General features: G+C 45.3%; 1 protein-coding gene across 1 annotated transcript; it reads left to right on the top strand.

The window, feature by feature from the left end:
* Positions 1-2050: 2050 nt before the first annotated feature.
* On the top strand, positions 2051-38251 carry ANXA13 (annexin A13). Its single transcript, XM_054518808.2, has 11 exons — positions 2051-2572; positions 6155-6230; positions 16206-16300; positions 20449-20619; positions 23307-23340; positions 23447-23526; positions 25250-25318; positions 25731-25832; positions 30107-30182; positions 34324-34436; positions 37686-38251. Exons 1-11 carry the CDS (start codon positions 2486-2488, stop codon positions 37803-37805), a joined length of 1023 nt encoding a protein of 340 aa, XP_054374783.2. The 5' UTR covers positions 2051-2485; the 3' UTR covers positions 37806-38251.
* The last annotated feature ends 22697 nt before the right edge of the window (positions 38252-60948 follow it).

Raw genomic sequence — 60948 nt, 5'->3', positions numbered from 1 at the left:
GAGCTGACCTCCCTCCTGGGCAATCTGCTCTGTTGCAGCAGGAACATCCCTGAGTCATTTCTCAACGTAGGTGTTTTCTGCATTCTTTCTGCCAAGGTGACACCGCTTCCTAGAATCAGAGCATCTCAGTTTATTTTCTATGCTTCCTCCTTTGAGAAAAATGGATCATTCATGTCCTTGTTTTAGAGGAGGGAACACAGGAACGTAGACACACAGAGAAGGACATGTAGACCTACTAGAAGGAAGAAAAAACCAAAGTGGAAGTCCCCCCAGCACCAGGGCTGCCTTATTCATGCACCAGGCAGTGCCTTTCATAGAGCTGACAGCACTTGCTCCCATTTTGAACCTGAGGTCCAGGCATGATGGCTGGCACCTCACCAGAATGGTATGCCAGGGAGAGTCTCACACCCTATGAGGTGTGAATTTTCACACTCGTCAAATGAGACAGCTAACAAGGTGTGATGTTGGGACATCATGCCAGGCCACCTGGACTCCACAGCATGACTGCCTGGTGTAAAATATATGTCTGGAACTTCAGATCCAAGCTGCAGGTGACCAATGAGAAATTGATCTTTAGAGTGCCATTTACAAGGTGAAAACTCCTCAAGCAGGAAAGGGGTTGGAAATATTCTGGAAAGTTTATTGCTGATTTGCCTTCAACAAATATCAATTGTTTGCATTTACGAAGTCCATGCTGTCAGTCAGGCTTGTTTTAGATGCCTGGCATGAATAACTTTAATTCCTCCAGGAACCTTACGTGGTAGGCACTATTATTATCCCCATTTACCATAGCTAGGCTCTAACTGAGATCCGAAAAAAGTCAGTGGGGTGGCGGGTAGCTGGAAAAACACTCGAGGAATCTCAGGGAGTTTCAACATGGCTGTACTCTTTCTCTGGGCGCAAGCGAGCCTGGGTGCGAGCCTGGGCGTGAGCCCCAAGCCAGAGGTAACACCGTTAGCAGCGTAATTGTACCTTTTACAGACAACAGTGGCTCCAAGCCAAGCACGAGCGCATGTGAGTGGTTACTTAACGTGCCTCACGTGGCGTGGTTACATAACGTGCGGAGTTGTGCGTCTGCACTCCAAACCTGCTGAGACACGCTGCGTCAGAAAAGTCGCCTGGGCCTACTCCCGACTAGAACGCAGCCATCTCCCTTACAACCATGAAGAAAGTACAGCACAGAGAGGTTCTGTAACTTGCCCGAAGTCACACAGCTAATAAGCAGTTGTGCTGGGACTCAAATTCACTCTGACAATAAAGCCACATTCTTTAACTTTACTATTATATTTTCAGTGGCTACCTATTATAAATATGATGTTGCTCAGGCATTATAAGATAAATATTTGACAAGTTTGGGAGATAGCTATCCATCTGAGATCAACATATATGAATTAGAAACCTATATATCTACATATGGTACATATGTTTGTGTATGTATCTTCATATACATACATTCCAAACCTGTTAAATCTAAATATGTAGAATTGAAATCTGCTTGAATATCACTTTTATGAAATCTTATAAATATCACAAGGCAAAAAGCCAAGAAATGACCCAAAGAGACAGGGGAAGGACTAACATTTATCTAGCACCCTGTTTTCTGGCATTTGAAAAGATATTTCACGTAAGCCTCAAGCCTTGCAATGCAGAGACTGCTCCCATTTTACAAATGAGGAAATGGTGGCTTAGAGGTTAATGGCCCAAGTTCACACAGCTGCTAAGAGGCAGATCCTCATTCAAACCAGGATTCCTGTGGGCTCAAAGCCCAGACCTCTAAAATCATTTTTATTGACGTTTAATATCTTGTGCTGTTTTTATCTGTCTCCTGAGTGCCAGTGCAAGCACTGTCAAAAAATAAACACATTGAAAGAAAACAAAACAAGGAATGTTGCCCTTGCTCTACAATGTCTCCTAGTTGAAAACAAGTGGAATATCCGTGTGGTCTTCTAAAGCCTCACAAGCTTGTCAGACCCCATCCTGGAGTCCCCTGCAGCCCATTCTGTATCTGCCTTGATTCTCACTGTATGCAGAAGTTCTGCTCAGTTGCTTCAGGTTTCAAAAACTAAATCTCTGGATAGGCAAACAGGCCGGAGGCCCCATCGTCAGCTGTCTATTCCATTAACAATGAACAATGGACGTGGAATGTCAGCTCCATATACATTCCCGAGAAGAAGTTTGGTACCCAGCTCCTGGGAACAAGCCATAGGACACCCGTTCCATCAGCACTGAGCATCGCTGATGAATACAGCCATTGTGGAGGCAGCCCCCACCACAATGAGGGGACAATGCCAAACAGACTGTTTTCTTTTTCTCTTTTTCTTTTAAAATCACATCACATGATTCTTTCACTTCAACATCAAATATCCTGCTGTTACAAGGAACAAGCCTGAATTATCTTCTCAAGCAGATTAGGAAAGATAACCAACGTGGCTAACAGTGGTTCCTACAGGGAGTCAGGCCACTGGGACCTCAACCTGCCCTGCTGATGGTGGTGCCTCTGATAGAGAGTCCTACCCCACATGATTTGTTAAGGTGGCTTACACCTGTAATCCTAGCATGTTGGGAGGCCAAGGTGGGTGGATCGCTTGAGCTCAGGAGTTTGAGACCAGCCTGGGCAACATGGTGAGACCCCATCTCTACCAAAAATACAAAAATTAGCCAGGCGTGGTGGCACATGCCTGTAATCCCAGCTACTTGGGTGACTGAGGCAGGAGAATCGCTTGAATCTGGGAGGCAGAGGCTGCAGGGAACCGAAACTGCAACACCACACTCCAGCTTGGGCAACAGAGTGAGACCCTGTCTCAAAAAATTTTTTTGAAAAAGGAAAAAAGGAAAAATTAAGTCCCAATGTTATCTTCATTCATAACACATGACTCAACACTCTCCTGCTGCACCTCCCAGATATCAGAGTTATATGGGATCAAATGACACTTATTTACTAGGTTTTTTGGTCTTGGGCATGTTGAGAGCATTCTTTTGTCTCACCCCTCAGCTCCTACAACTCTATGATATTTGTATCATGGAATGGCCCTCCCTAAAACAGGAAGGGGATGAGGGGCAGGCATGTCATTTAGATCTGCCAGAATCAAAAAATCTGGTTCTAGCCTTGGCTCCCACTCAACCACTGCCTGGCCAGGTGATCTTAGACAAGTCCCCACATGGTCTCTGCAAGCCCTCACAGCTTCTTTGTGCAAATGAGAAAAAGGTGACCCTTGAGGGGAAGGAGTCCTGCCAACACCAGGCTTGGCAAGCATGCCCCCAGCTCAGTTCAGCCCCAGCCCCTCAGCCAGGGCCTCAGGCAGGGCATAACCCGCACAGCCATTTGCAGAGCCCTGCGTCTCTGTTTCAGTGCGTTAGTGGTAAAGTGGGACAGATCATGTGTCCCACAAAATTCTCTGCACTGATGAGGCTAACAGGACATAGAGAACAGCTTATGAATTAGCCGAGTGATAGGAGATTTCTGTTGCCCTGATTCAATTCTGCCTCACTTCCTGGGCACTCCATAATACCTCGGATGAAAAGCAAAGAAGCCATTACTATTTTGAAGTTGCTACTTCCACACTCAGAGGACCAGCTCCTTCAGAATTTGATCAAAAGTAGGGTGGCCTTTATAAGTGTGCAGCCTCTGCAACTGCATAGAGCCCCATGCTCAGAAGGGCCCTGTGCTTGGCTTAATACTCTGATGTTACCATATTGAAATTCTTGGTAATTTTTGAGGAAGGAGCCCTGCACTTTCATTTTGTACTAAGCCCAGCAAATTATGTAGCTGGTCCTGCCAACAAGCCTAAAAAAGCACCAAATAGCTTTCTCACATCTCACAAAAGATTTGGATAAGGAAAACAGGAGGTATCATTCTGCAACTCCAGAGTCATCCGACCCCTCTGTCGGATCATGGAAGCTCTAGTTATAGAATTCGAGGCAGTATTGTGTGCTGCACAGAGCACAGGTTTTAGGAGGCAAATTGAGCTGGGTTCAGTCCTGCATCCTGCCAGACCTCAAACAAATTATCTAACCTGCCTGAACCCAGGTTTCCTCACCTGGAAGGCAGACTAGTAATGCCCACTCTTCCCTATGCATAATGAAGAAAGGTCTGTAAACTGCCTGGCACACAGCAGGTGTACAACAATGTCAGTCCCCTTTCTGGCTTGTTTCAGGAACAGATGCTGCAAGATGGGGCATGCCCTTATGTTCCAAAAGGCAGGGAGGTGATAGGTGGCCCTGATGAGCCTTTCGGCTCTAGGAGTCTATGATTCTCCATTAACCAAAGCCTCAAGCCAGCTCGCCTTCAGCCCACAGATATTAGCCAGGACACTTTGGACCGCAAGGACGGAAACCGAACTCATATTAACTTAGACCAAGGAAGTTTGCTAGTTAATGAAACTGGGAAGCCCAAGGACACAGGCGCTGCTGTGTCTGAGGATTTGTACAATGTGATTCTTTCTCTCTGTCCCTTTATGTAGTGGACAAAATGGCCACTAAGAGCCCTAGACTCACGCACTTTCACTGTAGCAGACCCGGCAGGAAGCAGACGTGTATCTCTCTCAGTGTCTATATATCAACCAAGGGAAAGACTCTAATTGACTCTAATCCTGCTTGGATTACATCTTCACTCCTGAACCAATCCTGATTGCCAGAGTCATCGGACATGTGCCCACATTGGTGACCAAGGGCAGGACAAAGGGGCTCAAGCCTCATGACTGACAGCCCCAGTGAGGCCACACAATGGGGGGAGGGGAAATAAGGAAAATAAGGATGCCATGCAGAGAAAGGCAACATACCCACTGAGCTGCATGTGGTTTACTGTTCACTTCCACTGGGTGCCAAAGGATATGAAAGCGGGAAGAGTTGAACCGCGGTGGTACTGCCAGTAGCACTTAAACCAGCCTTCACTGAAGGATGGAAAATATATGGACATGCCGGGCGCGGTGGCTCACGCCTGTAATCCCAGCACTTTGGGAGGCCAAGGCAGGCAGATTGCCTGAGCTCAGGAGTTCAAGACCACCCTGGGAAACATGACAAAACCCCGTCTCTACTAAAAATACAAAAAATTAGCCAGGCTTGGTGGCATGCTCCTATAATCCCAGCTATGGGGAGGCTGAGGCATGAAAATCATTTGAACCCAGGAGGTGGAGGTTGTAGTGAGCTGAGATCGCACCACTTCACTCCAGCCTGGTTGACAGAGAGAGACTGTGTCTCAAAAAAGAAAAGAAAATATATGGACACATATCACTTAGGAAAAGCTCCATGAGAAAAGGCAAAGACAGGAAACTCAGGGTGTGTTCCTAGCTACCAGCTGCATAACTACAATTAACCTCACAGGTTAATTGCAGTTTTTAATAGTTATGTGTTTATATTTATTGTTACCTTCCATTTATGCAAGCAATACTGGGTTTCCATTTTTGTGCTCACAAAAATTTCCTTTTTAAGATAACTTTAAGTAAAAACAAATGTCAATTGAAAAGAAAATAATAAGCAAATAATAATTATAAGCAAACAATAATTTGCTTATTATTTAGACATAGGTAACTGTGGAAGCAATAGTGCATGTATTGTGCCAATGACTGGAGTATGGGAAACAGCTCAGTACACTATATAAACAGGACTTTACCTTCCCAAGGAGCACTAAAACCAAAACTGTGCTTTTACTGGTTCCTACAGTATCTCCAACAAACCAAATATATATCTCTTATTGTATGGATGGCAAAGATCCGAGTCACCAAATGAACCTGAAATAAGGTCCTAGAACCCTCAGCTTCTGACCTATTCCTTAGACATAGCTGTGTCTCATGGCAAAGGGGGAGAACCAGCACTCCAGTACACTGGCTCACAGTATTATTCTTTGTTTCAGAGGCAGACACACAAAGGTGGGGTTGATATGAAAATTGCTCATTGCAGAGCTGGCCAGGATGATTGTCCTTGAGAACAGAGGGGCCCATTCTGCTGGTCATCCAAGGCCAGCTGGCCCCAAGGAGTACCAGCCACCTCTCTGGGGCCAGAGTCTCCCCAGCTGATTTCCGCATGTACCAGTGTGTGAAGTGACAGCTGCTCCCTGGTTAGGATGCCTGTTTGCTCCTCCAGTTTGCTACCGATTTTAGCCAGAGATCATTTAGGAATGCCTATATTGTCATCTCACCTTTTCAATTATTTTCTCCAGGCTAAAGCGAGCAGTCCTCAGGGTTTTGATGTGGATCGAGATGCCAAAAAGCTGAACAAAGCCTGCAAAGGAATGGGTATGAGAGATATTTTGTTGCTAATTTACTTCTGAAGTTGATTAAACTTGGTCTCATGTCCAACTTTCCCATGATGTTAGGAAGCTGACATCTCACTATCTTGTGTATTCCAAGCTAATGCAAGTCAATCACTTCCACTGACCTATTTATTAAAGTTCACAAAATTATAGTAGGATCCTATTACTTTTCAGGATTCTATATAACAGCTAGGAGTTGGATATTGTGACATTTAATTTGACCTTGAGGTGAGAGAAACTTCATGAGAAGTGCAGTTCATGCAATCCTGGTGTATTAGTCTGTTCTCACGCTGCTAATAAAGACATACCCGAGACAGGGTAATTTATAAAGAAAAAGAGTTTAATGGACTCACAGTTCCACATGGCTGAGGAGGCCTCACAAGCATGGCAGAAGACAAAGGAAGAGCAGAGGGACTTCTTACATGGCAGCAGGAAAGACAGAATAAGAACCTAGTGAAAGGAGTTTCCCCTTATAAAATCATCTGATCTCGTGAGACTCATTCACTACCGTGAGAACAGTATGGGGGATACTGCCCCCGTGAGTCAATTATCTCCCACCGGGTCCCTCCCACAACATGTGGGAATTATGGGAGCTACGATTCAAGATGAGATTTGGGTGAGGACACAGCCAAACCATATCACCAGGTATGATCTAAACCCCTCTGATCCCTTCCCTAGGAGATGGTGGGGAATTGAGTCTGATGAGAGCTGGATTAGGGACCTGGAAGAAGCATGCAGAAGTAGATTGGCCGGGCGCGGTGGCTCACGCCTGTAATCCCAATACTTTGGGAGGCCGAGGTAGGCGGATCACAAGGTCAAGAGATGGAGACCATCCTGGCCAACATGGTGAAACCCCATCTCCACTAAAAATACAAAAATTAGCTGAGGGTGGCGGCATGTGCCAGTAATCCCAGCTACTCAGGAGGCTGAAGCAGGAGAATCGCTTGAACCAGGGAGTCGGAGGTTGCAGTGAGCTGAGATTGCGCCACTACATTCCAACCTGGGTGACAGAGACAGACTCCATCTCAAAAAAAAAAAAAAAGAAAGAAAAAAGAACTAGATCAAGTGAGTAACCAGCCAAGATCAACCATCAAGGGTTGAAAATGGAGAAGCTGTTTACATCCTAAGGGTCAGTGCATGGCCAAGAGTGGGGGACTCTGCAAGAAGTCAAAACAAAGGTAGACCAGGGACTAGGGTGGGATGAGAGAGAGAGCATCTAGGTCTAGGACCATGAAGAGAGGCCCTGGGATCCAAGGAAGCCACTCATGACACAAGGTCTAGTCCCAGAAGCCTGGAAGAGGGTGAGATCCAAAGCACAGATGGAAGGATTTCCCTTGAACAGGACAGGGAGGGAAGGCACTGAGACTGACAGCTGGAGTAGATGCCTTTATAAGTGTTGTTGGGGCAGAAATTGAAGGCACCCATGCCTGGTAACCTGACATTGCTCAGTGAGTGGTAGGTGAGGTTGTCTGCTAAAGAGAAGGGTTTGACAATGGAGTATGGGGCTTGAGTGGTGGCTTGGAATAGCCCTTAAGTAGCAGAGAAGGGGCAGATGACCAACAGAAGACTGCTGATACACACTGAGGGCCCCACCGAGTAGGGAGATCATGGTTTCTCATGGCTCCAGCCCACATGGTTGTGTGATTTTCCCCTGTATCCTTGGAGGCAGGATGGGAGAAACTGATTGACTCTGGGCTTGCTGATCAGGAGTTCCAGAACAAGCAAGTGAAATCATTGAAGGAGACAGAGGGGTCAAGGGGCAAAGTGGATTAATTTCCCAGATTTTCTTTTTTACATTTATTGAGAAACTGTTAAACTTTCAGGCATTGGGCTAAGCACTTTATATACAAAATCTCATCAAGTTCTTACAAAAATCCATTTTCCAGCTGAGGAAACTGAGGACCTGACATTTTAAGTAAGACAGCCAAAGTCACCAAGCCAGTAAGTGGGGAACACTGGGATTGAACCTATTCTTGTCACTTACTCCAAATGCCACCAATTTAGAGACATCCTAGCTAGGGCACCTCAGCCACATGGCTGCAGTCCTGGAGGGGGTGGGGACAGACTGAGAAGACATTGCTCAGTGTCATTAACAACACTGGTAGGAGACTGAGATGGTAGGCGCCATCTCAGTCCACAGAATGTTTTATTAAATTAATTTTTTGCTTATCGAGATATAATTTGCATACCATAAAATTCACCCTTTTGCAGCATGCAGTTCAGAGTTTTAGTATATTCACAGGATTTTGCGACCATCCCTACTTATTCCAGAACATTTCATCACCCCAGAAAGAAACCTCACACCCATTAGCAGCCCCTTCTTCCCTTCACCTCCAGGCAATCACTAATCAGCTTTCTGTCTCCACAGATTTGCTTATTCTGGACATTTCACATAAATAGAATCATACGATATGTGGCTTCTTTTACTTGGCATAATGTTTTACAAAAACAAGTGATAGGTTTTTTACATAGAAGTAGATTAGTAGAGATTTACTTTCCTAGAATGGGTGTCATGGTAGAACAAATATGGCCACGAATTTTTTGTATGGCTCCAGAGGAATAAAACTTGGATCCATGGGAGAAGTTCCAAGGAGACATATTTTACTTTAATATAAGAAACTTGGCTGGGTGCAGTGGCTCACACCTGTAATCTCAGCACTTTGGGAGGCCAAAGCAGGTGGATCACCTGAGGTCAGGAGTGGCCTGAGGTCAGGAGACCAGCCTGGCCAACATGGTGAAACCCTGTCTCTATTAAAAATATAAAAATTGGCCGGGTGTGGTGGTGCACACCTGTAGTCCCAGCTACTCGGGAGGCTGAGGCAGGAGAATCGCTTGAACCTGGGAGGCAGAGATTGCGGTGAGCTGAGATGGCACCACTGCACTCCAGCCTGAGTGACAAAGAGAGACACCATCTCAAATATATACACACATACATATATGAAACTTATCTAGCCATAGAATAGTTGCCTTGCCCAAGAAATGTTGAGAAGTCTGCAGGAGTTGGGATTGGGAAGATCTGGTAGGAAAGTAGTACAAGGGATGGCTACATATTAAAACCCATTTATGCCTAGTGTTCCATTACTGGGACACTAAGCATGTGGGAGTTATTTATATCCTACTGCTCAAGGTCATTGCCAAGGTCTGATTGCAAAAATTCAAAAAACTGCAACCTCAGGCATAAATGGGTTAAGAATTATTGAATAAATCACAGCTAGAGAATGGGGGGAGGAAGAGAGAGAAGGAGGGAGGAAAAGAAAGAAGATAGGGAGAGAGAAGAAAAAGAGAGAAGAGAGAGGGAGGGAGACAGTGAAGGAGAGAAAGAAGAGAAGGAGGAAGAGAGAGAAAGAAGAAGAGAGAGGAAGAGAGGGAGGGAGGGAGAGTGAATGTGCAACCTGTGTTCTCATCTACAAAATGAGGCTAACAATGTCTTCTCACATGGAGAGGGATAAAGGAGGCAACGCAGAGCCCAGCACCTCATTGGCCCTCATTGTATGTGGATCGCCTCCTTTGGAACAATATGCTGGGATCCAAAATCTGCACAAAGTCAGTGAGATTGGTATGAGCGTCGAGTAGGCATGCCCTTATTCTCCATCACTGAGGGTGAACTGGATTGAATGGGGGCTCCCCAAAAATATATCCCCCCAGAACCTGTGAACATGACTATTTAGAAAAAGGGTCTTTGCAGATATAATTAAGTTAAAGATCCTGAGATGAGATTATCCTGGATTACCTGGGTGAGACCTAAATCTAATGACAAGTGTCCTTAGGAGAGACAGAGGAGGAGACACACAGAGAACGCCATGGGCAGATGGAGACAGAGACTAGAGAGATACGGCCACAAACCCAAGAATGCTAAGGGTTCCCGGCAGAAGCCAGGAGGGGCAAGGAACAGACACTGCCCCAGGGCTGCTGGAGGGACTGTGGGCCTGCCGACACCGGGATTTCAGACTTCCACCCTCCAGAGCTGTGCGGGAATAGGCTGCTGTTGTTTTAAGCCATCAAGTTTGTGGTCATTGAATCAGCAGCCTCCCCTCCGGAAACTGAGACAGTGAACAAGTGGGAAGCAGTGACTTGCTCAGGCAGGCAGGACTGTGCCCATTCATTACTTCATCTGTCTTCCCTGCACTCCCATTTCCAAAGGAGAAATGAGGGACTGCGCAGCCCAGCAGTGCTAGCAGAAGAGAGTGACCCTTAAGCACCAGAGCGGGGGCTGCAGCCTCCTGGGACCAGCCAGGCAGGCTGGGCTGGCACTGGAGCCCAAGGGAAGGCTGAGCCTCCACCACAGCCCTGATCACTGTTCTGCCACACGGGCCTGGGGGCTTCCCACCCTGTCTGGAGCCCCCTTCCTGCTGAAATGTGACTCGGTATCTTCCCAGAAAATTTCTGGGAAAAGCAAAACCAAGGAGGCCCGGAGGCACTTCCTGAGGCTGATTATTGCCCTGTCTTTGACCTCTGCTGTGAAATTACCGTGTCCACTGTGTGGCTCCTTCTTTTCTCATTTTTAAAAAAGCCTTTCCCAGAACCACTGGGGACTGGCCCTGGTGCCTCAAACCATTGTAAGTATTTACAGGAAATCATTCAGCGGCACTGCTTCTATGATACACATATTGTGAAATGTAAAGTGAGGTCACTGTTCAGTTACTGGGTAGTAGAAACACCCCCCGGATCAACCTGAGACCTGGACTCAAAGAACTTGGGGGAAATCCAGTGTTGTTTTCATGGCCTCCCCTGACATCCAGGTTGTTGCTGGGCCATCTCAGGACTGTTTTGCAATCTGGTTTCTCGCCTTTTTTTTCTTTTTTAGCTTTAAAATTTCATAGACTTTTATTAGGTTTTTTTATTATTATTATACTTTAAGTTCTGGGATACATGTGCAGAACATTCAGGTTTGTTACATAGGTATACATGTGCCATGGTGGTTTGCTGCACCCATCAACCCGTCATCTACATTAGGTATTTCTCCTAATGCTATCCCTCCCCTTGTTCCCGACCCCCTGACAGGCCCTGATGTATGATGTTCCCCTCCCTGTGTCCATGTGTTCACATTGTTCAACTCCCACTTATGAGTGAGAACATGCAGTATTTGGTTTTCTGTTCCAGCTGTGTTAGTTTGCTGAGAATAATGATTTCCAGCTTCATCCATGTCCCTGCAAAGAACATGAACTCATTCTTTTTTATGGCTGCATAGTATTCCATGGTGTATATGTGCCACATTTTCTTTATCCAGTCTGTCATTGATGGGCATTTGGGTTGGTCTCTCTCTTTTTTTTTTTAAAGCATTCCCAAAAAGAACGTCTAAAAAACACTATTATTTTCAATATTAATTTCATTTTCCTGATTATCCAGTTGTGGGCTCCATGTGGCATCAGAGTATGGAGGATTTCTATTGGTCCTTGCTACACAGACCCATCTGAATATCACATACAACTTACACCACTTCAGAGACAAGGTTCTGTCATGAACACATGCAAACTTCATTCATCCATTCATTCATTCATTCATCCATTCATTCATTCATTCGTATGTGCACATGTTTAAGCATCTGTTCATTCAGCAAGTCATCTGATAAACACTAACAGCCTTCTGTGGGAATACCGTGGTGCACAAAATACTCTGCTCCCGTGGAACTTGCCATATGTCCTGGCAGAAACAGGAAGAGCAGGCAGCATGAGAGACACAGAGGGCGAGATGTCTCATCTGTCCAGGAGTGTGCAGGGAGCTGAGACCTGAAGGAGAAGTAGGAGTGGAGGTGAGGATCGGCGTGTTCCAGATGAGGGGAACACCCCATGCAAAGACCCAGAGGTGAGAAAGGAAGTGTTGTTTGTTCTAGGAGCTGCAAATCATCTACAAAGTGGGTGGAAAGTAGCCTGGGAGAGGACAGGTAGGAGGATGAGACTTTGAGAGGCCAAAAGACCCCATAGGCCCCCCTGCAGAGGTGAAGCCTCATTCTGCATTTGAGAGCGCCTATACTGAAAAGTTTGAAGCAGAGGGGTGAGCAGGCCAATCTGCACTTCAGAACGGTTGTTCTGGGGGCAGTGAATGCCAATTGGAAAAAGTGAGAGCAACAGAGGAACCTGCATGTGAGCAGTATCTGTAGTTCTGCTGAGCGATGGGGTGGAGATGAGGATGGAGAGAAATGGGTGAATCTGAGAGGCACTAAGAAGGTGGAATGGAGAGGCCTTAGTCTGACTGAATGTGGGGTGAGGGAAAAGGGAGAGCCAGGCATGAGCCCCAGCTTCCTGGCTGGCCCAGTACAGTGAGTGCGACTCCTGTGAGCAGAAAGGCTCCTTCCGGGCTTGGCACCTGCCAGGATCCGGGCCTGAGAGGCCAAGGCCGTCATCTGGGATAGGAGTGGCCTGAATGGAAAGAAAGGGGTAGGTTCAAGAGATATTTACGAGAAAAAGAAACCCCTTTTGAAGTGAGATTTCTGACACTCAGAAGTTTTTTTTAAAAAAAATTATAATACTGTCATAGAATGAGTAATTGGATTCCCATGATGGAGGCGAAGCTCCGGGAGGAAATGAAGGAGGACAACGTGAATCCCAGTGTTGAAACCAAGCCAGCACCAGGCAGGCAACTCCTGCTATTTTTGCAAGTGAGCTCCTCCTAGAATTCTGTTTCTCCAATTGGAACCAAACAGCTAAATGTTCCCAGAGCTGTAGAGGTGAAAATACTCTTTGAGGTTAAGTGAACGATTCAAGGACCCAAAGGTTTGGACACAGTTGTCACATCAGACCCCAGGCCTGTCTTTCCAAGTCCCCTCTCTGTCTTTCCAAAGCTGACTCTGAGGGCTGGTGCTGGAGCAGAGGGAGGGTTAAAGAGCTCACATTTTTTTTGCCAGGGCTCCCTTTTTTTCTCTTCCCCATCTCCAGCTAGGTTCCCTCCATTCATTTCCCATCCCCATGGCCTAGATTTTTCCCATTCTCAACCCTTCCATCAAAATGCATCAAAATGCATTTGCACGATCTTGTTCCTTCAGGATCCTGATGGCTCAGCTGGGTAGCAGCCATCATCTAGGTCCACCCACCAACCAGAGCAAGACAGCAGTAAGTGGCACCGTGACAGCACACACTGCCATTTAGTGGCCATGCCCTAGAGCCCAGGTGTTGGGCTCAGAATGTCAGTACTGCAGTCTTGAATAATCACTGCAATGATCCTAGAAATATACATGTAAATAGTGTGCTGTGACAAAACAGAGGAAGCAGAAACTTAACAAGTGTGGCTGAGATTAGGTGAGTAAGCCTTGGGCTGCTGTGTGCAGAGATGGATCTAGAAGAGTAGCGTGACGCCAAACTGCAGGAAGTCTCGATGCCACCATAAGAGATTCTGATGTAATTCTAGGAATCAAGAGGAATCACTAAAGGTATTGAAAGTACGGTGTGAAATGAACACATGCGAGCTTCCCAGGGTGGACTGCAGAGATCAGAGCCTGGTATCGGGGTGAAGGCTAAAAACACTTAGGGCCTGTTAGGCAGTGACAGTAGGAATGAAGAAGAGGAACAGGTGAAAGAGTTGTCTCATAGGTGAGACAGGCAGAACTTGGTAGTATTTGAGAGTAAAAAAGACAGGTGGGCCCTCAAAGGTGACTTTGGATTTTCTCTAATCCAGGTGATGCCATGCGCTGAGACAAAGGAACAGGATGAGGAGTGGATTTAAGGATAGACAAAATGAGTTTGGTTTAAGCTACAATGGAAGTTGAAATGCCTTGGGAGATCCGTGGGAAATTGACTACAGGCAGCTGGAAATAAGATCTGAACTCAGAGGAGAGATTAGGGCTACAGGCGCTGATCCTGGAGTCATCAGTCAACGGGCGAAAGTCGCCTGGGAAAGGAATGACTCCAATAGAGAGGAGAACTGAAAATCGAGTTGAAAAGGCCAGTGGAAGAATAAAGGCCAATCAAGAACCCTGAGAGGGAAGTGATGGAGAGGAGAAAGGAAGGAATGGGAAAGGAGGTACAAAGCCATCTAGGAAGGTGTTTCATGCAAAGAATTGTCAACCGCAGGCCGGGTGCGGTGGCTTATGCCTGTCATCCTAGCATTTGAGAGGCTGAGGCAGGCGGATCACCTGAGGCCAGGAGTTTGAGACCAGCCTGACCAACATGGTGAAACCCCATCTCTACTAAAAATACAAAAATTAGCCGGGCATGGTGGTGGATGCCTGTAATCCCAGCTACTCGGGAGGCTGAGGCAGGAGAATTGTTTGAACCCAGGAGGTGGAGGTTGCAGTCATCATGCCACTGTGCTCTAGCCTGGGTTACATAGCCAGACCCCGTCTCAAAAAAAAATAATTCCCGACTGCAGAATTCAAATGCTGCAGAACAGTCAGGTACATGCAGGAACCGAGAAGAGGTGCTGCGTTGTGCCTCAGCTTCCTCCTCTGTAAATAAGAGCTTGGACTAGATAGTCTCTAACGTTTCCTCCAGCTCCAGTGATTGCTGACTGCTGTGCCTTGATCCCACCGAGCTCGATCACTGGGGTGAGCAGTTCATGGAGGCTGGTCCCTGTGCACACCCTGCATGGATGTGAGGCAGTTCCAGGTGCGTGGTCATTTACATCCCCCGGTGTCCTGGGTTTCCCACGTGCACGCTCAGGACCACCACAGACTGGACCCACACTTGGATTCTCGCATTTCAGTCTCATAATAGCCTTGTATACTATTACCCTCATCTTAGAGGTGGGAAAACTGAGACTTGGCAAGAAAAATCACTTGCCCAATGTCATGCAGTCGGTACAGGGTGGAGCTATGATCTGAATCCAACCTGAATAAATCTAATGTGGGGTTTGATGGTAAAACAGTCTTTCTTATTCCCACACTGGAAATACCTGTGTCATCTTTCCGATCCTGACTCCTGGTTCAAACAAGGATATTCTCCCCTTCTTTCTTATTCACTATGGTTTTTAGTACTGATCAAATTGCTGCCATGAGCTTGTATTACTTTGAGCATTGGGGGAAAAAAAAGCTTTTAAAAAATAGCATAATTTAAAGGTAATAGGAGTTAAAAGGGGCAACCTCCCTTCATGGTTTCAATCAAGACCTCTCCTGAGAGTAACAAATGTATGGGTGGGGTTAATATTGTAACAGTTTCAGCCTATATATTATTCTTGTTCATGCAATTGTAAGCACCCAGAGGCCAAGGAACAGGCCATCTTTTTCCTTGTTGTTTTTTAAAACATTTTTATTGAGATATAATTCACGCACCATATAATTCACCCATTTAAAGTGTTCAATTCAACAGTCTTTATTATACTCACAGATGCGTGCAACCACCACCATAGTCGATTTTAGAACATTTTCATCACTTCAAAAAGCAGCCCTGGACTCCAGCTACCATCCCCCTAGACAGCCCACCCACCCCCAGCCACTAGTATACTTCCAGCCTCTGTATATTCTCCTGTTCTGGACTTTCATATGAATGGAATTATATAACATGTGATCTGCTATGATTGACTTCTTTCACTTAGCATAATGTTCTCAAGGTTCATCTGTGTTATAACATCTATCAGTAATTTATTCCTTTTTCTGGCCAAATAACATTCCATTTTATGGATACCCCACATTTTGTTTATTCATCTTCAGGTGATAAACACTGGAGCTGCTTCCACGTTTGAGCTATTATGAGTAATGCTGCTATGAACATTCACATGCAATTGTTGGGTGGACATATGTTTTCATTTCGCTAGGAATAAAATTAAGGAACCGGCCATGCTCGTTCCTCTTTCCACCACAACGCCTAGCACTGTGTGCCATGCACTCACACGGCTCAATGGCTATTTGTCTAAATGAGTGAAAAGAATATAGTTTTCAGCACAAGGCCTCAAAGCTAAGGGTCCATTGGGTTCCATAGACACCTCCAGCCACCTTTAAGCTGTGAGTCCTGGCTTCCTCACCCTGAACTAAAATAAACTTCCATCTTGTTTCTTGTTCACTGTGGCTTTGTTTGTTTCTCCTGCATTTTAGGGACCAATGAAGCAGCCATCATTGAAATCTTATCGGGCAGGACGTCAGATGAGAGGCAACAAATCAAGCAGAAGTACAATGCAACGTACGGCAAGGTGATTCCAGGGGTGGTCAGCAAGTGTGCACCCAGCCATGGCCTCAGCTGTCTCAGCTTCCTCATGTCCCCACGGCCACACAGAATATCTTTATAGCTTTATTGAGTCAGCCCAGGAGGAAAAGTGAAATAACCACTTAAAAGCATTAATGGAGTTCAGAAAAACTGAAATTGCTTTGTTAACTCAATAGCCTGTAAAATCAATACTCTTAAACTCATTTCTTAAATTGACTTCATTTTTCTATTAAGACCCTAGTCTTTTTTTCACTTAATTGGGACTAACTGTACATATGTAGATAGATCAGTAATTTGAAAATCAGTTTCCACAAGTGGGTCTCTATACAGGAATTTTTCATAAGTGATTGTTACAGAAAACTACCAAAAAAACCCTCCATTTTATTAAGCTATGAATACCTATTTTTCTTTACATTTTCTTTCTTTTCTTTCATTCTTTTTATTGTTCAAAATAATTTTATAGAGAGAAGTCTTCAAGTATGCATTAGGCTTTCTTATTTCTTTATTAATATATAATGAACACAACTTAACCTTTTCTTAATGTCATTAGAATTATCATTATGCAAAATGAATATAATTATTATGCTGAATTCTCATTTATATTTATCAAACTTTTACCATTTCAATCACTGTAGGTATAAATAGATACATAGAAAGATGAAGATGGGTTTTCCTATTTATTTGATATTGAGCAGGTAACAATTGCTTCAGGCCTTGGTCTTTTCATGGATAGAAAGAAGATGATAACTTAGCTCCCTTCTCAGGTTGCTGGGAGAATCAGTCAAGATAATGCCAGCATGTACCAATACAGGAAAAAACTATGATAGCTATGATTGTTTCCATTTTACAAAATCACACACCTAAAAAAAAAAAGAGAACCAGGACTCACATCCAAGTCTCACATCCAAGTCTCCTGACTTCAAGAACAGTATCCATTCCTGGAGGACCCAGTGCCATAAATAGAGCTATTTGCTTTTACACTAAATGGCCCAAATGGCTGTACTTTTGTGCTTTTCTGCTCTCTCCTTACTATTACACTGCTTCTCTCCTTACTTCTCTCCTTACTATTAGGTTTGTCAACGTAATTTTTGATGAAAATAAGTGCATCTTCAGTTCAATTGCATTTAATTGAATGCATGAAGCTGAATGTGTGGGGGGGGTTATTTTTTGTTGTTTTTTGTTTTGTTTTGTTTTGTTTTGAGACGAAGTCTCACTCTGTCGCCCAGGCTGGAGTGTAGTGGCATAATCTTGGCTCACTGCAACCTCTGCCTCCTGGGTTCAAGCGATTCTCCCACCTCAGCCTCCTGAGTAGCTGGGCTTACAGGCGCGCACCACCATGCCCGGCTAATTTTTGTGTTTTTAGTAAAATTTTTGTATTTTAATTTTGGTCAGGCTAGTCTCAAACTCCTGACCTCATGATCTGCCCACATCAGCCTTCCAAAGTGCCAGGATTACAGGCGTGAGCCACCGTGCCCAGCCTGAAGCTGAATTTTTATCCCTGTCAACATCCCTAACTCCAGTAGCCTCCCAAGACACATTCACCCTACCAATATGAAAAGTCAGTCCAGGCAAGGTGGCTCACACCTGTAATCCCAACACTTTGGGAGGCCAAGGCAGGAGGATCGCTTGAGCCCAGGAGTTTGAGACCAGTTGAGACCTTCATCTCTACCAAAAATAAAAAATTAGCTGGGCATGGTGGTGTGTGCCTATAGTCCCTGTTACTCAGGAGGCTGAGGCTGGAGGGTTGCTTAAGCCCAAGAAGTTGAGGCCTCAGTGAGCCGTGGTTGCACCACTGCACTCCAGCCTGGGTGACAGAGAGAGACCCTGTGGAAAGGAAAGAAAGAAAAGAAAGGAAAAAGAAAGGGGGGCGGGGGGGAGGAAGGGAGAGAAGGGAAGGAAGGAAGGAAAGAAAAAGAAAGAACGAAAGAATGAAAGAGAGAGAAAGAAAGAGAGGAAGAAGAGAAAGGAAGAAGGAAAGAAAGAAAGAAAAGTCGGATACAATGCTTCTTAATCTTTAGTCTTTAGTCTAAAGAAGAGTAAATGGGTTCAAAGTGAAAGCCTAGGGGCCCTGTTAAAACTTAAATGGGCATGTTCTGGCACAAAACTTTGTGATTACTTCATTTGCCAATCATTTGCTTACTTTCTGGTTCTCAGCTGTGTTTCAGAGAACTGAGACTGCCAAAGAGATAATCGAGAATCCCAACATCGCAAAGCTAGAAGATGTTAGATATGATCCAATCTCAGCCCCGTGTCAGTTGACCTCCAAAGAGAATAACCACCCCATGGTAACACAGAGTCAGCAGCAAAACCAGGAGTAGAGCTGAGCTATCCTGAGCCTGCTACTCTGTCCAGACAGAATGTAAGCACACAAGGATTTGTTTTTAGGCCTGTGGCTTGTAAGAGTGGGAAGCTGGGATTTTTCTTCTCTGCAGCTGTATATAATGCCCGCCTGGCCTGAAAATATATTTCCAATTTTTAGATGACTCCACACCATAGAGTACTGACCACAGACCTGCCTTCACAAGATGCAGTGTTGGCTGGAGCACTGTGGGGCGGAGGCATAATATTACAGCCCCCTTGTAGGACTGCAGATCCCAGGGCTTTGGACAAAAATATTCCGGGTTTTTCTCCCAGGCCAAGAGCTCAGAGCTTCATTTGAAAAATAGTTGATGTGCCTCCTCTTAGAACATTTTTTTCAGCATGGGAGATTAATGATAAGCATTTGCTGACCGTTTAAAATGTGTCAGGCACTATGCTTAATATTGACAAGGATTGTCACATTTAATTCTCCCAGAAACCCTGTGAGGTCAGTCTTGCACGGTCTCCATTTTCTAGAGCTGAAAACTGACAGTTGGTGGGATTAAGTACATTTCCAAGGTCACAAAGGTACTGTGGCTGTGTTCTTTGCCACCATGCCGCACTGCTGGGGAGCTGCCCACCCTATGCTATAGTTTGTGTCCTTGAAATGCCAGCTTGTCTGTGGGCCTCCAATCTGAGCCATCCTAGGCTGTCGCTCTACATGAAGGTCTTTGGTTTAAGTTAGAGCATTAACTACTCTAGGTAGGCTGATGCCCATCCTTGACCATTTCTCCTGTTAAACCACATTGTCAGAGGGAGACAGGGAGAAGGTAGTTAGTTCTCTTGTGAAAAGAGGGTGCTCAAAGAAAAGAGGAAGACAGGTGCTTGTCAGAATAGATGGCAGGCTGGGGGTCATGATGGCTCACGCCTATAATCCCAGTACTTTGGGAGGCTGAGCCTAGGAGCCTAGGAGTTTGAGATTAGCCTGGAGTTGGAGATTAGCCTGGACAACATGGCAAAACCCCATCTCTACAGAAAAAAATTTAAAAATTAGCCTAGCATGGTGGTGTGTACCTGTAGTCCCAGCTACTTGGGAGGCTGAGATGGGAGGATCATCTGAGCCCAGGAGGTCAAGGCTGCAGTGAGCCATGATTGCACCACTGCACTCCAGCCTGGGGGACAAAGTCACCCTGTCTCAAAAAAAGAAAAAAACAGATGCCAGTAAGAATTCCATGTACTTCCCCTTCTACATACCTGCATTCTTCCTCACGTGTGTCCCTTCCAGGATTTAGCAAGACAACTGAAGTGACGGTACAGGCTGTCGTTCTTCCCATGACAATCCTCTTTATTCCTGTTGTCCTCTGCAATTGCCAATAGTGCCTCCTTTCACACTGAAAAGCATCCCAATTTGGATGACAAATTCTCCGATCCTAGAGATAACAGCCCTGTATTTCAGTCCTTCCTAGCTGAATATTTGAGGAAAATTCTTCATCTTATCAGGTTCAACAGATCTTGAGCGTTTTTCAGCGATCTTGAAGACTGGCTGAAAAAGCTCTCTGAGCCCTCAAATGTTCCGCAGATACTGTTGTTATTGTGATTCATCGGTGAGGTCTCCAGCCCTGAGCAGGGAGCTCCTGTCTGCCTCTCTGCCAGCCCTGGGGAAATGTGGATAGGCAGCTGAGAGCAGGTTGCATGTTCTCAGCAGGTTGCAGGTTGGCAGAATTCATGTCCACAGCACCTTTCTTGTCAACTATGAGCACTTGCAATAGTGCAAGCAGACACCTGCCCCTCTCCTCCTGGGCCATTCCTAGCAGTTCTCTCACTGTCTTCTGGTAGGAGCTGGAGGAAGTACTCAAGAGTGAGCTGAGTGGAAACTTCAAGAAGACAGCGTTGGCCCTTCTGGACCGTCCCAGCGAGTACGCCGCCCGGCAGCTGCAGAAGGCTATGAAGGGTCTGGGCACAGATGAGTCCGTCCTCATTGAGGTCCTGTGCACGAGGACCAATAAGGTCAGTCCCAGCTGAGCCCGCAAGGGAGCATCACACGCCCAATAGAGATGGTTGCAGCCCCCAGAAGGGACCCTACTTCCCAGCATTCTATCCATGGACTGAGCAGGTGTCTGGGGAGACATATGTGTGCTTGATCCATGTGGGAGGACATCTCTTCCAGTCTTCCAAAGGTCAGTCTTGGTGTTGCTGCCACTTAACAGAATAGATCTTTACAGAAGAGCTGTGTCCAGTGAGCTTCTGCTTTTCTAAACTGATGCTTTTATAAGCAAGAGGCACAATTCTACTTTCCCCCACCCAGCCTGACTTTGCGGCTCGTCTGACATGAAAAATCAACAAGCAGCCCAAGCATGTCTGTGCCACTGTCTGGGCCATGGCAGTCAGCTAGCATAGGGTACAAAAGAGACTATAATGAGGAAGAGAGGCGAGTGGTGCTGGGGGATGCCAGTGAACACCCCAGTAGCTGCCAGTACTACCCTCAAGGGTTGTGTGTCCTTCAGCCATCAGACAGAGGGATGCCCCTCGGGCACATGCCACCTTTGAAGGGGCTGAAGAGAGCATTTGTTGAGGCCCCATGGAGAACTATTTGTCTCTGGCTCCAGAAGCCAGGAGAACCAAGGGACTCATCAAGAGTCAAGAGGGTCCACAAATAATTCATAGGAGAGACCCCTCCCTCTTTGGCAACCACGCATGACAGCAGAATGGGGCAGCCCAGCAAGGAAAATGCCAGAAGAGCCCAACATTCTTGAGGCCTCTCAGCAGGAAATAAAAGCAGAAGTTGGAGCAGACAGCGGGCAAAATGCAAACAGTGCCCTGACATAAAAATGGCTGGAGAAGGCCTGGGTGCTGGGCCACGTTCACGCTGCTCAGCCTCTTTTCCCAAAGTGCCGCCAGGGTCCAGGCTACAGCTGCAAACCTTTTCCCAGAGCATCCCCGGACTTCTTTTCTCCCCACAAGATAATAAAAATCCTCCATTTCAAGGAGTCTCAGGTTGGGATGGTGCTTCGGAGGAGGGTTAGCACAGGCCCCCCGGGAGTGTGAGTTGAGGCCAAGAGGCACACAACTTCCCCCACTCAGCATCCACCCTTCCCAGAAGCACCGAGGTCCCAGCAGGGAGGCAGCCAACGCCAGGGCGGTCAGCACCTGCCTTTGTGAAAAGGTTAATTTTAATCATATTTTTCAGGCCAGGTACAGTGGTTCACGCCCGTAATCTCAGCACTTTGGGAGGCCAAGGCAGGCAGATCACTTGAGGTCAGGCAGAGTTTGAGACCAGCCTGGCCAACATGATGAAAGCCTGTCTCTACTAAAAGTACAAAAATTAGCCAGGTGTGATGCCGTGTATCTGTAATCCCAGCTACTTGAGAGGCTGAGGCAGGAGGATTGCTTGAACCTGGGAGGCGGAGGTTGCAGTGGGCCGAGGTTGTGCCACTGCACTCCAGCCTGAGCGACAGAGTGAGACTTCGTCTCAAAAAATATATTCATATATATTTTTCTAATCTTATGTGACCATAGCTTTTTCTCCCTCAGCCTAGTTTCTTTAAGTTCCTGGCTTCAACCAATAAGCAAGGCCTCTCTATCAATCAAATAGATCTGATGGGATGAGAAGAAAAACCTGCAGAGAGCGGGTGCCAGGTTCAGGCAGATCCTGGTCACAGGTTGGAAGGAGAAAAGGGAGGGAGCTGCACAAACACAAGTAAACAGCCTCCCCCAGCACCTGACCTGCCCCTCCCTCCCACCCAGGAGTGCAGCAGTGAGGCTCCCCACCGCTTTCTCCCCATCACCACCTTCTCCCAATCACCACCTACTGACTTTCATTTTAACCAGCTTGGAGGTGGGGGGCGGGGGGAGCAGGAAGCCTGCTCTTACAAGCTGCTGATTCAAGTGTAAACTGAGGCAGCACCTGAGGTGCACCCCTTGGCACCAGACATTGAAATATAAAGCAGTTTCTCCAAGAACACACCCTCGAGAGAAACTAGCACCCCTGCACACAGCCAGTCTGTTACTGAATGAAGCCTTGTTTGAAGGAGAGAAAACTTGGAAATGACCTAAGCCTCCATCAATAGGAGGTTGGCTAAGTAAACCGTAGCTTATTGTAGTATGGAATATTTTGTGTCCCTTTAAAAAACTCTAGGTGACTATCCATGTACAAGCATAGCTGGATCTCCAGGATATTATTATTGAGAGAAAAACTAAGTCAAAGAATGATAGGTACAGTATTCCACCTGCTAAACACATGACACCTATACAATTCTGTTTTCAGTAGCACATATATATACAAATGCAAAAAAAAGAAATCTGTGTATCTTTCTGATACGCACTGAACTTCTAACATGGGTTACCTGAATGGGGAAGACAGAGTGAGACCAGGCGAGGAGGTGGTGAAAGAAGGTGTTAGCCTAGCTGTAAACTTCTCACATTTAAAGAAGGAGAAGGCATGCATTTGTCACTTTTGTGTTTGAGATGTTTGCAGAGGTGGGTGGGGTGCGGGGGAGGGGGTGCCCTTCACATCTCCAGGGACTCGCTCCAGGCGTGCGCCCTGGACCTATAGGGAAGACCATCTTAAAAGGAAGTCTTGAAGGCACCCTGTGTCCAGACATGGTCTCCCACCTCTTCTCTCTGTATGTCTCTGTGTCTCTTATTGATTAATCCCTCCTTGGAGTATTGATTTTTTTGTAAATTACCTTCCCTAGGAAATCATCGCCATTAAAGAGGCCTACCAAAGGCGTAAGTGACTTTTCATCCTGGCTTTGGATAAAGTATGTTTCTTTCAAAATACCTCTGGGAAACTAAATCATCTGCTTTCTTCCCTCCTTGTTTACTTCCTTCGAAGTATTTGATAGGAGCCTCGAATCAGATGTCAAAGGTGATACAAGTGGAAACCTAAAAAAAATCCTGGTGTCCCTGCTACAGGTAAGAGTAAAGAGGTGTCACCTGTTTTATCATCTTAGGAAAGAATCCTTGGCAACATGGCACCGTGATGAAAAAGGGTAACGTAGATAAACATTTCTTTCTTATATTAAAAATATTATCGAGGGATTATCAACCCATGCTCCATCAGCCCAGCTCTGGTGAAATTATATTCAATTGGAGTTACTTCCATATAAACAATCTGCCTAGTCATTTGCAGTTTACAATCCCTTTTTGTAAATTAATCAGCTCATTAAGCATCACTTCATCATTTTGCCAATGAGGAAATGTAGGCCATGAGAGGGTGGGGTAACCTGCCCAGGTTCATGCAGCCAGTAAGAGACAGCCCAGAAGCAAGAACCAGACCATCCGACCCCAAGCAGGGCTGCTTCCACAACACAACTCTATAATTACTTCCAGGATTCACTGGATCCGGGGCCTGTAAGGACTACAACAAGAAACTCAGCCAGGACATCAGGGCTTTCAGAATTGGCCCTGCTGGGACATAGCCCCCCAAGACCTCTAGACAGACACATCTGTATTCTCATGGACACACCCATCTTTACAAGCTCTGTGCATTTTCTCTGTTTTGTTTCTCCCAGTGGGATACACTGACAGCAGAGAACAGAAGAGAGAGGCTTCCACTGCAGCAGGAAGGGTGTTTTTCTCTTGCTGCATAACAAATTGCCACAAACTTAGCACCTCAAAACAACATAGATCTATCATCTCACAGTTTCCATGGGACAGGAGTCCAAGTAGTATCTTGGAGATCCAGCTGAGAAATATTTGGGTTCGCTGAGTCCTTTGGTCAGGTTCTCAACAGGCTGAAATCAAGGTGTTGGCTAGGGCTGCCATCTCATCTGAGGCTCAGAGTCTTCTTCCAAGCTCATTAATTGTTGGCAGAATTCATTTCTTTATGGCTGTGTTTGATGTCCCCATTTTCTTGCTGTTGACCAGAAGCTACTATCAGCTCCCAGAGACCACCAGCAGCTCCCTTCCACACAGTCCCCCAAGGCAGTGCACCACATGGCTATTTGGTTTCTTCCAGTCTGGCAGCAGCTCATCTCTCTGACTTCTTCCATCTCTGACCTTTTAAGAAGAGCTCACTGATTTGGGTCAGGCCGGCCAAGGATAATCTCCCTTTTGGTGAACTCAGCTGATTGGAGACCTGAATTATATCTGCAAAATTCCCCTTTGCCATTGAATATAACACAATCACAGGAGTAGCATCTCCTCACATTCATAGCTCTCACCCACACTCAAGGGAAGGGGATTATACAAGGATGTGGACCATTGGGTCATCTTAGAATTCTGCCCACCACAAAGGGCTCAAGTTAGACTTCCACGACCAGCTCTCAGGGTTCTTTAGGACTGGGACCTTGAGTGGTGAAATCTGATATTTTGAAACGAAGAGGGGACTCATTCTAGGGAAAACCAGAGATCGCACTCAGTCTGCTCAGAGGTCAGTGGGGTTTATGGGTGACTCTGGTTTCTACCAAAAAAAAAAAAAAAAAAAGGCAAAACCAAGTGTTGCCACAGAAGCTACTCTGTTTATCCGTTGTGCCCAAAAGATGGCAGCAAAGAGCAGGTGTTACCTCCTTGCCAGGCTGAACTGAGCTGAGCTGAGAAAGAATTGACCTCTTTCTCCAGGACTTTGTTTTTTGTTTGTTTGTTTTCTGTGGTCAAGCAGGAATGCAAGTTAATAACAATGTGTCAATTTTTCTAGGCTAATCGCAATGAAGGAGATGACGTGGACAAAGATCTAGCTGGTCAGGATGCCAAAGATCTGTATGATGTATGTGTGCAGACATGCCAGTCTCTGCAAATTCTTTTTTTAAATTTATTAACATTATTTTCAACAAATGTTTATTTCATGCAAAGATGAGTTACTTGGGAAATAAGAAACAAAGATATGCTTAGATCTTTATAGATCATATATATAGTTTCCATGAATCTAAATGAATGGTTCCTATTCTTATACTCTGGGGTTGACCACACCAGATCCGTTTTGGAACAAAGAATGGTGTAAACAATATAAATGAGTACGTGAAATACATTTGTGGGTTAGAAGCTGAAAGTGCTTAGTCCATTTGACTTCTATTCAATGCATAGTTTATAATTTCCTGTAAGTGAGGCCTAGTCACAGCACTGCATAATCAGTCTTTTCACAAAAGACTTTTTCAAAGTGTTTGTATTTGACCCTTGAGGCAGGGGAAGGCCGCTGGGGCACTGAAGAGCTTGCCTTCAATGAAGTCCTGGCCAAGAGGAGCTACAAGCAGTTAAGAGCCACCTTTCAAGCCTATCAAATTGTAAGTCATAAAGTATTGGGGCAAAAGAGTTCACTCTGAAAGTGTCTTAAGTTATTTTCAAAAGAAGCCAAGATCTGCAATAAGGAATTGGGGATCCTTTACAACAGTGGTTCTCAATTGGAGGCGATTTTCCTACCTAGGTAATATTTGATAATGTCTAGAATTATTTGGAGTTGTCACAGCTGGGAGTGGTGGCCCTGGCATCTAGCGAACAGAGGCCCGGGATGCTGCTAAACAGCCTGCAGTGCACAGGACAGCCCACCACCAAGAATCGTCCAGACCCAGATGCAGTACCCAGGCTTCACAACAGAGGCCAGGGAAGCAAGTGTCCCATTCAGGGGCAAAGCTCTAGAGTCCAAGAGCCCAGGTGCAAATCCTGGGTCTACCACTGGCAAGTGACCAAATCTCTCCATCCTCTTTTCTAGAACAGGAACCATGAACATCATCTTCACACCCTCAGAGTGATTTTAAGGTTAAATAAGATAAAGACTCAGAACAGTAGCTGGCATGTGGCAAGCATACTAATGTTTGCTATTATTACTCCAGTTTACAGTTGGCTAACAGTGCCCACCATTCGCAAGACAGATATGAGGTACCTCAAAGATAGGCTCCTGAAAAGATGCACATAAATTATATTTTAATCCTAGGATAAATTTAAGCCCTCAAGGTGAGTTAGTTATTTCAAGGCCCTTAGCAGTAAGTCCTTCCCGGAAAAGCAGTCTTTACTTGCAAAATGCCTGGAGTGGAATATCAGATTTTTTTTTTTTGGCATCGTATTTTATATGTGTAGAGTGCTTTTACCTATTCAAAGCACTTCTATGTTCTGTGTCTCATTCAGTTTCACAACAACACCATAACTATAATGTAGGCCGAACAACTATTGTGACCCACAACTGCTGGACAAGGAAAGTCTGTTGAGTGAGGAACCATCTGTAACTTATCAGGACCACACAGCAAGTCAGTAGCAAAGAGTGGATGAGAACTCCAAGATTCCCCGGCCTGAGCTCCTACCTCAGCTGAAGCTGGCCGCTCCTCACTCCAAATAGCATTTCCTATGTGTTGCCAGCAGATAAAAAAACAATAAAGCTTTGGAATTTTATCATGACTGTATATAAGCCTTTAGGGCCTGCTCCTTTCAAATCGTGCCCAAAGTCATGATCAAAGACAGCTGACCCTGCACTCCCCTGGTCTCTTGTTCCTGGAGCTGCGTAGCCTCTGAGCTGGAGGACTTCTCTATGACTGAGATCCTCTTCCCACACTACGGGGCCCACAGATGGAGTTTCTGGGTACATGCGTGTGTGTGTATGAACTGACTACCTGAAAGTACACTCTCTAGGCTAATATCTCAAAGTTGATCCTGAAACAGCACCATCAGCATCACTTGAGAATTTGTTTAAATTGAGAATTTTCAGTCCGCACTAGACCTACTGAATCAGATTCCCCGGGGCTGGCGCCTGACCATCTGTGCTAGAGCAGGTGTTCCAGGCGATTTTAATGTATATTACAGTTTAAGAAGTCAGCTTTAGGCTACAGCTGTATGCCCTTGTGCAAGTTATTAAGGGTTCTGTGCCTTGGTTTCCCAAACTGTAAAATAGGGATAATAGTACCTACTTCATAGGGTTAATAAGGATTAAATGAGTTAAGGGAAATAAGCAGTTAGTCCCTGGCATGCAGTAGGCATTCAATGAACATTAGCAATTGTCAGGCCTCTCCCTGGGTGAACAGACAGGGCCAAAAATCAGGGCTAAAGCTTACATGTACAATAAGGTAATCTATGGATTTGATGATTCTTTACATGAAACCAGCTCTAAAATGCTATCTATTTATCCATTTCAAAAGCCTTGCTCAAGTGTCATTCTTGATATTTATTGCTGATGTTTTTAGAGTTCAGCCTGCTCTTAGACCCTGGTTCTATGATTTTTCTGATGGCTTCTGACCAAAAGCACAGAGATGCTAGTCTGAGATCACTGGAGTTTCTTATGTGGCATGAGTCGTCCTGGCTTAGGGTTGAATTTTAATTTTCAGCACAAAAACTCAGGGTTTTGCCATTTATTTATGCTCTAAGCCTGAGTCTTAATTTCTGACACTCCCAGCAATCCCAGGCCATGCAACAGAGTTTCCCAAACTTCTGCATCATGCAGTATTATTACAGTCCCCAATGTTACCAAATATGAAAGACTTACCTAGCTATAAAACCAAAGTAAAGTCTCCAAACAGGGCTCAGCATAAACGGTAGGTATGCATACCCGTAGCCCACTTTGCTGCCACCCCACTGTGTGCCTCACCCTTTGCCCCTCCCCTGTACATGTTCCTCATTCCACGCCAGAGGCTTCAGCCCTCTAACTGCTATAGTCAGTGCCAGAGCACAGAGGGCTCTGCTGTCAGCGTGCCGTCCATTTGGGGAAACTGATTTTCAAATAAAGAAATGTCTCCCCTGCTCCTCTAATAACCTCCCTGCAGGCATTGCTACCTGTTTAACTAGAGTCTTAGAGACTTGTTTGGAATCTACCCTCATAATGTGTTTTTCTACTGAGATCAGAAAATCTGCTTCTGTACAAAGAGCCCCTAAGAATCATGTTGCAGTAACTGAAGTGAGAAATATCCAAAGTACAGTCCCAACAGCTTGGGCCAGACCATTGTTTCAGATTGTGTCCCATGGAGATGCCTCAGCAGCTACCAGGAGTAGGGTGGGGCAGGAAGCAGACAGGGCAGTACCTTCTTGTTGCAGTGTGTGAATAGTGCCTCCTGGAGTTGTGCAAGGAAAAAACCTGAGAGGGAAAAACATGGTATTGATGCCAATGGCTAGGGAAAGGAGCCCACCTCCCGCATCCCAGCATAGCTCTGCTTTCTGCTTTCATCTGTTTTGTAGGCTGAGATTCTACAGAAAATTTAAAATCCCTGTTCTAGCCTGATATTAACAATAGAAATGAAAAATGGTTTAATGTGAGGATTTTTTAAAGTAAACAAGACCTGTGTGAACAAAATGTTCTCTTGAAGCATGATCTCAGTCTACAGAACAAGAACCTTGTTTCTGGGAAAGGGATACCAGTCCCTTCCAAAATAATGACTCCCACATCAAACCCAAAAAAGACTGGGGGCAGCTAAGGAAGGGACAGTTCCCCCACTCTTCTAATCTGGTTTCTATTGCCACACACCAGGGCCTCCAGATACGCAAACAATGACTAGGAGATCAAGCAACAGGGCTTCATTAAATCTGGACACAGTTCCTCCCCCGACATATATTGTGCTTACATCACAAAGAACATTTTGTTTACCTGTGTTTTCAAAATAAACCACATAAACTCCACTGGTGCATACTCAAAGTCTGCGATTATTTATAGAATCAATTGTGTCATATCCTCAAAAGATAATTTCTAGGAAAGAAATTTCAGTATTTCTAATGCTTAATTGCGTTTCCCCAAACCCAGCAAAGCATTCTCCTTTCTCTTTATGTGCCTGACCTGAGCTTGGCCCGGGCAGTATTTGTGTTAAGGATAGTCACAATTTACTCTGAACTTCAGCTTCTGTAAATATTTAGAAAGAAACCTAATGTGTAATGCTGTGCAGAGCAATATGTGAGCCAGTGGTGAATATAGGATTATCTGGAATCACCCCAGAGTGAAGACAAGTGGCATTTTGATGTGGTCAGCACCCCCGGCTCCCAGCCCTTGCAGACTCACCCTCTCAGGAACTTTAGATCAAGTTGTTATCATGAATTTCACCATGCCTACTTATTTCACTCAAACTGTGACTAAGTCCCTGGTCCCAAGACAAGGGAGAGGATGGAGGTGCATGTCAGATGATCATAACCACAGCCTCCTGGGAAATTGAAACTGGAAAGGGTGAAGAACACATGGGAACTAAATTACACATCAGTGTTAAAAACTATCTATGATTATAGTATATATTATATATTAATTATATATTATAATATATATTATATATTAATTATATATATTATAATATGTAATATACATTAATTGTTTCTCCACTCCCAAATTTTACACATGAGGAAATTGAGGTTGAGGGAGTGGCACTGACTAAGGTCAAATCCATTAGGAGTCAAATCTAGACTGACTCCTCAGCAACAAGAGCCCTCTCTCGAATGGGTGACAAACACCCCAATCCTACAAGGCAAGAGTCAGGATAGGAGTTCACCGAAGCCACAGGACTAAATCTGGTAAACTTTAGTGCTTTTTGTAGAGGAACAACCCCAAGAGTACTAAGGTCAAAGGCAAACCTGGAATCACAGTTGATTTTGGTTTTCTCTGCAGCTCATTGGCAAAGACATAGAAGAAGCCATTGAAGAAGAAACATCAGGCGACTTGCAGAAGGCCTATTTAACTCTCGGTAAAGTAAAGTTAGGAGAGTTCCTGTCTTAGGTTGGGCTGCCTGGAACCAGACTCAGACAGAGGTTTGTGTATAGGAAGATTTGAGGGAATAGCCTTTGGGGGTCAACACATCTAAGCAGCACTAAGCAAGAGACAGAGTGACTGTGATGTAGTTGCAACAGAGGTGTTGCTGATCCCACAGGAAGCTCGGAAGCTGAGATGTCCAAAGTGGAGCAAGGGGGCCAGGCTTTTGCACCCCACATCAACCAGTCATGTAACACTGGCTGTACCAGGGGAGCAGTACAACTTTGGGCAAGCCAGCTCTCTCCTTTGGAGGGAGATTCCTGGGGAGGGACTCAGCTGTGAATGACTGCCTCGATCCTGAATAGGGCATCTGAGTGGCACACCACAGCATCCATTGCAGTCCTGCTGTATTAGTCCATTTTCATGCTGCTAATAAAGACATAGCCAAGACGGGGTAATTTATAAAGAAAAAGATGCTTAATGGACTCACAGTTCCATGTGCCTGGGGAGGCCTCACAATCATGGCGGAAGATAGAAGGCACATCTTACATGGTGGCAGACAAGGCAGAATAAGACCCAAGGAAAAGAGGAAACCCCTTATAAAATCATCAAATCTCGTGAAACTTATTCACTACCATGAGAACAGTATGAGGGGAAGCCACCCCCATGATTGAATTATCTCCCACTGGGTCCCTCCCACAACAGGTGGGAATTGTGGGAGCTATAATTCAAGATGAGATTTGAGTGTGGACACAGCCACACCGTATCACCCACTAATGCCATGGGTCCCTGAGGGCACCTGTCAACAACCTAGACTGTTATCCAGTTTCAGGCAGCCTGATAGCTCACAGGTTTCCTTTTCCATTTGGTTCCTTTCAATGTTTTCAAAGAATGAAGTTTGTTTGGAAAGAGAGGGGAGGGAGATCAGATCCTGATTGTGCCAACCAAACCCTAGGACCTCCTCTCCAGGTGTTGCCCAAAGGCAGGAAATAGCAGAGAGATGGGCATGGGGCTGTGTCTGGCAGGCTCCTTCTTTCTTTCTGCAAGCCCTGGAATGAAGGCATTGTCCATTGTCCACACTCCTGTGGTGAGGAATCCAGGGCACCAACCCAAATGGCAGAAGCAATGGAGAGACCTGTCCTCAGAAGAGGAAGAACCAAATAAGCAGCCCTGGAAGTTAAAAAATGTGCTCCAGTTGCCAAACTCTTTTGTTTGGTTTCTTTGGGGTTTTTTTGAACAATGTCAGCAATTGACTTTTTTTAATCCATCCTTGTTTTGCATTCAATGAGCAAGACCTCTGCTGTGATATCCGGAGGCCTAAAAATCCCTGGTGTTAGTCATGACCCACACTGGATATATACACAAGCCCTCGTATAAGTGACTATGCTTAGGGCCTTAAGCCATTTATGCCGGAGGTTGCAATTTTTTGAATTGCAGACATGTGTGAAAAATTCAGACCTTGGCGATGACCTTGAACAGTAGGATATAAATAACTCCCACATGCTTAACATTCCAATAATGGAACACTAGGCATAATTAAGAAGAGTCTTGAGTAGATAATAGGATCCACTCATGGCCTGGTTCTGAGGCTGTACGTCCTTGCTTGCTATACTTGCAGTGTGAGAATCGGGAAAACACCAGAGTGTAGTCAGAAGATGGTATTACAACTATTCAATGATTTAACATTTACTCAGCACCTGCCTGGGCCCAGGGTTTGCACTGGGTGTGGGAATAAGAGGTAAATAAGGCCAGTTCTTGCTCTTAAGGAGCCTAAAGCTCATGGTGGATTTTAAGCTGGTGGGTACAAATCAACAGATTAGGCTAAAGATAAAGATAAAAAACAAAGAGCAAAGATGGTACAGATGACGGAAAAGCCACGTCCCTGGGGTTGAGGACCACACAGTCTAAGAGAGAGCTGTACTCCAGTGGTAGTGAAAAAAAGTGATTAGAAAAGACCTTGAGAATAAGCCACACAAATAACAGAATACAGCTTCATGACTATTTTCTAGACACCTCCCACCCCACTCCCACCTAACTTATAGCGATGCCAGTTTATGACTAACATCTAGGAGCAGGGGGCTGAGGCCAAATGGCTCCCACCACATGCAGCCTCTGGAGCAGCATTTCTCAAAGTGAGGTCTATGGACCCCCTGCCTTAGAATCACCTGTTACAATGCAGGTTGCTGGGCCTCACTCCGGGTTCCCATTGAGAACCTCCAGGAAGGGAGCCCGGGAAGCCACACTTTTACAAACTGTCCAAGTGACTGTGTTATACTCACTGAAGTTCAGGAACTTGCTCTGAAGGCAAAGGGGAGCAAGATATAGAGCACTGGGCTGGCTGCCCTTCCTGCCACTTGTGAAGAGGTTTTTTTTTCTTTCTTTCTTTCTTTTTTTTTTTTTTTTTTTAAAGACACAGTTTCACTCTGTCACCCAGGTTAGAGTGCAGTGGCGCAATCTTGGCTTACTGCAACCTCTGCCTCCCGGGTTCAAGTGATTCTCATGCCTCAGCCTCTCAAGTAGCTGGGATTACCACACCTGGCTAATTTTTGTGTTATTAGTAGAGACGGAGTTTCACCATGTTGGCCAAGCCGGTCTTGAACTCCTGACCTCAAGTGATCCACCCACCTCGGCCTCCCAAAGCGCTGGGATTACAGGTGTGAGCCACCATGCCTGGCTGCAGTGAAGAATTTTATTCCACATCTTCTTTGGCTATCCCTGCCCAGCCTTTTTAGGGATTCCTGCTGCTGCTAACAACAGAGGTTGTTCCCCAAGCATAGATTATAGACAGGAGAAATGTTGAGAGTTTTCTTCCCAAAATATCAGGTAGAAGGAATGTCAAGGGAGAAGACCCCTGTGCAGGAGTGGAACACAGTGACTTCAGGCAGACAATGATCCCCACATCAAGCCGCGCTGTATGGAAGAGGATTTTCAGGAAAACCTTGTGGTGCTCATTAGCACACTGGGGACCACAGTGAGTCTTGAATATGCTACTCCCCAAAGTAGCATGCAAGTTTCCCCTGAACCACCAATCCAGCAGCTTTTGGGTTGTTCTCAGGGGAAAGAGGCCAGACATCGTTTCTTTTCCAGTGCAATTTTCTTTTCCATTGAAACTGTGGCAGCTGCCACATGGCCTGTAAAAGGAGGCTTGTCCCCAACCTAGACTCTGCTTCCCGAACTCTGCTCCTCTCCCCTGCTTATAAGCATCAATCACACAGACGGTCCCCTAGACAACAACAGCCCCATTATGGGACATAGTAAGCTTGCACATTCCACATTTATGCTGAAATAATCACTTACTGTTAATCACTAACATCATCAAGTGTTCTAGAGAAATGTTAACAGCCTAAAGGGCAAATTTTTCTTTTCCTCTAACGTGTTAGTCATGATGGATCCATATGCGCCTGGGAGGAGGGGAAGGAATGATTTATTCCCAGGAGAAGAGATGCACCCTGTCACCTGCTTGATGAATAGAGACCACGCTTCATTAAGCTGTGGATAGATCAAAGCTGGAAGGCAAGGGGAAGCCAGGAAAGAGCAAATAGCAGCATCGTAGGAAAGTGATCTCTAAAAAGGATCAAACATTTCATCAAGTCCACATCCCGGATTGCAAACCAAAAGATCATGGGGAACCTGGAAAAGGTTCAGAGATGAGGCTTCCAAAACAACCCCAGTGAGGAAAAACAAAGGGTAGGGAGGTTGTTGAGCATAGGAGAGCAGGCGGCTGTCCAACTGGATACATTGTCAAGATGATGAAGTTTTGTTCCAGAAGGTTGCTGGCCAATCTGTTTCCCTTCAGAACCCTAGGACAGCACCAGAGATTTCACTCGATAGGGAAAGTTATTTCTGCTGGGAAATAACGAGAATCATGGACGTGGCCAGGAGGGCCCGAGGATGCCACAGCTCTCCTCTAGAGGGTCTTCAGGGGACAGGAGGGGAGCTATGCTTGAAGATTCCAGGTGCTCTGACCAAGGAAACTTCCGAATATCATTTCACAACGGTGTCAAGTCAGCTCCTTTCAAACCTCTGCCTCACCATCCAGTCAGCTCAAAGGGCAGCCAGGTGACATTTAGGGGGGTCCCAAGGTCATTCCACAAAACGTGAAAGCCTCACATTCTCTCTTCCTTCGTCCTGCCCAGTGAGATGTGCCCGGGACTGCGAGGGCTATTTTGCTGAACATCTGTACAAGTCGATGAAGGGTGCGGGGACCGATGAGGAGACGTTGATTCGCATAATCGTGACCAGGGCCGAGGTAAGACACTCCAACTCCAAAGAGGCGGCTGCAACTACTCTTTTTTCCACCACTGATGTCATCAACAAATAGTTTCTATTAAGGGCCTATTTACAGAAAAAGTAAAACAGAGATGGCCCCTTGCCTTCCCAGAATTTGCAGAAGACATTGTGCTCTGCTTCAATCTGTTTTTTATAAAAATACAATAATGATCCTTGCTTCTCTTTTTGTCCTCTGTGGCTCCAGAGAGCTCGTGGAGGGGCGAGAGGCAACCCTGTCGAGCGGTTCTCAGGGGCTGCAGCTATGCACGGCTCCGTGTTAAGGAAGACAAAACAAAGACACTTGAAAGAGGTCAACCAGCAGCAGGGACAAAAAGAGAATGATTTCTGAATTCCTGAGCGAGGACTTTCCTTAACTGAACACACTGCAGAAGCAAGCACATCAGCATAAGGCAATGGTTCTCAATCTTTTTAAAAACTATTGCTGTTCTAAGGAACCTTTTTAGACACGTGTTTCTTCATTGCCATCCCTTTCCCCCAAGAAATGTTAACACCAGAGATAATACTACAAATCTGTTTATATACCATGTGGATATCAGTGCTTTATACGTAAAAAAATTAAGGGCTTTTTCACCCCCTAAAAGCCAATTTGTGCTTGCTCTCGGAGAATGTGTGTGTATAAGAAAGAGAAGGGAGAGGAAGAGCCAACCGCTTGGGAGCAGCCGTCAAGATCACAGCTGGTCGGGTGCAGTGGCTCATGCCTGTAATCCCAACACTTTGGGAGGCCGAGGTGGGTGGATCACCTGAGGTCAGGAGTTCGAGACCGGCCTGGCCAACATGGTGAAACCCCGTCACTACTAAAAATACAAAAATTAGCTGGGCATGGTGGCACACACTTGTAGTCCCAGCTACTCAGGAGGCTGAGGCATGAGAATTGCTTGAACCCAGAAGGTGGAGGTTGTAGTGAGCCAAGATGGTGCCACTGCACTCCAGTCTGAGTAACAGAGCGAGACTCGGTCTCAAAAAAAAAAAGGGTCACAGCTAACACTTTGGGATATGGGGCCACAGACAGAAGGTGGTACAAAATAAAGGGGAAGTGGCATTTCATCGGCAGCAGGAGAAGCCTTGGGGAATGAAGTGGAACTAAGCACTTGAAAACCACAGACATCTTCCCTCAAAAAAAAAAAAAAAAGTTGTTAAATGAAAGGGGAGGTGAAGGGGGAGGGACACCAACCCAAATTCTGATCCATGGCTTCTTAACAAATAATAGTTAACATCTGACACTGTTTTTAAATATAACTTTGCAACAAGACAGTTCTTGCTTTTTTATTTCTATTCCTGGAATTTCTCCTCCCCTCCTTTCTCCTCCTCCACAACTCGTCTTTTTCTATTGAAGGCCACGTCTCTCTCTCTCCCCTCTTTCCCTTTGCCAGTCTCTCTGCTCTGCTCCTGCCATGCCTCTGGCCTCTCCCCTCCATGGCTCCAAATCCCTCTCCCTCCTTTCTCTCCAGGTCTTCTGCCTTGTCTGTCCCTCTGTCTCTTAGCAACTCGACCTCCAGCCAAAGTCACTGAGAGATGAGAGATCTTGAGGGACTCAAAAGGGACAGGTTGAACACAATGAAGACCCAGGATTCCGAATGACCCCCAGAGAGACTGGCTCCATCCGAAGGGCTTGTGAGGGTTCCGTGATCACTCCAACATGGCCCACGGAGTGTTTTATTCCAAGAAGCTCTGTCCCATCTCAGAATCAACCACACGTCCTAGGCCATCTCAACATGTGGGCAGTTCCCTCAGAAGGCTTCAGGCCTGGCTAGACATAGTAGTTTGGCCAGATTTCCTAATCTCCCAAAGCCACAGAACAGAGCCCTGTGCACCCCATCCCCACCCACCCTCCACCTTCCTGCCCCTGTCCCAGCACGGGGCAAGGAGCCAAGCAGCAGAGCAGGGGGACACACAGGCTGGGGGAGAGACAGACACCACCTGTCTCCTGTAGTGTCTGCCACCTGCTCCGCATCCACTGCAAACCCTCCCTCACTCCCCCACATACTCCCATCCTGATCATTTCTCTCACTGTCTCAGTTCAGCCCTCTAACTGGGGCAGGAGAAGAAAGAATCAGATCCCTGAGCCACACTTTTTGGGTCTGGAGTACAAGGTAGGGTCTAAGCCAAAAAAGAAAAGAAAAGAAAAGAAAGACTCCTGGTTAAAAAGAGTTCTCTGCTTCTTTTATGAGATCCATTATGTTCTACCTGGAATTACATCTTTTCTGGTACAAGTATCATCTCCTTTGCTAGGCTGTAAGAATCTTTTGGCAGAGCAATCTTTGGATTTATTTTTCTCCTGAGTCCTATCATCACTTCTAGCACACGGGTTTTTCAAACTTCCAATAAATTAGATTCAAAATAAATCCTACAAGTTGCTAGTGATTTGAGTTGTGTTGACTGGCACTAATATCCTTGCTAATCAGGGCATGAGGGAAAAACTGCTTAATTCCACATCTCTGTGTTGACAATTTTCTTAACTTTATACCAGGGGTTAACCAACTACAGCCTGCAGGCCAATTCAGGCTCACTGCTAGGTTGTGTACAGTCCTGCTAGCTTAGGGCAATTCATTTTCAAATAACTGTTAAAACTCAAAAGAAAGATAATACTTTGTAACATGTAAAAACTGTATGAAATTCAAGAGTTTTAGGGCCAGGCACGGTGGCTCACGCCTGTAATCCCAGCACTCCGGGAGCTGAGGTGGGTGGATCACCTGAGGTCACGAGTTCGAGACCAGTCTGGCCAACATGATGAAACCCCCGTCTCTACTAAAAATACAGAAAAAAATTAGCCAGGCATGGTGGTTGACTGTAATCCCACCTACTTGGGAGGCTGAGGCAGGACAATCGCTTGAACCCGGGAGGCAGAGATTGCAGTGAGCCGAGACCGCACCATTGCACTCCAGCCTCAGCAACAAGAGCGAAACTCTGTCTCAAAAAAAAAAAAAAGAAAAGAAAAAGAAAAGAAAAAAAAGAAATTCAAGAGTTTTAGTGGAACACACACACACGGACACCTCTGCAACCTTTGGGGAATTGACCTCTGCCTTCCCTTTCCTGATCACAAAATTGAAATAATGTGATAAAGGAAATAATGAAAGGAAATAAAGCCCTATCTCAAGGGCTGTTTTAAGGCATGGATGAGCAAATGAGTATAACATGTGTAGAACAGTGCCCACTGTTTGTGAACACACCATAAATCTTCTTATTTCCATTGCTGTTATTTTTTCTACAGGTGGACCTTCAGGGCATCAAAGCAAAGTTCCAAGAGAAGTATCAGAAGTCTCTCTCTGACATGGTTCACTCAGACACCTCTGGGGACTTCCGGAAACTGCTAGTAGCCCTCTTGCACTGAGCCAAGCCAGGTCAATAGGAACACAGGGTGGAACCGCCTTTGTCAAGAGCACATTCCAAATCAAACTTGCAAATGAGACTCCCGCACAAAAACCCTCAAGAGTCCCGGATTACTTTCTTGGCAGCTTAAGCGGCACAGCCAGGCCAAGCTGTTTAAGTTAAGGGCAGCAACGTTAAGATGCGTGGGCAGGGCACCTTGAACTCTGGCTTAGCAAGCATCTAGGCTGCCTCTTCACTTTCTTTTAGCATGGTAACTGGATGTTTTCTAAACACTAATGAAATCAGCAGTTGATGAAAAAATCATGCATTTGTAATGGCACATTTAGAAGGATATGCATCACACAAGTAAGGTACAGGAAAGACAAAATTAAACAATTTATTAATTTTCCTTCTGTGTGTTCAATCTGAAAGCCTCATTGTTAATTAAAGTTGTGGATTATACCTCTATCAGCTGCTTTTCCAAAGATTGTCTTGATAAGTTTGGGCTCTTGTCTTGGAAATGTATGACTTGTGAAATTCAAACATACATTTTTTAGTGGTCACTAATCAAGGCTAGTCATAAGGAAACAATTCACTTGCTTTTGTAAACTGTAACTAAGGGTAAAATTCCCTAAGCTGCTACCTGGTTTAACTGGGTTTTCTTCTCTAGACATTTGACCCACTTGAGTCTTCCGTCTGATCTTCAAATACAATTAAGTTGAGCAAAGTGCCAACAAGATCAAGATCAATGGTCTACCTCTGAAGTGAATTGGTTCCACACCAATAGATTCTGTGTTCCAAAACTTTAGTCTCATAGCCATGTGTTGCTAGACATAGAGGGATCTGTCAAGAGAACCTGTTCACCTTGGCCCAATAATCATAGTTGTCATTCATTGGCTGATTATTTGTGCCTGACACTGAGTAGTCCAATTTCATTCTTAATCCTCCCCACAGCTCTATGAGGTTAATATTACTCCCAATTATCAGTTGAGGAAACTGACACATTAAGTAACCTATCTAAATTCATTTACAAGTGCTGTTTTCGCACTGCTATAATTACCGGTAAAAAATTACCAAGACTGGGTAATTTATAAAGAAAAGAGGTTTAAGTGACTCACAGTTCCGCAGGGCTGGGGAGGCCTCAGGAAACTTACAATCATGGTGGAAGGGGAGGAGGCACGTCTTACGTGGCAGCAGGAAAGAAAGAGTGGTGAGCGAAGGAAGAGCCCCTTATAAAACCATCAGATCTCATGAAAACTCCCTCACTGTGACGAGAACAGCATGGGGGACACAGACCCCATGATCCAATCACCTCCCACCAGGTCTTTCCTGGGGATTACAATTGACACATGAGGATTACAATTCGTGATGAGATTTGGGTGGTGACATAGAGCCAAACCATATCAACTAGCATTTCAATCCAGGGCTGGCTGACACCAGGAATCATGCTACTAACTGCCTTTACTGGAGAAATGAGTTGAAGTACACGGGAATGGGTCTGTATTCATTCATCTGCTTAATTCCCTACTATCTGCCGATCACTGTGCCGTGCTCTGAGGATACAAAGATAAGTAGAACACTGACTCCTCTTGGGGCAGTTCATTCCCAGGTCAATAATGTCTCTTTTATTCAATAGAATGCTGTAAGTGCATTAATAAGAGCAGTATATTTGTTCATTTTTACACTGCAGTAAAGAACTACCTGAGACTGGGTAATTTATAAGGGAAACGGGTTTAATTGACTCACATTTTCACCTGGCTGGGGAGGTCTCAGGAAACTTACAATCATGGCAGAAGGTAAAGGGGAAGCAAAGCACGTGTTACATGGTGGCAGGAGAGATGGGGGAGGGGAAGTACCACACTTTTAAACCATCAGATCTTGTGAGAACTCACTCACTATCATAAGAACAGCATGGGGGAAACTGCCCCCATGATCTAATCACCTCCCAGCAGGTCCCTCCCTCGACACATGGGGATTACAATTCAAGATGAGATTTGGATGGGGACACAGAGCCAAACCATATCAAGCAGGTAAAGGGCTCTACCTATGAGTAGGAAGAGAGAACACACAGCTCTGCATGGGGAACTGGGGAACACTTCCCAGAGATGCATTTGTGCTGGGTTTTAAAGAATGCATAGAAGCTCTCCAGAAAAATAAAGGAAGAAGGGCACAAGCAGAGGCTGGAGAAGCCTGAGTGGGCAGGGTGTGTTCAGGGAGAGGTGAAATCCATTCTCCTGGGGCACAGATGTGTGGAAAGAAAGGAATGGCCCTGGCAGGCAGGCAAAGTAGCTGTGAAAATAGGTTTGAACCACATCAGCCATGATTCTGCCTGCCAAGCATGAGTTTGGTCCTCTGGGCAACAGCAGTCATTGGAGATGTTTAAGCGAAGAACATGATCACATCCGGGCTTTGGGAAATCACTTTAGTGGCTGCTAGACATAGAGGGATCTGTCAAGAGAACGTGAACACCTTGGTCCAATAATCATAGTTATCTTTCATTGGCTGATTATTTGTGCCTGACACTACTAAGTAGCACAATCTCATTCACACCATTTGGGGTGTGATCAACATATAACAAACAGCCCAATCAGTTAAGGACAGATGTCATAATTGTCTTTTTAGTTGCTACAAAACAGTGATGGACATATTAAGAAGTTATGTTAACATCAGTGTCTTCAACATCTTGGTTTATCTACTTAATAGTCATCGCCATCATTATAAGCTTTAATACATAAAAAATTATTTTCTAGAACCAAGCTCAGTGAACAAAACATATTTGTATTTACCTATTTGTTGCCAAAGCTGGTCTTTGCTTTTATAACCAGAAACAAAACAACCAGTTTTTGGGATCCGAGCTCATGGTAAGGACAGAAAAACAAATCAATGGACTGAAAAGAGATCTATTAAAAACAGACACAATTTGAGATTGTTGAGGGCCATAATTCACACAGAGACAAGCAAGAAGATATTTTACAGGTGGAGAAACTGAGGCTGATAAGATGGAGAAGCCAGGTCGTTTACTCAAGATCACCCACATAAAGTACCAGGGCCAGAATTCAACCCAAGTCCTTCTGCCTCTAATGCCTGTGCCCTTCGCTGGACTAGCTCATGGTCCATGAGTGCTTTTGTTTAAAATTTTGCTGAGTGAGACATCAAGGTTCCTTTCTGTGGCTGCTCAATATTGCTCATCATTTGCAAGCTGGAGCCAGTTTCTAGGTACTCGCCAGGGGTCTGGTCCATCCCAGGTATGCCCCACCCTTCCTCTCCCACAGAGGCAGCTCAGGAATGTCTTCTTTTTTCCCTTCCACACACCCCTGCCCTGCCCAGGTCCCTCTGACTTCTCCCTGTGCCCCCAGCCCGCCTGCCTGTGGAGAGAGGGAATGGGGAGGATAAAAATAGAAAGAAGGGAGAGAGGAGAGCAACACTATCTTGACATCTCCCCACTGCACAGCCCTGTTCCTCATACTAGCCCCTTCCTCTAGGGCCACTAAAGGAAGGCCAGCTCCTGCCACCCAGATGCTTAGATAGGTAGGGGGCTCCGAACCCCACCTCCAGGGCTGCACAGAGGAGAGCATATCCTGCCAAGGCATGCTGTTCCCCATGGAATTCTGTGCCAGGCCCTGACTGGGCTCCACACTATTTCTCACTCACAGTGAGTCACCTGGGTTTTGTGGGTGAATAGATTCTGGGGAGCTGGTCTGCGTGAACCATAGAAGAAGCTGAAAGTCCTCCCACCCCACCCCAGGAGCCAAGGGTGTCCCATGACTTACTGTGGGAGCTTCAGCCCTCCACAGATCCCTCTCAGCAGTGCCGGGGCTTCCACGCGGCTCCCCCATGCAGGCCCACCCCTCAAATGTGTGGGTCCAGCCCATCTCTTCAGCTTCTGCCTCTGTCCTGAACTGGGAGGGACCTATGAGGACAGCTTGGCCCACCCAGCCAACTTCTTTCCACAACCTGCTGTGGACCCTGGGAAGAGACCCGCAGCAACCCTGGAAGCCAAGGGCTCAGCTCAGGGAGGGCTCAGGGCAGGGCATTTTGAAGTCTCAGGTGCTAGGTCAAGAAAACGGTGTCCAAGCCACAAGTGGGTGCGTCTCCTGGACCCCAAGGACTTCCCAGCCCACGGGGAGGGGCACAGGAAGGCAGGGAGGCATCCTCCAGAGTGGGCCCGGGTGGGACACCAGGGTCCAGGGTGGGACATTGCTCCCATGAGCCCCTTGGAGTGGCACTGCCACTCACATTCTTAGTCTTCTCTGGCCTCTAACTCTCCTATTTCTTCTGCTCAGGTTGCTGGGACCCTACATGGGCCTCAGTCACATCGAATAGGCAAAATGCCCTCCTGCATGCATGCACACACATGTGCATGTGTGCACACACACACACCCCACTTCCTTCTGCTGCACAGGTGGCACTGCCTAACCTGGACTTCTGGGGCCTGATGGAGACTGGAGGCAATAGCCCTTTGTCATTTCTTTTCAGCCCCACCCCTCACCAGGACTCAGGCTCTCAAGTTCAAAGGGCTGGAGGGCAACTGGCCAGTCCCTATTCCAATCATGCAACGAGCCTGAACTGCAAGCCATGCACCAGGCACTGTGCTGGGTGCTGAGGGTTCCAGGGCGAGCCCCTCACACCTCATTCTGCCCTTATGGTGCTTCTTCTGGTTTGCAAGGAGACAAACAATTGTCAAGTGAACAAACCCAATCAGAAATTGAACATGGCTTGTAAAGCCAGCCATGAAAGAAAGAAACTGGAGCCTGTGGTGGGTGGTGATGGGGGCTGGGCTGGAAGGGAGGGAGCAGGGAACTTCTTTACATGGGCAGCCAGGAAACCTCTCTGAGGAGAGACTGAGGGGTGAGAGGAACCACCCATACATTAGGCAGGGGGAGTTTGGGGCACAGAGTACATGGGGATGACATATGAAAGAACAGAGGTGGCCGAGGGATCCCTGGTCAGCCAGTGGTTGGTGCTGTGTGATGGAGGACAGAGAGAGGGGTTGCCAGGTCCCAGGTGGAGCAGCACCTCGCAGGCCACAGTCAGGTGTTCAGGTTTTACTCTAAACGTACTTCTAAGGTACCACCCCGTCCTTCCCATGGGGGTGTCCCACATTCAGGCTCCAAGGTTCCACCCCTTTTGGTTCAAGCTCCACATTCCCTATGGTTCCCAGTATGACTGGGCCCAGGGACCATGTGGTATCCCCCGGCCCCCCCGAAGCCCTAAACCTTCTGCTGAGCCTGGGTCCCCATTCCAGTCTTCCCTCCCTCTCCTCATGGTGAATTCTTCTTTGAGGATTTTGGTGTCGTTTCCCACAAGATGACCTCAGTCAGGACCATGTGTCAGAGAGTTTCTGGAAACACTGGGTCCCACTGGGTCACAATCAGGGGCTGTGGTGTGTTGGTTGATGTTTAACAATCAGCGGTAGGTGGTGGGAAAGACTGATGCATAGCGTTTGTCCATTTCCATGGTGTAAATACTCTCACCATGCCAATTTCAAGAAAGTGCCATGATGACATAGAGCCCTGGCTTAGAAAAGCAGAGCAGTAGCACACGGATATACGGTGTTCCCACCAAACACATACAAGAGACGTCAATAACTTGAAAAGCATAGTCAATAGTAAAATGAAGTCAATAGTTAGGAATGAATTTTGAGTATTTATTACATCTGTTATCAATATATTTGCATTGTACATTTATATAACTTAATTTTTTAAAATGTTTAGCAACCAGCTTCTACAAGTGTTGAAAAATTAGCAATTGGCTCTTATGAACCAATAGGAACTGATGCCAGCATTCCCCTTGGTCTAGGTCTTAATCTCATTTCTCCCAGGGGACTCCAAAGACAATCTGCACCCTGTCCTCAGGTACCAGCATCAGCAGAAATAATTATCCTGAACGCTCTTTTCCCGGAAAAATGAGCTGCTACCCACTGTACATTTTAGGGTCACAGTGAATCATTGTATAGGTTGTCTACTGTGCAAAGCTGCCTGGCTGAGGAGATATCTGGGGTCTGAAATTGAGCCCTCGTTCTCCCCACACCAAGACTTTGCTGCAGGTCTGAAGCTGCCTAGAGAGGGTGCTTTCTGCTAATTTGCACAGAGGGAGCATCTGGGCTGGTTCTGGCATTGCACACAATCTATTTTACCTAAGAGGGGCTGAGCCATTCAAGAGACTCCTGCCTGGACAAAACGCCTTGTTGCCAGTTTCTTATTTTAAAAATTTTAAGTTCTGATGTTCGAGGCACCCCATATAACCAAATCGTCAATCCTTGTAAATCTCTCCTTAGGAGAGTGTTGAAAAGGGAAGATTAAGAGGAAAAGGGAGATGAAAACAATGGTCTAGATGAGACAGGTTTTACCACGTAAAGGAGCGAGGTAGAGAAGAAGCGAAGGAAGCAGACCGTGACGAGGGACAAATGGCTGCTTTTCAGTGGATATTGGCCCACTGAGGGTCAGACGTGACAGCCCCCAGAAGATCCCACCATCCTCAGCCACAGGCAACGTGTTCCTGGCCAAAGTTGTGCAGCCTGACTCCTTCAGCAGCAAGAGACGAATGCACAGAACTCCTCCAGACTCCAAACAATGTCTCAAACCATGTTAGAGCCAATCAAAATGCCTCAGATAAGCCCCCAGAAACTAGATAAGCTGAGAAATAAGGGTGCCAGAAAACCAGAAATGGTATTCAGCTCCCCGTGCCAATGAGTGAAAGCCCCCAGAAGAGATGTTAAGTCAGCCTGTCCATATCGAGGCGATTTCTGTCATGATCAGGGCATAGGGTGAAGACCAGTATGTTGGGAGACATAGGATCAGGAGAAAGAAAAGAAATGGGCAGGGGTGTGGGAAGATTATTCAAAATAAACTCTTCATTTATTTTATTTCTGTAAATTTTAGATTTACAGAGAAGTTGTAACAACATTAGCAAGAGTTCTTATATACCTACTGCCAATTTCCCATATCACTGACACTAATACGGTACATTTGTCGTAACTTATAAATGAGGACTGATATATCACAGCTGAGTAAAGCCCAGACTTCCTTCGCTTCTCCTTAGTTTCTATCTAATGTTGCTTTTCTGTTCCGGGTTCCATCAAGGACACCACGTTACATTTGTTCATCGTGTCTCTTTAGGCGCCATCTGGCTGTGACAGTTCCGTAGATATTCCTTATTTTTCATGACCTTGATGGCTTTGAGGAGTACCAGTCAGGAATTTTATAGAACGTCCTTCAGTTTGGGTTTATCTGATGTTTTTCCCATGGCTAGACTGGGGTTATGGGTTTGAGGAATATCATAGAGGTAAAGTACCATTCTTATCACATCAGATCAAGGGTACGTGCTATTAACGTGCTACCAATACAACATACTACTGTTAAGGCTGACTTTGAACACCTGGCTCAGATAGTGTTGGTCAGGTCTCTCCGCTAAAAAGTTACTCTTCTTGTTCCCCCTTTCTGTACTGTACTCATTAAAAGGAGGTCCCCACGTGCAGCCCATGCTCAAGGGATGTAGAGTTAGGTCCCACCTCTTTGAGAGGGAGTATCTACATAAATTATTTAATATTCTTCTAAAAAGATTTGTCTGTTCTTCCCCATTTATTGATGTAGTCACTAATTATTTTAAATCAGTATAGATTTATGATCATTTATTTTATACTTTGGGTTATAACCCAATAGTATATTATTTATTTTGTTGCTCAAATAGTTCCAGCTTTTTCTGTTGGGAACTCTTGCAGTTGGCTTCTGTGTCCCTTTGACATACCCTCTCATTTTGCTTTTTCAGTATTTCTTTAGTTTCTGGAATGGAAAACCAAATACCATATGTTCTCACTTGTAAGCGGGAGTTAAGCTATGGGTAGGCAAAGGCATACAGGGTGGTATACTTTGGTTTTCCATTCCTGAGTTATTTCATATAGAGTCCTACGAGATGCTCCAGGCTCATCTTGCACATTCCCTTTCCCAGCCCTAGAATCAGTCATTTCTTCAAGGAGCCCTGACTCTTTTTATTGGAAAATGGGGTTGGATACCAAGATGTAGACCCTGGTTCTGCTCATTGCTACTGGGGTGTCATTGCTTCTGAGCCAACTCAGGGGTCAGAAGTAGGAAATATAAGTATGTACACTAACCCATTTGATATGGTTTGGCTGTGTCCCCACCCAAATCTCATCTTGAATTCCCAAGTGTTGTGAGATGGGCCTGGTGGGAGGTAATTGAATCATGGAAGCAGGTCTTTCCCATGCTGTTCTCGTGACAGTGAATAAGTCTCACAAGATCTGATGATCCTTTAAAGGGGAGTTTCCCTACACAAGCTCTCTTTTTTCGCCTGCTGCCATCCACGTAAGATGTGACTTGCTCCTCCTTGCCTTCCACCATGATTGTGAGGCCTCCCCAGCCACGTGGAACTGTAAGTGCATTAAATTCTTTTTCCTGTATAAATTACCCAGTCTCAGGTATGTCTTTATCAACAGCATGAAAACGGACAAATACACCATGTATACACACACATCTTTTTTTAGTTTCAATAGCTTTTGGGGTACAAGTAGTTTTTGGTTACATGGATGAATTGTATAGTGGTGGAGTTTGAGATTTTAGTGCAACTGTTACCCGAATAGCATACACTATAAGAAATAATGTAGTTTTTGTCCCTCACCCCCTTGCCCTTCCCTGCTTTTTAGTCTCCAAAGTCCATTATACCACCCTGTATGTCTTTGCCTACCCATAGCTTAGCTCCTACTTATAAGTGAGAACATATGGTATTTGGTTTTCCATTCCTGAGTTACTTCTTTTAGAATAATGGCCTCCAATTTATCTATAATTATTTATACATATATGTAGGTAGATGATATAGACATAGACATAGACATAAATAGAGATATAGACATAGATATAGATCCATCTGGATCTATATTAAGCTAAACATGAGTTCATACAATGTCTTCAACATTCATCCAATACCATATGGTTCATGCTACAAGGGTAATTTTGACATCTTGAAAGCAGCACAGCTAGACAAGATAGTAGGAAGGCAGCTCCTATAAAAATGGGCCATGAGCCAGGCAGAGGGGCTCATGCCTGTAATCCCAATGCTTTAGGAGGCCGAGGCAGGAGGATCACTTGAGTCCATGAGTTTGAGACCAGCCTAGGCAACATAGCAAGACCCTGTCTCTACAAAAAAAAAAAAAAAAAAAAAAAAAAAAAAAAAAAAAAAAAGACAATTAGCTGGGCATGGTGATATGAACCTGTAGTCCCAGCTACTTGGGAGACTGAGGCAGGAGAATTGCTTGAGCCCAGGAGTTTGATGCTGCAGTGAACCATGATTGTGCTAATGCACTCCAGCCTGGGCAACAGAGCAAGATTCTGTCTCTAAAAAAAGTGGGAAGGCGGGGAAGCCATGAGAAGAGTCAAAGCAAATCATGTTATGCCCTGCATGTGGACTGATCGTACTTCCATTTTGGATGGCAGAATTTGTGCCCAAGGCAGGCTGTCACTGAGTGCTCCTTGGATCTCTGCTGCCTGGTACCCAAGGAATTGTCCCAAGGCTCTGAGGAGAATGTCCCATGACTTCTTTGTGACTAAACCAGAAATACTGATGTCTTTTGTTCCTAACATAAACAACGTTAAACAAGCTCAAAATGTGTACAGCCAATGTTAATACCACACAAGGGAAGGGAAAAGAAACAACATCCGAGAAATATGAGTACAAAATGGGGAAACTAAGGAAGCTAGCTCTTGACCAGTCCCTGGGGAGTCTGCAGGGCTTTTGCGATGGGATTGGGCCTCTTCCTGGAAAACAGGCCTGCAGCTGGGAGGGCCAATCTGCTCAGCGAGCATTTGAGTGAGAGGAGTTAATGGTTTCCACGGGGGCTGCCTACTCCATAGTGTGATGACCGTCTTCAGCATCAGAATCAAGTGGGGTTTTATGTCAGTCTCCTTCTGTTCATGATTTTTGGTCTCCAATAAGTGTCATTTTAGGATTGCTTAGAACAGGAACAGCTCAGAACAAAAGAGACCTAAGGCATTTTTAGACTCTGAGCCAGAAGGAAAAGGCACTGGTTTTGAATCATTCCTTGCTATGAGTAATGTGGACCAGGAGAATATGACTCATAAACCAAAATGGACTGCACTAATTGTCTGAACTCTGAACCCAACCCAAGCAATTTTTTTTTACTGCACCAAAAACAAAATCAGCTGTTTTTAAAATCCTACTGAACCAGTTCAAATTAGAACCAGTCTTCATAAAAGATTGAGCCAGAAGGAAAAAAGAACCAGAAAAGAAAAATCATTTCCGCACAACTATTTCATTCATTCATTCATTCATTTCAAGTGTCTGGCATACACAAACATATACTGTGTGTGTATTTCTATCAGTAGGGGCTCTTTTTTTTTTTTTTTTTTTTTTTGAGATAGACTCTTGCTCTGTCGCCTAGACTGGAGTGCAGTGGCATGATCTTGGCTCACTGCAACCTCTGCCTCCTGGGTTCAAGCAATTCTCCTGCCTCAGCCTCCCATGTAGCTGGGACTACAGGCACGTGCCACCAGGCCTGGCTAATTTTTGTATTTTTAGTAGAGACAGGGTTTTGCCTTGTTGACCAGGCTGGTCTCAAACTCCTGACCTCAGGTGATCCACTCACCTCAACTTCCCAAAGTGCTAGGATTACAGACATGAGCCACCACACCCCACCAGTAGGGGCTCTTTTATATAAATCTCTCTTAACTTATATGCCAGATTAACCAGCACTCTCCATTTACTCTGCAAAGTCTATTGGTGCATGCTCTGGGGCTCTGAAGGCTGGTGGCTGCTGGGGACTGGGTAGGAGCCCTTCTCTCTTCTGGTGGATCCTGCACTTCGCAATAGTAGATTGGATTTATTCCCAAACCTGTTCTATCTGTTGTACTTACTATTGCAATTACCCAATTTAATTAAATATTAAATACACCGATCAACTATAAGTACACAAAGAAAGACTTCCTGTTTCTGTGAAAGCTAAATTGGATGCTTTGGAAAGACTAGCTAAAGCTGTGTTTCAAAGGAGGAGGAGGAGGAAGTGGGGAGGAGGAGGAGGAAGGGGGGAGGAGGAGAGGAAGGGGGGAGGAGGAGGAGGAGGGGAAGAGGAGGAGGAGGGGGAGGAGGAGGAGGAGGTGGAAGGGAGGAGGAGGAGGAAGGGGGGAGGAGGAGGAGGGAGGAGGAGGAGGAGAGAGGAGGAGGAAATGACATTGAATGCCCATCCGTGGCTTACTCTTAAAGAAAAGTTCACAGTAAACCAATACACATTGAATGTTTCCTACAAAAAGTTAAATAATATATGTTGTCTTTTAATGATTCCCAGCTTTAGGCTTAAGTATAAATGGCCAATTGTCTTTCTCAAGTGTGTTAGATCAGAGGGTTTTTACTGTATACACAACTTTTCTTCCTTCTGAAACGTTAGTCTGTCTATTACTGTTAATTACACTGGCTTTTCTTCTGGTCAAAGACCTGCATGGTGCTGCCACCGCCCTTGTCTCCCTACACCTAACCCTCCATGGAGGGAGCAAGACCAGGGACTCCACTCACAGGCTGTGTCACACTGGGAAGCCACCTTGCCCATCTGAAACTCAGCTTCCTCATCTGTAAAACGGGGGTGTTGATAATTCCGAAGCTCCCCTACTTAAGGATCAAAAACAAAAGAACATTTATAGAGAGATGAGAACAAACCTACTTCCAGGACCAACAGGGCAACTCTCCCTGCTGATGAGAAATGTCTTTAGAGGCCCCTTATTTAGTGTTATTTTCAGCTTACCAAAAACAACAGCAAGAACAATTGCATCCATTCCTAAGTGGAGGAGTGGTGCCTGCCTTGTAGGATCTTGGTGTGGATGAAATGAGATAAAGTATCAGAAGCCCTTAGCACAGGGATGGACCCTTGCCAAGAGCTCCCTCTATGTGGGCTGTATTGTTGTCTAAGCAAGTCACTCCATGCTCTGTGGTCGGTGGCTGGCCCTGAAATGAAATCATGAAGCAGTCTATTGAGCATGGAGGCCACTCTGAGGTGCAGATGCCAGATGGATTCAGGTCGTCATCCTTTCCCATCTAGACTAACACAGCAGACCAGGGTGGTCCCCCCACCTCCAGGCACCTCCCTCCTCCAGCCTATTCCCACCCCACAGCCAGCCTTGCCTTCCCTAACTGCAGCTCTCTCCTGAGCTGTCCTCAGGCACCCTGCCTCCACAGAAGAATTTGGCAGTCTATGAGAGCTGCTTCCTCTCCACCAGGATGCTCAATTAGCATCTCATACTAAACACATCCAAAGCAAAAATCTTGATTCCCCCACAAAACCAGTTCCATTCCCAGTTTTCCCTATCTCAGTAACCACCCCCATCTACCCAGCTGCTCCAGCCAAATGCTTAGGAGTCATCTTGGATTCCTCCCATCCCTCAATCCTCAGGGATCAGGTATCAGAAATCCTATCAGTTCTATTTCTCCAAGTATCTTAGAGTTTCTGTGTTTTACCACCTCCATAGCTATCACCCTAAGCCAAGCCTCTGACCTTTCTAGCCAGGATCCCTGCAATGTCTTCGTCACTGAGCTCCCTGTGTCCCCAGCTGCTTTGTCTCTGACTCCTTCTGGAACACCCACTTTCCCCCTCACTCTCCAGGCACCAGCCACCCTGGGCTTTTTTGCTGTTGTTCCTCAAACTTGTCATGCTTATTCCTGCCTCGGGACTTCTGTGCTTGTAGTTCCTTTTACCTAAAGCTCCCCTTCTCCCAAACAGCCCCATGAGCTAATATCAGCATGCATGTCACCTCTCCAGTGGCTCACCCTGGCCACCCTATCAGGTCCCATCCCCATCACTGCCCTCAGAACACACACAAACTCTCCCTATAACATTATCCTGCACTGATTTCACAGAGGTTGTCACCAGCCAATATTATCTTATTTGCTTACTGACTCATTGTCTACCCTGCTCCACTGTTAGAAAGGAAGTCCACCACTGACACTACAGCACCTAGAACAATGCCTGGCACATAATAGATGCTCAATAAAAGATGATTGAGAAGATGAATGCCTAACACAATGTCCTTCCTCCGTTTCTCCAGCCAAATTTATCCCTTGACTTCCACATTTCCTTTCAGTGGTAGCTCAAGCCTCACCATCTCTTAGAAGGCAGGACTTGCCTGCCCCCTCTCCTGTGCAATTAGTGTCACCCCCTCTGTGGGCTCCTTTCACACAATCCCATCACAGCACTTATCGTATTTTTCTTTGTCATTCTCTATATCCATATCCCTAATGAGACCAGGAGCTCTGTGAGTCCAAGAACCATGTCTTATGCATCCTTCCAGTCACAACACACACAGCAATTTGAAACCAACCCAATTGTCCCCTAGAACTGAAATGTATGGTTTCTTTTGAATAAACATAAAAATTGACACCCCAAGTCTTAAAATTTGAGAAAGTTACAGTTGTCTTACCTGAGTTCTTTTCTCAGGAACCCAGTCATCACCCCCTCTCCCAAGATAATATCGAGGAGCTGAAACTTACAAGACCATCACTTCTGGGCAATGAGACACCAGACCCTCACCCATCATGATTCCCTATCTGACCACCTGCTTCCTGTTGACCAACTCCTCTTCCTCACTCCTTCCTAATTTCTGTTTTCCCATACATGGTTACATTTCTGCCGTGCTATACAAACCCATAATTTTAGGTGCTTGAGTAGATGGACTGGAGACTCTATCTCCCACCTCCTCAGCTACAGCACCCGATTAAAGTCTTCTTCCCTGGCAACAGTCGTCTTCTCAGTGATTGGCTTTCTGGGTGTCAAGCAACAGGACTTAGACAAAACTCCTGGTGTTTTGGTAACAAATTCTCTATGTCTCTGTCCTGCTTGCCCGCTAGATATAAACTAGTCATTTCCTCCTACCCCTTCTCCATCACAGGCTGCCTTTTCATCTCTTATCATCATCTCAAATCACATCATCTCCATTGATTGATTGACTGATTTGTTCTGCTTATCTATTGTCTGCCTCTCCACTGTCAGTGCCTAGAACAGTGGCTGAGGCATAGGAGGTACTCAGTCAAGATGTGTTTACAAATGGCTCATTCAACATGTTTGTTAAATGAAGGAATCATAAATTAATTAGCAACCATGGCACTATAAATCTCAGGGTCCCCAAAGAGCAGGGAGATCCAATGCTATGTTTACAATAGTTACTTGTGTTTGCCAAAGACAAACAAGACACAGGGACATGCTTCGTGAAAATCACATCTGAAACAAATGTTAGGGGAGGATGAGGGCAGGAAGAGATTTGGCTAATGAGCAAAATACATCTTGAATGACTCCAAGGCATCCACCACCTGAATTACTGACACGTTGCTTCTTTTGTTTGACATTAAGAACTCAGCTAGGAGCAACAGGTCTCTCTGCAGTTCTACTAATCCTATTCCAATTATTTCATTAGAAACAGGTCCACAGATAATTACCCAGTTGTTCAATTTCATCCGAGGTCACATTGCGTATGCAGACCAAGATTAACATCAATATTGGCTGCAGGGGGTGACACGCAGCAAAACAGTTTCAAATGGAAATTTTAAGAAGAGTAAAGGAGGTTCAACAGCCCCTTTCCAAGAGGGGGCCTTAGGGTCACCTGCCTTCTTTAGGGCCCTCAAACCAGACCAGCTGGAGAGTGGAGACATGAGATCTGCTGGCGATGCTGGCATCTTCTGTGTGACATGTAATATCAACAGTGAATTACTCTAGGCCCACAGCACTGCTGAAGACACGATAAATCAAAGCTGGGCAATGTGGCAGCCACAAGGGTAGTGAAAGGTGAGCCTGGAACTGAGCCAGCCTATGGGGCCAGCAGAACAGAAGCCAGTTCAGGGCTGCCAGCCCCTAAAATAATGTTTCAACAGGATGGCATGTGAGGCCTGGCTAAGGCAGGTCAACCCCATTTCCCAGTGGACGGAAACGTATGGCTGATTCCAAACAGGTTCTCAAATCCAGAAAGGCCTCCAAGACCTTAGCTGACTGCATTTCACCTTTGGGCAGAGTCTCTGTGAAGAAGACAAGAAGAAAAGTTACTCCATTTTACTTTCTCACTTACCTTGAGTAAAAGAGGCTAGTGAATTTTGCCTCCAGTCCCTAGGAGATGGGCACAGTGCCTAGCACAGCAGTTCCCACCCTTGGCTGCACAGTGAAATCTCCTGGGAAGCTCACAGAATGCTGATGCCTGGGCACCACCCCCGGAGATTTGCCTTTTATTGGACTTGGATTGTGGCGTAGCCTGGAAATTGGGAATTTTCAAATCTCTCCAGGGACCTTCATGTGAAGACAGAATGAGAACCACTGCCCTAACACAGCTTCCGGTTGAGAAGGCTCCAAAACCCAGGTTCCATCTTCATCCATGGATACCCCTAGTCACTTCAACCCTCCAGACTCATTTTAAAGCAAAGAGAAAAGAACCACTCACCAACTCCTATCTCCAGAAATTCCTTCTGAAACATATAATATTCTTCTATATGGGTTTTATTGAAGCCCTTAGAATTTTCTATAAAAACTTAACTCCTTAGACTAGCCTTCTGAGGCCTCCATCTCCCTGTTCATATACTCGTCCAACAAATATTAATTGAGCACCTACTATGGCCCAATGCTCTTGTTCTCATGGAGCTTTTATTCTATTAAGGGAGACAAAACAAACAATGAAATGCTACAAATAGAATCATTTCAAAATCTGAAAAATACAATGAAACAAAACAGGGTGATACAGTGATACAACAGAGAGAAACAAATGGCAGAGGTGGAGAGGGGTTACATGCTACTTTAGGTGCTCAGGGAAGGGTCTATTTGATGAAATAATAGCTGAGCTGAGTCCTGAACATTCAGGAGCCAGCCACGTGAATCCCTGAGGGAAAAGCACTCCAGCAGAGGGAAGAGGCTGTGAGAAGGTCTCAGTGCCAGTCTCCTTGTAGCCCCACTTCTGCCCCTCCACTGCCATGCTGGGTGTCACCAGCTCCCCACCTTGGCACTTTGGATTTGCACCATCAGAGGTGCCACCTTCCAACCCACATCTATTATTTCTTCAAGAAACTCCTCCTCCAAGAAGCTTCCTATGAGCAGCTCCTCCTCATTCAGACCACTCCTTACTTCACCTCTAATGTCTGTGCATGACCTTGGTATAAAGCTGCATGGGTATAAAAGCATGAGACATCATTGCCACTATTCATGACCTCTTTAGCATCATGCCTGAGCTTACACTGAATCATCATGCCCTTGATTTTATTGTCTTGTTGTTTCACCTGGGTACAATTAGCCTCTTCCTATGGGATCATTGGTCCTCCAGAGCATAGATCAGATTTTCTGCTCTCTTGGTATCCCCAGTTTCTTCTAGAACAGAGCTAGGCATTCATCCACAGCCCCCGAACATTTACAGGAGGGGTTGACCAGGTTTTCAATAAGTGCTTATTTGAGTGAAAGAATTAATTAGTAAGCCTTGCCTCAACACCACGCAGCCTTCATTCTATTTTGCACTATCTTTATCTCTATTTTATAGGCGAGGAAACCAAGGCACAGAGAGATTAGGTATCTTGCCCCTGGTCACACAGCTGGTAAGTGGTAGAGCTGGGATTGAAACCCAGGTCTGTCTGGCAACAGATGCTGCACCACGTTGCATAACATGGCCCCAGTGAAGAACGGAGGTCAGTATTCCCATCATTGATTTTCAATAAAGAAGACAAAACTCATAAAAGAATTAATAGAGGTGACCTGGTTCATGGATTGAGTTGATACCAGAGCCAGGGCCAGCATTCATGGCTGTGAGAGCCAAGGCCTCTGGCTCTCCACTTTGCCATGTCCCTTTCAGAAAGGTCAAAATTCTGGTTGGGATTCAACCAAAGGATCTGATCACCACTGTGCCCTCTACTGATTTTAAGTGTCGCCAGGACACTCCTGACAATAGGTGAAAACGTCTAATGAAATGGCAAATGAGCAGAAGGGCAGAACTTGTGTGTTCGCTTTAAATAATGTTATCTTTCTCTCCCTCTTCCTCTCTTTTGACCATTTGATTGGTGGAGACAGAGAAGAACAGGAGCAAGAAGCTAACATTTATCAAGCACCCTAAGCAAGTCACTTAACCTCATTTGTAGTATGGGCTTCATGGAAGGCTGCCAGGTTTTGCAAACAAAGACACAGGATATGCACTTAAACTTGAATATGAGATGATGAGACAATTTTAACATAAGTGTGTCCAGTGCAATATTTGAGACATACTAAAAACCTTAATATAACCTACCCCATAATAATCATGAGGGATAAAAATTATTATTACCCATAAAAATTATGAGAATAATCATGAAGACTGAATAATACAGAGAATGTAAAGTACTCATAGGTACCTGATGAGTAAGTGGCAACACTTTGTTCAACCTAGGTTTGTTCAAAGATCACTTTTCTTCCTCTACACAGACTAGAAAATTGGTTATCATGGATTATTGACTCACAGTTTAATAAGTAAATTCACCTGAAAAACACCTGGCTCCCTCAGCATGTGGGGCTCTCTACTCTTGCCTTGCCCCTAGAGAACTGGTTCTGTCCATAGACCGTCCATTGGTTCTCCTGTGAGATGTCTTGCCTTGGCCAGAGGCAGCTTCCATGCAGGAACTGTAACTAGAGAAATGGCCCTTTCCATAAAGCCACCCCCACTTGTGAGCAGTTGGATGTGCCCATGGAAAGAAAGGGAAAGGAGTGGAATCAGGAGGCCGGGCCATTAAGTCCAGAAAAGTCGATTCCTCTTGAGGAGGGATAATAGAAGGGATAACAGGACAGTGGTTTTGCGAATAATAACTTGGCTGAGCAAGAGGAGAAAATGAGATGGGGAGGCAGTGGGAGGTGGAGGTTAGGAAGGGGAAACGGCCTAAGAAGAGAACACAAGAAGAATGTTTGTGGGGAAATGTCAAGAGGGAAAGGCCTAATCAGAATATCTAGGCACCTTACGTGACGCACTGAGAGGAGAAAAAATGTTTTTCAAAGATCCTTGGGGCCGGGCGCAGTGGCTCATGCCTGTAATCCCAGCACTTTGGGAGGCCGAGGTGGGTGGATCACGAGGTCACAAGATCGAGACCAGCCTGACCAACATGGTGATACCCTGTCTCTACTAAAAATAGAAAAATTAGCTGGGCGTAGTGGCATGCGCCTGTAATCCCAGCTACTCAGGAGGCTGAGGCAGGAGAATTGCTTAAACCTGGGAAGCAGAGGTTGCAGTGAGCTGAGACTGTGCCACTGCACTCCAGCCTGGTGACGGGGCGAGACTCCGTCTCAAAAAACAAACAAAAAAAGGGTCCTTGGACAAGCTTGGGATAGCTGTGAAGCAAAAGAGTTTGTCTCTGATGCCATTTCCTCCTTCCCATCCAGAGGTAACACCAAGTCAGACCACCCTCCCTGTCCAGCACTTCCTCAATACCTCAGAGGCATTGTGCTAAGAGAAATACCACCTTAACACCCCAGGCCTGGCCCAGATTCGGTACTGCTCCATTTACCTCTCCAAGGTGCCCCTTTGCAGACCCCAACCAGCTCATCTGACAAGCTAATCACAGCACCAGAACCTTCTTTCTAGAGAAAATTCATGTTCTAATAACACCACTTGGAACAATCTCTTCCCCTCCTTAACCTGCACTTTCCTTTCCATTGTTGTCTAACTCATTATCTGCTCTAATTGGGAGAGAGGGGATTTCAGACAGAAGAGAGGGCTAGTGTATAGCATGGTAAAAATGGGATCTTTGTGTGTCTCTCCAAACAACTCTGTGGGCAGGGAATGTAACAGGTGTGTAGGAGGTGTTCAATCATTTTGTGTTGGAATGAAATAATCCATTGATATGACCTGGTGGCTCTCCCAGTTTCAGAAAAGGTTATCCTATGATTGTATAGTGTTCTTATACAATCATTTCTGAAGGAACATCCACTGACATCTGGGACACTCAGTCATGTCATCAGCTTACCCCCACCCCACACCCCATTGCATAACGCTGTACTTTAGGAGCCACAAATAAAGAAAGTCTCCCTTCAGGCACTTGTGTTGAAGAAAATTCTGAAGATGACAAGTGGAACAATGTGCACGTCTCCCAGGCGGAATGGTAGATTCCTGGTTCTATTATTACTACCAATATTGTGCAATGCCTTTGGGCAACTGGCAAAGCACTGGGTGGAATGAAAAGTTTAAATAGCAGACTCTCCAACCTCCAGCTCATGTCTGAAACTCCATGGCCTGCACTGGCCTGCCCACTGGAATGGAAAACACAAGGAGATACTCCCTACTTCCTTACCCCAAGCCCTGGGGACTCTGGCAAGCTTTCCTAGGAATGGAGGTTACCAAATCAACCATGTTTACTTTTGCTCACACTTTCTTCTACCTTTTGATTATTCAGGTGTCAGCAAAAGTAAAGAGATGACAAGGGAAGCCTTTATCTATCCAAGGGGCTTCTGCATCCTGGTAGGTTCTGAGGATCTAACCTCAAGAACAAGACATAAAGCTGGTGTTCTAATACAAAACAGTGTCTCTCTAGTAGCACCTATTTGCCACCAAACATTATTTACAAGAAATAGTGAACACCCACCACCCCCAGGGAAAGTAAGACTGATTAAAAAAAAACCTCAGCAGAATCTGGGAGTCATTGGAATAGTGGGAAAGCAGATGCAGTTGGTCCAGGAGCCATAGTGCATGACCTATTCACACTTTGCCTCATGAAGGACAGGACCTCCATTCTCAGAAAGTCAGTAAGGAGAGAGTTCATTTCTTCTACACTCCTGCTCCTTGACTCAGAGACCCAGAGTATAGACCAATCTTAAAAACAATCTTAAAACTGACCAGCTATTCTCTACTACACAGGTGACATCTTTTGAGGCAACCACAGTACAGTGTTACACACACACACACACACACACACACACACACACACCCCATACCATATTTTTCAGAGACTGCAACTCTCAAGCACAGAACAGGGCAAGATGTGGAAGACAGTGAAGAGTGCTCATGTCAAGGGATCCTCTGCCTCCTCAAAGTCGGAGTGGAGTCAGCATAAAAACAAACAAACAAAAAAGGCTATAAATCACTCAATTCGCAGACTTCTATTCTGCAGCACTTCAGCTTTTCCAGAATAAGAAGAGCAGTTTCTAGAAATATTTGAAGAAAAAAATTTGACCCCTAACTATTATACCAAGCCAAGTTATTACTCATAGGTGGTAGGAGATGGAAATTCTTGAGGATTCAGAAGATACACCTCGCCTATATTATTCCTTTAAAAAATTGCAATATCAGCAGAGGTGGGCAGATCACCTGAGGCCAGGAGTTTGAGAACAGCCTGGGCAACATGGTGAAACCCTGTCTCTACTAAAAATACAAAAATTAGCCGGGCATGGTGGTGCGTGCTTATGTCCCAGTTACTCAGGAGGCCGAGGCAGGAGGATTGCTTGAGCCTGGGAGGCGGAGGTTGTAGTGAGCCAAGTGCACACCACTGCAGTCCAGCCTGGGCAATGGGAGTGAAATCCTGTCTCAAAAAATAAATTGCAATTTAATGAACTCCTATTCAAAGATGAATCAGAATTAAACATTTAAGAATGAGAAACTTGTGGCATAAAAAAACTGGCAGCTCAGGTGTAAATCAGCCAAACACAGAGCTAAGTGTAAATAATTGTCATAAATAAAAGCAAATAGCAAAGTAATTCTTAAAAGACACATTATATAAAATTTGATGACAGTAATCCAAGCCTTAAACCCCAGATTATTCTCATAAAAGCCTGAAAATGGGAAGAAATAAAAGTGTTCTAGATTTGTTTTCTTACTAGCAGGGAGTCAAAAAATATTTCTTTACTCTTGTTTTTGATCATTAGAAAAACAGGTTAAAAAATGTTTTTGGAAAAACTTAAAAGACAGACACTTATAAAAATACAAAGAAGTAAGAAAACAGTCTCCAGGGTCAGACTCTGTCACCAAATTCTATTATATTTCATCTCTGTCTTTACTAATAAGGGGCAGAGGGCTAAGGTTTATTTCTTCCCTCAAAGAGCTAAAACCTAAAATAGGAGAGAGAGATAGAAACACATGACAAAAATTCAGGTGATATGAGAGCTCTATGTATAAAGATATATGTATAAAGTTCTCCAGAAGGTTACCAAGAATTCATGGTGGGAGGGTGATGAGATTGCAAGGAGGGAGGTTGGGGAAGGCTCTCCTACAGAACAATTTGGACACTTAAATTATTTATTTGTCTGTCTTTCCTACAAGATTGTAAGTTCTGTGTGGACCGAGACCTTGTCTGATCCTCTAGAGTCTGTATGTACAGATGAATGGATGATGGATGAATGGATGATGGATGGATGGAGGATGAATTGATGGATGATGATGGATGGCTGGATAAATGGATGGATGAATAGATGATGGATGGATGAAGGATGAATGTATGGATAGATGATGAATGGCTGGATAAATGGATGGATGGATGGAGGATGAATAGATGATGGATGGAGGATGAATGGATAAATGAATGCTGGATGGGTGAAGGATGGATGGATGGATGGATGCTGGATGGATGGATGCTGGATGAATGGATGCTGGATGGATGGATGGATGGATGAATGGATAGATGATGGATGGATGGATGGATGATGGATGGATAGATAGATGAATGAACAGATGGATAAAGGATGGATGGATGGATGAATGATGGATAAATGATGGATGGATAGATGAATAGATGCTGGATGAATGGAGGATGGATGGATGGATGGATGGATGATAGATGAATGGATAGATGATGGATGGATGGATGGGTGGATAGATGGATGGGTGGATAGATGGATGGATGGATATATGGATGGATAGATGATGGATGAGTGGATGGATAGATGATGGATGGATGGATGGGTGGAGGATGGATAATGAATTGATGGAGGATGGATGGATAGACGGATGGAGGGAAGATGGATGGATGGATGGAAGATGGGTGAATGGATGGATGGATGAATGGATGATGGATGGACAATGGATGGATGGATGAGTGGATGGATAGATGATGGATGTATGGATGGGTGGAGGATGGATAATGAATTGATGGAGGATGGATGGATGGATAGATGGATGGAGGGTGGATGGATGGATGGAAGATGGGTGGATGGATGGATGAATGGATGATGGATGGACAATGGATGAATGGATGGATGGATGGATAGATGATGGATGGATGGATGGATTGGTGGAGGATGGATGATGAATTGATGGAGGATGGATGGATGGATGATGGATGGATAGATGGATGATGGATGGAGGATGAATGGATGGATGGATGATGGATGGATAGATGGATGATGGATGGAAGATGGATGGATGGCTGAATGAATGGATGATGGATGGAGGGAGGATGGATGAAGGATGGATGATGAATTGATGGAGGAGGGATGGATGATGGATGAATGGATAGATGGACAAATGGATAGATGGATAAATGACGCTTCCTTGCTTGATTCCCATTTCCCATAGAGATCCTAACTAATCCCACTTTAAGGTAATAAAATTTACCCTCCCAGTCAGTCCTTCATCTGTAAGCCTCCCACCTTCTATCCCACAAGTTGGTAGCAAATTGCCAAACCATTCCTGAGTGGCGGAGGGGGTGATGTTTTTGCCTAAATGCCTATCTCACCAAGAGGGAACGCCTGGTCCTGGGGAGCAGAAAGGCCAAGACAGTGTATTATTCTTTGTGACTCACAGTGCTGAAACAGGAGAGTAAGAAAGCATCCTTGGTCCTGTTCTTTCTTTCTTCCCAGTTTGAGAGCCCAGAAAGCTGATCTGTGGCATAAATGATGGATGAGGTCAGACTTTAGTTTGCAGGAAGAAAGAGGGGGGCAGACAGCCGGGTTATACCAACAATCTGCTAGCCGTCCTGACGTCATCTCTGTTGTCCTTTTTTTCCCCCTTATTCTCCCCAGGGGAAAAAAATATGAAGATATTTTCTGGTGATGGAGCAGGGTGGAGGAAGAGTCGGGAATGCAGTCGTTTGCACTACTGGCCTAGTCAGAGTAGCCTTAAAATTTTTGCTTCTGGAGGACAGTCGTCATGGCAACCCCTGGACTCATGGAACAGGCCCCCTTTCTGCCTTTGTCTGGAGTACAAAGTCCTTGTTCAGCTTTCCACGGGTTGCTGAAAAAACACACCCAGCTA

Source organism: Pongo abelii, chromosome 7 (genome assembly GCF_028885655.2).
Source record: "Pongo abelii isolate AG06213 chromosome 7, NHGRI_mPonAbe1-v2.0_pri, whole genome shotgun sequence".
NCBI lineage: Eukaryota > Metazoa > Chordata > Mammalia > Primates > Hominidae > Pongo > Pongo abelii.
The sequence above is the reverse complement of the archived record's forward strand: the minus strand, read 5'-3'. Positions and strand labels throughout refer to the sequence as shown.

Coding starts and splice junctions, on each gene's coding strand:
- ANXA13 (XM_054518808.2), top strand. CDS start 2,486: ATGGTGGTGCCTCTGATAGAGAGTCCTACCCCACATGATTTGTTAAGG. Junction 6,231..16,205: donor CAAAGCCTGCAAAGGAATGG/GTATGAGAGATA, acceptor CCTGCATTTTAG/GGACCAATGAAGCAGCCATC. Junction 20,620..23,306: donor TGTGCACGAGGACCAATAAG/GTCAGTCCCAGC, acceptor TACCTTCCCTAG/GAAATCATCGCCATTAAAGA.